The following is a 68,920-nucleotide window of genomic DNA, read 5'->3' on the forward strand; positions in this document are numbered from 1 at the left end:
TAAGGCATGTTTATTTCGCTATTTTAAAATATAAACATTGATATTTTTTGATCCCATAACTCTTTGGTTAGCTGTTTTGCAAAATATAAACAGATAGTTCTATATAATAACATATACTTTTTGAATTTATGTTTTAAGTTACTGCAAATGTAACATCCATAACGCTGGAATTGCTCACATACAGCTAAACCAGTTTAAACCAAATCAGAGCTTCCGTTTACAATAATAAACATCTAAATGATAATTATATATTCCAATTATATTATATTCCACTAACAAATGGCCCTTGAGTGCTACAATCATCACCTCCTGTCCTGCCCCTCCTCCGCATATATTTAAAACCTAACGCCCCTCTTCCGATGAAGCTGATTGGACTGAAACCTCGACACCCGACCCCCAACTGGACCCAGTCCACCATTTTCTGCAGGAATATTTAAACCTGTCCGACACACTCATGCGCGTCGTTTTAGTCCTGCTGTCATAACAACATACAAAACGCTTTTTGTGTTTCGTAAGACCGAGACAATAGGAAGCGTCTAGATCTTTTGGTGGGTGTTGTTAACCAGCCCTTTTTTTTGTATTCATCCACCAATCAGCAGGACCGAGAGCAGGTTGAGTTGTTGTTGGTACAAGTTCTGCACGAGGGCGCACGCTAAAAGGACTTTTTTTTCTTCATGGCAAGGCGTAACCGATACCATTAATCAAGCTTTATATGGTTTAATACTAGACTTGAGGTGGTTATTTGTTGATTTAAGTAAACTGAACACATCATGGTCACCCTGACAGCCATCGTAGCGCCTCTCGGACGTCAAATCCACAGGCATCTGGTCAAACATGTTAGAAGCCAGCGCTGGATTCCTGCTCGGGCGTGTAACTTGACTGCATGTTCGAGCAAACTATCAATCCTCAGTCAAGGTTGGTGCATTTTTCTTTCTTGTATCCTTTTTTTTGCGTCAAGGTAAACAAACACCACATTGTTTGAGTTGGTGACGTCAATTTGATAGGCTATCGTTGGACAAATTTCGCCACTACGGTTTTATTACTTATGTTGTGTCATTTATGGCAGGGGTGTTAATCATGCTCTCACAATATGTGTGTGTTTACTTTAAATTATCTGTATAAACGACTTCTTGAACGACTTCCGGGTTTTGAATGGCGTGGAATGTTTACATGAAACACACATGTGATTATAATTTAATGTATTATGTTAGAGCTATTGCAGTTATGAGTTATGTAATTACATAAATTTCATTGGATGTATGTGATAATACCATCCGTTAAATTCGTGTTTGACAAGCGTCGACTGTTTTTTTTTTCACAAAGCCCCGCCCATGAGGGGTATATATGGGTCATGTTTATGGTGTCAGCTGAACATTCATTCACTGAAAACCCCTCTGAAGATACAATAAACGTCACATGGGACTGGCTATTTGAACCTTGAACGACCATAAACTTTTTAATGAACAAAACGTTTTTTACATAGTTGAATGAGTTAATAACAATATAATAATTTTTTATAATAATAACAACAATATTTTTTATTTTTTATAGCAAAATAATCTTTCTGAAACTATATTTTTAAAAGTGTGTCCTAGTAAACATAAAACGTTCTTATATGATTTCCATTTGGTTCCTATTTATTTATTTATTTATGTAGGTTTTTTTGGAAATCTATGGGTACTTTTTTGTGGGGGGTGGGCAAAACCTAACCTTCGCAGAACAATGCAAAGAAGTTTTGTTTGTATCATTTTAAAGAGAATGGGAATATTTTGTTTACGTAAATGAAAATTTTTTTATTTAAACAACAGAAAACGTCCTCAGAACAAAACCTTAGTTAGGATGGTCGTCTAGTTTAGGGGTGCCCAAACGTTTTCGAATAAAGGGCCAAAATATCATTAAGAGCTGTGTGCCAAAGGTAAATATACCAAGGTAAATATACTAAAATTTCCTAATTTATTTCATAAGAAGTGAAAAGTAGTCACTTTTAGTAGTGAAGTGAAGTTTAAAAGTAAATAGAAAACGTTACTTTAAATCATATGAACTAACCCAGAATAACTTTTTAAATGATAACTTATTGAAATAATAACATAAACATTCACATTTCTAACAGTGGATTTCAATGATGAATACACTAGTCAAGCAGAATCTGCCTTTGCCTTCATTCGTTCTCTATTTGTCAGGTGACAGAATTGTAAATGAAGGGAGAATGATTGACAGGTGCAGCGACAGGAAACGCTGAATTGAACATGAATTTAACCACTTGAATATTCATCTGTCCTTCACATTAAACTATAGAATGGCTTCAGAACATTTGGGATATAGTAGACCTACATGACAACTTTCTAGTGCCTTATAATAGGCTACTTTCGTGGCTTTTTGTTGGCTTATAAATTACACAATATAATGCACGTGTAAGATCGGATTTGGATAGGTATGAGCTGGCTGATACCCGATCCAGCGAAAATATGCTGTATCGAACTGATATCTGACACGAGTATCGGGATCGGTGCATTCCTAGTTACATTAGATTTTAAATGACAACCTCTAAACCATGTCATTCTTCTTCTCAGATGGGATTTGGCCCTAGTTTGGGCATCCCTGGTCTAGTTTAAGTTGTTTTTGGTAATAATTGATTACTAAAGCAAATATAGAACTTCACTGTGAGTTCAAAATGGGTTTTTTTTGGGAAGAAAAATAAGTGGTTTCATTAAAAAACAACAACAAAAAAAAAAAAAAACGTCTATATATCTTACATTTGAATATTTTTTAAATTATACTGCATGTAGTTTGCTTGCAAAATTACACCATAGAGCATTACATGATATACCTATTATTATTATTATTATCATTTTTAAATAGTAGTAGTACAACTGCATGTTTGTATTCATATCTTTACTACACAATTAGCAACTTATCTTATCTAAACCACATTAGTTTATCACCATAAAGGCAGTCTTTTCCGATTTTAATTATTCAATGCTCACATTGAAGCCACATGAAAGCAAAATCAGTAAAATAAACAGGATTTGCGCAACCCTTATTAAAATTAGGCATGCTTTTATTATAGTAAAAATGTAGTAACCAAGATTTTGGTGCATTTATTTCTATTTGTAAAACGGTTTTATTACAGTGGTTAAGGTTGTTTGATTTCCAACTTACTGTTTTATTTTGGGTTTTAGTTGTAGTAAAACCATAGTTAATTTTCACCAGGGAGCAATGTTTTTTTTCTGTATATGTTCTACATGGTTTCAGTAAAGTAAATAACAGAGTAAACAAACCACGTTTATTACAAAAGTCCATTTTAATCTACATTTAATCAAAGACTAAGCTCAAATGAGTATGTATTTTGATATTTTATAATTTAAGTAAAGATAGAACTGGCGTTTGCTCCCCACAAAATGGGTCAGCACAGTTGTAATCACCTTTCACCAGACCACTTAAATGGCTGACAGGAATTATAGTAAAGGCCCTTTTAATCTCATGAAAGGCCACATTCTCTGGCAGCTTTAATTCCTTTTGTAGAAGCTAGAGCATGTGACCACAATCTGGGCAGCAATTGTGTAAGAAGAGCTCTGATGGCAAAGCTTCTTCCTGTATAAAAGAGCTCATATGTGTTTGCTCAAGGATCGCCTGTAACCTCCTGAGGGAATCTCTTTTCATGAATGTGGCATTAAACTCTGCTGACTGTCTTCCTGTTAAGTCAGTTTTTCCCCTCTCACATTCCAGAAGTCCTTTTTCCCTTCTTTTTCTTTGAATCATCGAGTCACGGGAGGAAGCATATTTTCTTTTCTACTTTTACTTCTGTAACGCATTCCAGACGGACAGCTCGTCGACTGTTTGTGCCGCTTTGGGTTGGATTTTTTTGCCGCCTTTTTCCTGTCAGGATTGAACACATTTGATTTTAGCACAAATGTGTAACGCAACGCACAAGGCTTCACTCTGTGGTGTAAAATGTAGGTTTATTATCTATCTATCTATCTATCTATCTATCTATCTATCTATCTATCTATCTATCTATCTATCTATCTATCTATCTATCTATCTATCTATCTGTCTATCTGTCTGTCTGTCTGTCTGTCTGTCTGTCTGTCTGTCTGTCTGTCTGTCTATGCAATGCAGCTTGTTCTTTGTGTTATTTGTTGTAAAACCTACAAGCATTGTCTGAAATATCTTTTGCTAATGTTAGAATTGCTATACAACATGCTGTGCTGCCTTCTTAGACAGCATTTTGGGTAATTTCTTAGGAAAATTAACCATGGTCCTTCTATAAATTAAGTACTTATAAGTAAATAAACATGTTAATCACAAATCAGCTCTGGTTTTGCTAAGTCCTATAGCTTAACCATAGTATTTGTAGTACAACTGTAGCAATGCAATGCACCAAAACTGTAACTACTACACTTTTACTACATTAAAACCACAGTACAAATAGATTTTTATGTCATTCTCTTTACAGTGCATCCAATGTGGCAGGAGCCACTTGCCATCCCTGGTGGAGATCGACAGTCACCTATTGACATTGAAGTGCGTAAAAGCATCTTTAATCCGCAGCTCAGACCTCTGAAGGTGCAATATGACCCAAGGACCTGCCAACAAATCTGGAACAACGGTTACTCGTTTCTGGTGGAGTACGACGACACTACTGACAAATCTAGTAAGTCATTTTAATTATCTCAATCAGTTTGTTTTGATGACTATAGTTTCTGATTTAAAAACTATACTCCTACAATAGAACCTTGACTTGGTGTTAGTAACTACTCTAATTAGCAAAATTAAAGTATGGTTTTAAAGCAGTAGCTTTGGTGGTAATTTCCTTTTCTTCAACAAGAGATTTTCTTGTGTTACTGAATGAAGGGAAAAAGTTTTAATTGTATAACTGAACGTTAAGCTGTAGTTAAAATGAACAATTTGGCTGTTCTGTGGTTTGAGAGAAATGTAACATCAAACTGAATCTCTTTTAGCTGTGAAGGGAGGACCACTGGAGGATCAGTACAGACTCTGCCAGTTTCATTTCCACTGGGGAGAAAACAACAACTGGGGATCTGAGCACTCTATAGACCGCCGGCTTTACGCTGCTGAGGTAACCCTTATGTTTTATATTAATGTACACTGGAGAATACAAAATGGCTCTAGTCTAGCCATCTGGGTGTCATTTATTACTATGATACAGTACTTCTCTCTTGCAACATGTGTATTTCTCTGAAAAAGAGGGTGGGGTCTTTAAAGTTAGGAACAACCCACTTTTGTATCTCTATTGTAAAGTCACTTCAGTGAAAATGTGGCGCTAACTCAGGACAAACTGTACTACTTTAACCGGTTACATAAGAAGCCATGTGCGAGTGACTTTACAGTGTCAGAAAGCTAAGTTTGGCTTTGTTAGCGCTGGTGAGAATGTGACTGGGTTATGGCTCTCAACGCTCTTTGAGCTCCACTGATTTGTGTGTGTGTTATACGAGGCTCAGGTTTCAGCCTTGTGTAAACGTATCCTCTATTGCGTAAGGTGCTTTTATTCCCCCCTCCTTGGTTGAATACCAGAATGAATTAAATTCTGTCCTTTTGTACAGTTTGTGCAGCGAGATAGAAGACTGTAGTAACATGAACTAAAGGAAAGTGCGTGGGGGTTATGGGAAATGTGCATATTTTCATAATTGGTGTGTATTGGTATAATAGGTGTGTCTTGTATTTTCACAGCTCCATATTGTTCACTGGAACTCCAACAAGTATAGTTTGTTTGAGGAGGCTGTCATGGAGGAAAACGGACTGGCTGTTATTGGAGTATTTTTAAAGGTACAGATCTGTAGTTATTGAGCATTTTCCTTTCTTTTTCCAGGGTGTCCGCGGGGTCTTAAAGTCTTAAATCTCAAAAACAGACTTTTAGGCCTTAAATAGTCTTAAATTTACTGAAATATTGTGTTGTAGGTCTTAAATCCTTTTAAACAGGTCTTAATTTTCCTTTGTTCATGTATAGCTACCCAATCTGGCCATTAACATCCATACAATCATTAACAGTCCATCTCAAAAAACTTTTAACTTTTTGTACCAACTTTTTTTTAACCATAATTTTTAAAACAATTTTCCTCATAATAATATTTGTCAATTTTTTTTATTTATTTATTTATTTTTTTATAAAGTTTGATGGAAAAAAGTGTATGACAACTACAGTATTACACTATTAACAACAACTACACTATTTGACACAATATTTAAAATATTTTGCTAAGTAATATTTCAAATATTTGAATTTGTTACCATTAAATTATTATTCTATTATTAAATTTATTAAATTATAATAATGTTTTTGATGGGCAAATCTAAATATTTTCCATCTGGGCCATTTGAAAAACTTCTCAGCGTTTAGCCCTGTATGAGTCTACAATTTGATTCATAATGGTCTTAAAAATGTCTTAAAGTCTTAAATTTAACTTTGTGAAACCTGCAGAAACCCTTTTTTTATTAAACTGGAATGATCTAGAACAGGGTTTCTCAGCCACGTTCCTGGAGGACCACCAGCACTGCATTTTTCCATTTCCTCTGTCGGTCACACCCATAACAGGTCTTTCAGTTTGCTAATGAGCTGATGATCTGAATCAGGTGTGTTTGGTTAAAGAGACATGGCAAATGTGTAGAGCTGGTGGTCCTCCAGGAACGTGGTTGAGAAACGCTTATCTAGAACACATGTATAATTTACATTCAACTGAATCCACTGTTCATGTGAAATAATGTCAAATGCTCAAATGTGTTAATAATTGGTGTAAAACATGTTAAAACTTTTAAAACAAAACAGTTGGCATAACAGAGTTGACATTTCCCACAACTTTGTTCTTAAGCTAACTTTAAATTAGATACCACATGGCATGTCTAAAATGAAATTATTCGTATTTTTGTCTTGTCTTGTTTTATTTTATTATTATTATTATTATTATTATTATTATTATTATTATTATTATTATATTTTGTACATACTGTTGTTTTTAAAAAGTGAATGACAAATTGACTGAAATATCACCATATGAAGAGTTCAGATGCAAAACCCTCTAAATCCATCAGACCTCTTTTCTTGTAAATGAGCATTTTCTATCAGGCTCCTCTGATTAGGTTCAGATGTTTCATTTTATAGATAATGAAAAGGTTATTATCTAGTAAATGAAATAACTTTTTTTTTTAAAATGTCACTTTAGACAATTCCTTGGTTTTTAACAAGGTCAGTTTTTCTTTTGCGTCAAAACCAGCTAAATCCACTTGTGCTTTTTTTTGCAATAAACTCTAAATCCAGCTACTGAAACAAGACAGTGTAATTATTTGAAAATCACTAAAGATGTGATTACAGATTATTTAACCAAACATAAAACACATTACACAAACCACCTACAATTTAAAAAAAGATGAATCTGTCAAGTAAGTGGCGGTTCATTCCGCTGTGGTAACCCCTGATAAACCCAGGAAATTGTAGAAGGAAAGTGAATGAAATCTGTCAAGTACAGTAAATGCATTAATCAACATTAATTAAATCTTAACAATCTGTTGTCATTTCTGATATTTGAGATTTAGATTTAATGGAAGTAGAGCAATGTAAACATTGTAAACTAAGCTTGGTAGATTCAAATAATGTAGTGTAAAACATTATGAAACATCAATATCTCTGCACTGTCCATTAATATAACAAGCTTATCAGATGTATAGGTATTGTGAAGTAATATAAGTAATGTATAGTTTTATACATTTATATTTATCTTTTAAAAATAGCTTAAATTAGCAAATAAAACACAAGGTAGGCCTACTAGGCAAAAAGGGATGCCTCTCAGACAATTTTAGAAGCTGTCATTCATTCATTCTCACCAAACTCAAGGTCTTTGTCTCTTTTTCGTCTCTTATTTATCCTCATAGCATCCATGTGGGATAAAAGATTGAGATCTTTACTCAGAGTTTCAGTTTATTGTATAGTAAATTGGACTAATTCAAAGTAGCGTCGCTACGCAAAAACTTTATGAATGCATATTACACTTCTGACTGTACAGTGTGTTTTCTTTATTGTATAATGAACAGAGTTTTGAGGTAAGGGACATTTGCCATTCACTGACAGTCGGACAGGCTCATGCAGTTCATCAAACTCCGTCTTTTAAAATCGTAAATGGAATAAAGCGTTCTCAGGTGTATCAGCACACTGTTACATTGAAAAAATATGATTCAATTTGTGCCTTCTGATTGGTTCTCGGGACATAGCAGCTTCTGCTGTCAAGGGCAAGTGGCGTTTAGCAACTTTTGCTAACAAACTGTTATTTCTGAATGTGCTGACGCTGCAATTTAGATTTGTTGAGGATGTACTACGTGCCTTAAGCATTCACTCAATGTCATTAGCTCATTTTTGGCGGAAGGGAGCACGGTATTACTGTCCTGAGGCTCTATCCTGACAGCAATCAAATAGTTCGATAACTCCACTTAGGGAAAGTCAATGAGTGAACCACAGGCGAAAAGAGTGATGCACGGATGACCGTGATCTGCTCACCTCTTTCACCCTCCTTTCTTTTATAAAGCAAAACGTTCTTCATAAATGCTCTCGTAGCCTATCATCCCTAATTCTTAATGACGTTATAGGGAATTCCCCAATACAAAATGTCACTCATTACAGGTAAACAGGGAACACTGTACTTAAAGGCAGAATATTGTGTTTTAAAACAACACCGTTAAATTTCCTTTTATTTTATACTATGTGTTTTATAAACACTCGCTATATATGTGGCAGTGTTACAATACACATACCAAAACATTTTTTGAGATTCTTTGATATAATTTGTTATTATTCCAACCGGTTTCATTAAAGTATTTGAGAAATACTTTGAATAGTTATCTAGGACAGTGTTTCCCAACCTTGTTCCTGAAAGCACACCGGCAGTTATTTTATTATTATTTTTTTTTTGTTTCGTTTTCTTTAACCTCTCCCTAATCAAACACACTTGAATCAACTCATCAGAACATTAGAAGAGACCCCAAAACCTGAAGTGAATGGGTCAGATAAGGCAGACATCCAAAATATGTTCTCTTGGTGTGCTTTTAGGATCAGGGTCGGAAACACTGATCTAGGAGATGCAAATTGTACCCGCAGTTCTAGAATCACCCAAATCAGATATTAAAGCTTACCAATCAGTTATAATGTCTAAAAGTACTTTTGTTTTGTTTTTTTGACAGGTTGGAAAGAGACATGAGGGTTTGCAGAAACTAGTGGACGCCTTGCCTGCAGTCAGACACAAGGTACTACATAGCAAACATTGTTTTGTACACATTGCGCTTGGCTTTGCTGTGAGGATCAAATGAGATTAAGTGCCTCAGGAAATGATGTTTTGGAAACAGAGGGAGAATCTGATATTTATTAATGTTCTCATCTCTTTCCAGGATAGTGTGGTGGAGTTCAACAAGTTTGACCCATCGTGCCTCCTCCCGGAGAACATCAATGACTATTGGACATACCCTGGTTCTCTAACCACGCCTCCTCTTACTGAGGCTGTGACATGGATTGTGATGAAGCAGCACATTGAAGTCAGTCATGATCAGGTAGGAGGCTGATTTTTCTAACTTTTGCAGAATGAAAAACACCCACAATTATTTTAAGCTTCACAAAAACAAAGTAAGTATTGATGGAGCAGCAAGTCCTATAATTAATGACTATTATGGACCTAATTGGATTTTAAAATATATTTTTCGTTTGTGTCTTTAAGAAACACCCTCTTTAAAAGTATAATTATCTTTATGTCAGTGTGTTTCCAGTTTCTGCTGAGATTTCAGCTTTGGTTTAGCTTTTGTACCTGTTCTTTTGTGTTTAATTGCCTCATAGTTCAATAACATCCTTACTTAAACAGCACCACTTACAAAAAAAAAAAGATTTATGGTCTGATTGAAATTACCAAGGATATTAACCACTAATTCTTATCAGTGGTATTCTTTCCCTGTACACAAGCTTTGGAGCTCTTTCCTTGCTGAACCACCAGGGGGCCTCCTTGCTCCTGAAGATAATTTAAATCGTAGGTGTCAAACTCAATTCCTGGAGGGCCGCAGCTCTGCAGTTTTGCTTCAACCCCAATCAAACACAGCTGATGCAACTAATGAAGGTGTTCAGATTCTTTTGAACATCCTAATTATTTGAATCAGCTGTGTTCGATTAGGATTGGAGCAAAACCATGCAGAGCTGCGGCCCTCCAGGAATTGAGTTTGACACCTACGATTTAAAGGGGTAGTTCACCTAAATTGAAAATTCTGTCACTCTCCCTTCATTTGTCACAAACATGTTTGAGTTCTTTTTTTCTGCTAAAAACAAAAGAAGTTATTTTCAACAATGTTATAAACCAGTAAACATTGACTTCCACTGTATTTTTTTTTTCCTATTATGGAAGTCAACGGTTACATTATCTAAAATATCTTCTTTTGATACTCTTAAACGTTTGGAACCACTTAAGAGTGAAAAAACGGAGTGAACGTTCAGTTTTTTTGTGAACTATCAATTTAATAGAGCTGTGCAATTGATTTCAATTAGGTTGTAATTTTGTCTTGCAATGATTGACATCACAATAGTTCCTCCTAATCATGAAGTGCTATACTAAAAAAAGACGTTTTTGTGATATGCGATGGAACAGATTGATATGTTCCCATTTAAAATCAGTTAGTTATGTCTTAAATTAACATAAACCATTACAAATGTAATCAAATGCAAAACAGAAAATAATCCAGTCACTTTCACTGAATAATTATATTTATTTCATTCTGTGAGGACTATGCAGAACTTTTGACTTCAGGTTTCTGTATAGTAGGCTTTTTTTCTGTAGGCTAAATGAATTTCATCAGTTTAATCAATTTAATCAGTTTTATTATTTTTATTGTATTAATGCCTGTTTCTTCTCACAGTTGTTTGTCAAAAGTAAAACTGCCCTGAAAAAACAAACAGATTATTGGGGTATTTTGGGGTATATAGTTATACACAACCAGGAACAGTGCAGGGTTTGATGAGCATTTGCATTTTTACTAACATCAGAACTTTTTAGTTTAAATTGTAAGAGAATGCTTATTAAGAGAATGCTTATTAAGAGAATGCCTAATAAATTTGAGATCCGAAACTCTTGTCAAACACGAGACTCTTTATGATATAAAACAGCCATAAATTTAGGCTTACACAAGCTGCTTTGACTCTGCTGGGAGTCTGTTTGTTATTCCGACTTCATGTTCCACCGCTCCATGGTAACCTGGGCGATGGAACGGAAAAGCTCATCTGGCAGACTGCAGACATCTGTTTTGTATGGAGCCAAATCAGTCTCAAAAATAATACATTCACAAAATATAATTCATAGATCCACAACACAGTTCAAATTTACAAAATCCAATTCACAAATTCAAAATGCGATTCATAAATACATAAATCCCATTTGTAAATTCAAATCATGATTTAAAAATGCACTAATCCAATTTGTAAATTAAAAACGTGATTCAAAAATACACAAACTTAATTCGTAAATTCAAATTGTGATTTCATAAATACACAAATTCAGATTGGGATTTCATAAATACACAAATTCAGATTGGGATTTCATAAATACACAAATCCAATTTGTAAATTCAAAGCGTGATTTCATAAATACACAAATCCATTTCATTTAGCAAAAATATTCATGATTTGTACTTTTGAATTCACAAATTGTGTTGAATTTATGAATTTGTGTTTTGAATTTACAGATTGGATTTTGTAAATGTGAATTGTGCTGTGCATGTGTGAATTTTGTTTTGTAAATGTTATATTTTTGAGACTGATCTGGCACCATAGTTTTTCTGTTTTCTGTTACATATAATTTTCCTAATTTCTAACATTATTCAAATATGTTCCTGGTGTATGGGTGTTTCCCAGTGATGCGTTGCAGCTGGAAGGGGATCCGCTGCGTAAAACATATACTGGATAAGTTGGCGGTTCATTCCACTGTGGCAACCCCTGATTAATAAAGGGACTAAGCCGAAAATAAAATGAATAAATGAATAAATATGTTCCTCATTTAACATTTTGGTCTTATTTTCAGTTGGCTGTGTTTCGGAGTTTGCTGTTCACATCGGCAGAGGAGCAAGTGCAGAGAAGTATGGTCAACAACTTCCGCGTTCAGCAAGACTTAAAGGGACGGGCTGTCCAATCTTCTTTTTCACCTTTTCTCAAAGAAACCCCCTCTAAGGAGTAACCGCAAATCTCAGTGACCTCCAAACAAAACACAGACTAATCAGTCACTATTAACTACAGGATGCGTATCCACAAGGTGAAGGTCTTAACTGGATTTTTAAACCATTTCCAACCAGGTATTTGGGCGTAAATTGGAGATATTCTGTTGAAAGGGATATAGTTCAACTATTGTTTGTTCCTCTTTGTCAAAAGGTTTATGCAGTCATCATTTCACTGTATTATTACAACTCTCGAAAATATAATAATACTAGAATTTAAGATATTCTAATTTTAGAAATGCGCATGTCCTCAATATTGTAGCAGGACAGATGGCGCCCTCTTGTGGATCACTGACAGAATACACATCATTATGCCTCATGTTGGAGCCTTTCAAAGTTTTTATTGTGTGTATTCTGTCCTTTTTTTTGTTTGTATTCTGTGGTACATCTGCCTTGTTTGTTTCGAGGGCGTTTCTTTTATGCACAAAGCTGCACAATGCCTTTAACTTTGGATGATTTCTTTTTAGATTTTCAATAAACCTAACGCACACATCAAGAAAAAAAATCAGAAATATTTTAAGGCTACATTTGAATATCGCAGTATAATATAGTTTTTATGAAAAGTGCACTAGACATGTAGTGATGTTAAAAGAAGAGAAGATTAATGCGCACAGTTGTTTAGTGAAGAGTGATATTTTTATGTACTTCATCCATGTACATACATTAATGTATTATCATCCATAGTGCCTTTTGCATTAGATATGACTGATTATTAGTCAGTAATCTGATCAACTGCATCAACAATATGGTCGGACATATTTGCCTATTCTGCAAAACGTGTGCCTCCATTACAAATCACTTATTGTATTTGCTGTTCTCATGTAACCATTTGTTTTTCATGTCAGCAGTCGTATTTGTTAATCTGTGGATCTTTAAAGTGTATTTGTGGTTTGATAGTAGTCGCTAGAATGTTGTTAAAAAAAAAAAAAAAAAAAAAAAAAATATATATATATATATATATATATATATATATATATATATATATATATATATATATATATATAGGAGAACTTGTTTCATGAAAAAAAGCTTTCTGAAACGGGACCTTCATTTTCAATTGTGTTCAATTTCTCCACTAGAGGCGCATGTGAGACCATGCAGACACCTTTTTGAAACGGGATCTACAGTAAGACCAATTGATTGTTGTATTTTTACTGCATTCCATTATGCATACATGATGCAGACGTCTGTGAGAATGAACCCATCAATATGACCAGTACTAATCAATCCAGTACAGTAAGTTGATAGTATTATTTATGCTCAAATGAACTATACATGCCGGCTTCACAGTGGGTAGCACGATCGCCTCACAGCAAGAAGGTCGCTGGTTCAAGCCCAGGTTGGGTCAGTTGGCATTTCTGTGTGGAGTTTGCATGTTCTCCCCGTGTTTAACTTGGGTTTGCACCGGTTTCCCCCACAGTCCAAAGACATGCGGTATAGTTGAACTGAATAAGATAAATTGGCCGTAGTGAACGTGAGAGTGTTTCCCAGTGTTGGGTTGCAGCTGGAAGGGCATCCACTGCGTAAAACGTGCTGGATAAGTTGGCAGTTCATTCCGCTGTGGCGACCCCTGATTAATAAAGGTACTAAGCTGAAAAGAAAATGAGTGTACTGTACATTTAGATTATTGAGAGCTAAAGGTTATTAGATTGACGATGATAAATTTGTTGAAGATGGCTGAAAAGTACTGTCAATATTGAGTTTTTCAGTAAGATGCCGAAGCCATAGTTTAACATACAGCTTTGTAATTTCCAAGAGACGGTGGTTTCTTTGTGATGGCTGAATAACAATGTTCTTGTATAAACTCTCCCCACAGTGGCCTCTCATCTGAATGGGCCACCTGGTTTTCTTCCTATTGTGGGTCCATGGTTGAAATTCAGGGTGATACTAACTAGAGTGGAAAACTGGATTTGTACTGTATAAGCGCTAGGTTTCCTCCACCTGATCGAGTCTTGGGCTACTCTGAGAGTAGTGAACATTCTTTCACATCAGGAGGCCCTGGAACAATATTTTCCCACTGAAGCAGTGTTGAATGGTGTGTAGACACCTTTTGTTGGTTAGATTTGAATTATGCATTGAGTGGATTATGGATTGAGAACATTCTGGCATTTTTTTTTTGCTGTTATGGGTTGGCATGATGTGTTTTTTTGGGGGTTTTTTTCACACTCTTTGGTCTTTCTTTTAAAGAAGCAAGGCCTTTTTAAGGGAAATATTCATCTCTGTTTTACACTAAAACTACTTGGTTTATAGACGGTCCCTTCACTGAAGTCATAACTGTCACTTTTGCTGCCTGTTATAAATTGTATAAATCATATAAATGCAATCGATTGTAAATGTATGATTTCATTATTGTTTGCAAATGCTGTATTTTATTCATTATTAGTTTAGTGAGATTTTTATTTTATTTTTTTTTAAGAAAGTGAGAAGTGGGGCCATTTTTGGTGGATATTAATTTTGTTTTACTTCTGGGCGAATGCAAGCAAATGCCCTGGGGATCCGAGCAGGAAAAGGGTGGTGCCGGAGGTTTATGGAGGCCCCATCCCAGCAAGTGCTGTTGCACCAGGTGCTGGTGAGGTCCGGATCAGCTGCGCTAAAAAACTGCATGTTTAGCAAAGGGGGTGCCTACAGACCCAAAAGTGAACATCAACACTTGCACAAAGAAACCTCTCATTCATGCTGTCGAAATGTTGTGTATTAACATTTTATGTGTAACCTAAACCCCAATCCTAAAGAAATAAAACAATCTTAAACCAAGTCTTCTTGAGTGGGCTCTGTGTTAATAACGAAAATAATAACTTTCTAATTACTATAAACTATCTTTCAAAATGCATTCGGTACTCCATTTCCTGAAATTGGCCAGCTACTATACACTTAGCTAGTAGTCAGATTTGGATCCACTTTGACCTTCAGAACCACCTTCGTTATTTGTACCACAGATTCAAGAAGGGGGAAAACACTCCTCAAAGTATTTCTTCCATCTTGGCATGATGGCATCAAATATTTTTTGCAAATTTTTCAGCTGGACATCCATGATATCTCCCCTTCCACCACATCCAAAGGTGCTCTACTGGACTGAGATCTGGTAACTTGGCTGCATTTTAGTAGTATACCTACTCTCACGAAACCAGGTTAAAAATGATTTAAGCTTTGTAAAATGGTCCGTCACAATGCTTGGAAGTAGCATCAGAAGTTGGTTCACTGTGGCCATAAATGGATAGACAGAAACACATAGGCAGGCTGTAGTGTTTAAATGTGGCTCAATGGGAATAGAGGTCCAACATTGATCAAGAAATGCCATTACACAATCACAGCTGACCTAAACCATTGATACAAGGCAGACTGGATCCATGTTTTCATTTCTGTACACCAGGGGTGTCCAATCCTGCTCCTGGAAAGCCTCTGTTCAGCATATTTCAGATCCTACCCTAATAAAACATACCTGAACAAATCAAGGTCTTACTAGGCATACTAGAAAGTTTCAGACAGGTGTGTTAAGAGTTGGAGCTTAAATTTGCAGTAGGTTTTTATAAATTTCCAATTATACCATCTGTTTTGCCCCGCGGATCTAACGCATAATGTATCGCCATAGACTCGAACTCTAAATGAGTCTGTCCCTGACTCCAATGTCTGGTCCAATGCAGCCCTCTTCCAAAATGCCAACCATATGATTTTTAAAGGGTCCAAAGAAATCAACAGCAGGTGTTTCCCAAAGCAATTAGGTTTGAGGATGGAGTCAACTCACTATCTTGACCAGAGGAACCCCACTTTCTCATAGGACGTCACACCATCCAAATAATGCAGAGGAAATTGAGACTCATCAGGTAAGGACACTTTTTTTCCCCCATTTATTTGTTGTTTAATTTTGGTGAGTCCATGCAAATGAGTCTGTTCACTGTTCTTGGCTGGCAGGAGTGGCACCAGTGTGCTTTTCTGATGCTAAACGTTACTTTCTTCAAGGTGTGATGTGTTGTGCATTCAGAAATGCTCTGGATACTTTGATTATAAGAAGTGGTTAGGAGTTTTTGTTAAGTTCATCGTCTCCTGCTTATCCGGGGCCTGGTCGTGGAGGCAGCAGTCTCAGGAGACGAGCCCCAGACTTTCCTCTCTCCAGACACTTCCTCCGGCTCCTCTGGGGGGATTCTAAGGCAAGCCAAGAGACATAGTTCCTCCAGTGTGCCCTGGGTCTTCCCTTGGGCCTCCTTCCAGTGGGACAAGCCCAGAACATCTCCCTAGGTAGGCTTCCAGGAGGCAACAGATGCCCGAGCCACCTCATCTGGCTTCTCTAGATGTGGAGCAGGAGCAGCTCTACTACAAGTTCAACAAGCATGCCATAATTCAAATTCAGTTAAATTACTTTTGCTCCAACTTTATAAGCTGTATCCAAAGTCGCCCTCTAAACTCTTAAATAGTACACGATTTGAGGGAGTAACCATTTGTAGTAGCATCCAAAACCGTAGTGGGTTTTCTAAGGTGCACTTAATCAATCCCACAATGCACCACAATAACGAGTGTACAATTGTTGTACACTCGATTACCAGAGAATACTCATAATGCACTGAGACATTGAGTTTCCACTGGCATGTTGCAAGAGCAGCGGAATGAGTGTTTTCAATTCATACATACAGAAGATAGAGCCTTTCCACATTTCTGGGTTTCACAGCGCAGTGAATGGTGGAGTTCAAGAATTTTTTGTTTTTTTTGCAATCCTATTTGCACAAATGATAAAAAAAACAACGATGTTGTTATCAAGACTTTCAGAAAAAGGAAAAAAAATAGTGTGAGACTGACAATGGCAGCCAGAAGAGATAACAAAGTAAAATTTACTGTCCTGCCCCATAGACAATGCATTAGTAACACCTTTCAAAATAAATGTACATGTTTAAAAAAAAAAAAAAGAAATATTAAAAACTTTCAAGAACTTAAGATGTGATGACCGCTAAACATGTCATCACCATTTAGTAAAAAGGGTCTATAAGTGTGAAAGTTGACGCAGTGCATTATGCTCAGCTCCCATATGAATTAACTGAAAACACTCGTACTGCTGCACACATAACCTGCCAGTAGAAATGCACTGTTGTGCAGTTTGTGCTCCACAATGAATTCCTGCATCCGACCACAAGAGGGCACCCATGGCAGAATCCTATTGATTCATTCATTCATTTTCCTTCGGCTTAGTCCCTTCATTCATCAGGGGTCACCACAGCGAAATGAGCCGCCAACTTATCCAGCATATGTTTTAACATCCATACAGACTCGTTCAAATACACATACACTACGGCCAATTTAGTTTATTCAATTCACCTATAGCTCATGTCTTTGGACTGTGGGGGAAATCCACACAAACACGGGGAGAACATGCAAACTCTACACAGAATTGCCAACTGACCCAGCCGAGACTTGAACCAGCGACCTTCTTACTGTGAGTGCTAACCACTGAGCCACTGTGTTGCACGGATCTTTTCAAAACACTATATTTCATTACTAACAGCCAGCTTGCTAAGTATTAAATAGCTATCACAGAGTCTGCCAAATAATTTTTTAATCTAAACCATCAGAGATTTATTAACCAGCAAACACAATCAAAATGGCCTCCCCTCCAGTGCTCGATTTCATTCACTCCTTTAAGTGCACTATATTAGTGAACTAATGTAGGCAACAGTGAATTCAGGAATTGGGTAGTTTTGGACACAGCAAATGCCTAAACGCACTGTGTTGTGTCATGTGACGACCCCCCCCCCCCCAGACTTCCATTCATACTCATAAGAATGCAGCAAACTGGAAACGCAAGTTTTGCAAGTTGCTGCATTCCAAAGTTCAAGTTGGTGAACTCTGACATCCGGAATTGCATAACTTGAATCCGTGAAACTACTAGAAGATCAAAACTCTGTACAAAAATGTAAAATACTGAGAAAAATCATTCACTTTATTGATATCTAATCATCTTGTGTGTCAAAGCAGCTTAAAGTAGAAGTTCTAGTAAATTGAAACTGTGCCAGTCCAATGTTCTATGTTAAAGTTCAATTTAGTTCAGTTCAGTGTGGTTTAATGTTCACTGCTGAAAGTCCCAACACTAAAGAGCAAATCCATTGATGCGCAGCTCCACAAGTCCCAAACCAAGTAAGCCAATGGCGACAGCGGCGAGGAACAAACTTCACCAATTGATGAAGGCGAAGATAAAAAACCTCGAGAGAAACCAGGCTCAGTTGGGCATGACCATTTCTCCTGTGGCCAAACGTCTTGTGCAGAGCTGCAGTCTAGGCACCGGAGGCTGAAGAACCCTGGATCTCCAATAGGGAGAAGCTGCAGGTGTGAGAAGGTCACTGGCTGGTGTACAGGCTGATCAACGGGATCAGTGTGGAGACTCTTCTGTGACTGGGCTCTTTCTCATGTGCTCCACTCCTTCATAACCACCACAGCATCTGCTCAGGATGCGACCTGGTCTAGGATTATTAGTTTTATCATGCCCCTTGTCGCATCATCGTACGACAGAAATTCCCATACTTAAACTCAATTTACTACATTTACATTATCAGACAGCTTTATCCAAAGTGACTTGCACCCATGAACACTCAGCTGGGGGGCAGTTGGGAGTTTGGTGGCTTGTTCAAAGGCATAGGTCTCAAACTGAATTCCTGGATTGCCGCAGCTCTGCAGTTTTACTCAAACCCTGATTAAACACATCTGATCCAACAATTGAAGGTGTTCATGACTTTTTTGAACACCTCAATTACTTGGTTTGATCAGGGTTGGAGAAAAAAACTGTGCAGAGTTGCAGCTCTCCAGGAATTGAGTTTGAGACCTATGCTCAAAGGAATCACCTATTCCAACCAACAATCCTTGCTGATACCGGGACTCGAAACTGCAACCTTTGGATCACTAGTCAACATCTCTAACCATTAACACTGCAGCATTGCTAGATTAATAAACCAAAAGTTTTCATAAATTTGGGGTTAGACAGCATCTAAAAAAAATCAGACAGAGTTATCTGGCCAGGGTGTGGGTGTTTGCAGAGGCTGAGGAACCTGGATTGAGTTTTGTCTCAAACTTTGTTCAAAAAGATTCCGTTCCGTGTTTGTTGTTCTTGGCCACATGAGTTATAAAAATGGGACGATACACTGAGTTTTTGCGTATCCCAAACACACCATGGTTTCCTATCATTGTGTGGGAGAACTTGGGAAAATGCTCTTTGAGCTCAACAGGAAAAACAAACTATGGAGGTGACCTGATTGAAGAGCAGCAGATCAAGATGACTCCTTTGGAAAACTCTGCAGATGGTCACAGTTGTGATGAGGGAAGAAGTTTGGCAACTGACAATGGTGGATGCTGAGGTCTTTTTGAGGTTCGCTAACTAAATAGAAGTCACAGATAAAAGTTCCTAATACGAGGCTCCTTCCTCTTACGCTGGTTTTGTTCTTCAGTGTTGTTTCAAGTTATTTTTAGACAATAAGTAAACTCCATTCACTCCTATTTGCCTTTTATAAACAGGAATCTATGGCTTGAAGACATTTCTTAGAACTCCAAATCCATCTGTTTTCCTCTTTAGATCAAACAGAGGTCCTGAAAGTTCATCGGCTAACTGGTTCAATTGACGATTTAATCCATGTTCGAACGCTTAAACCACTCAAGTTCATACCTTCTACAAATTTAACACACAAGTTTGGACAACCCGACCCTCTTAAGTTTCACTAGCTGATTGTTTTCCAATTTTAATGATAACCAGCCCTTGTGATGCCAGGGAACTGAAACACCCGCGCCCCTCTCTCCAGTTGAGAAAGAAAACTGAACTTTGAAATATCAGGGCACGACACAGCAGCAACCACATAACTTGTACTACGGAAAAGAAATCACCTGCTGGCTCATTTATCTTTAAGCTGAAAAAACATAGACCATAAATACAATTCAATTCTCGTGATAAGAGCACACGTGCATAGAGGATGCAGGTGGTAAATAACCATGATGAATAACCTTTAAATTAAGGTCATGAAGTTCGTGAGTATTACTACGACACACTTGCCCCCTGCAGATAATACTCCCCAGGTCTTCTCAGACGGATACCTTGTGACATGCAAGTATTTGTCTTTGAAACGCAAAAGCTTGTGGATGAAATTTAAGATGTTGTTATGTTTAATTTGAGAACCAATATCTTTGAAGGCCAAAGGGAATGTCACATGATTTTTTTTCAAGGGTCTACTTGAAAACAGGAAATTATCAGGGACAACTCTTGTTATTTTTTCATAAGTTTCTTCAGACATTATGATCAAAGAATTTTCAAGATGTGAACCAGAAATGGCAGTTAATAGTAATTCACGTCTAGCCAGGGATTCTGAATACTTAAAACTGAAAATAAGTATATTTAAAAAAGGGTAGTCTAATCATTAGGAAAAACTTATCATCCAGCAGAATTTCCCAACCAATTGTTCAAGTTCAAGGGGAATTGCATTGAGTTTGCATTGAGATTGTGATAGTAATGCCAAATTAAAAGTGTGTGAAACTTAAAAAATCCATCAAAATATTCCACTTGACTATAATATGAGGGAGGAAATCATTATATATTAATTTTAAGAAGTTTATTCTGTTTTTTTATTATTGTTGTTATTATTAATATTATTATTATTAGTAGTAGTAATAATAGTCTATGTTTGTATTTCGCTTTAATGTTGTGAAAAAACAACATGTATGGCTCAGTTCTGGTCTGCTCTCCAGATTTAATAAAAGATATATCCCATGAATTTTACACTAAAGCTGCTAAGATAATTTAATTTGTCTACCCGGTCTATTTACAAGTTTTTCCCTCCTAATGGGTGCTTTAAATAACTGTTTAATTCTTTTTTTGTTTACTTGATTGAATGTTTCTAAACCAGCAGTCAACTATGGAGCCAGATCAGTCTCAATAATGTAACATTTACAAAATAAAATTCATACATGAACAGCACAATTCACATTTACAAAATGTAATTTGTAAACTCAAAACACAATTCATGAATTCAACACACAATTTCTGAATTCAAAAGTAAAAATCATGAATTTTTGTCAAATGAATACACAAATGGATTTGTGTATTTACGAATCACGTTTTGAATTTACAAATTGGATTTGTGTATTTTAAAATCATGTTTTAAATTTACGAATTGGATTTGTGTATTTATAAATCTTGTTTTGAATTTGTGAATTAAGTTTGTGTATTTTTGAATTGCGTTTGGATTTTACGAATTGGATTTGTGTATCTTAAAATCATGTTTTGAATTTACTAATTGGATTTGTATATTTATGAATCGCTTTTTGAATTTACGAATTAAGTTTGTTTTTTTATTCGCGTTTTGAATTTATGATTTGGAATTGTGTATTTTAAAATTATGTTTTGAATTTATGAAATGGATTTGTGTATTTATGAATCGCGTTTTGAATTTAAGATTTAAGTTTGTGTATTTTTGAATCATGTTTTGACTTTACAAATTGGATTCGTGTATTTTAAAATCATGTTTTGAATTTATTAATTGAATTTGTGTATTTATGAATCGCTTTTTAAATTGACGAATTGGAATTGTGTATTTATGAATCGCTTTTTAAATTGACGAATTGGATTTGTGTATTTTAAAATTACGTTTTATATTTACGAATTGGATTTGTGTATTTATGAATCGTGTTTTAAATTTGCGAATTGGATTTGTGTATTTTAAAATCATGTTTTGAATTTACTAGTTGGATTTGTATATTTATGAATCGCGTTTTGAATTTACGAATTAAGTTTGTTTTTTTATTCGCGTTTTGAATTTCTGAATTGGATTTGTGTATTTTAAAATTATGTTTTGTATTTACGAATTGGATTTATGAATCGGGCTTCGAATTTTCGAAATAAGTTTGTGTATTTTTTAATCGTGCTCTGAATTTACAAATTGAATTTGTGTATTTATTATACACAAATGCTTAATGCATTTGTAAAACGAACCTTTTTTGTATTGTTTACATTTTGACAAAAGTTAGATGCATAATTTTGGCAGATCGTCATGGGGTGTTGGAAAAAGTGCAACTTTATCATGTTATTAAAAATGTCAAGAGAACGTATCAAATATATATATATATATATATATATATATATATATATATATATATATATATATATATATATATATACTGGTTATCATATAGCTCTAATAAGTACATTATTTTATTATGTATTTTTTATATATATTATGACTTGGCATCTCAAATGGGATCTGAAAAATAACCAAGAACTCTAATCCAACCTGCTGGATCTCTTAGAACAAGGATTTTCCTCATAAAATGGATGTAGACACTAGAGGGCGACGAGCACACCACAAACAGATCTATTGGATTCAGTGACGCGCTTTAGTAGGAGGAAAGAGGCAGGCCGAATCAGGGGATGCTTTTGTCTGCCTCTACAACGTTGACACACTTCAGAAACCACGTTTCTCTGAGTCAGAGCAGACTCCAAGGTACCAGCGTGAATCAGCCGAGCCCATTCTGAAGAAGCTGAACGGGTCGTTTTACCACGTAATACCCACATACAAAGCGCGTTGCTTTGTTTGACAAGAGGACGCGATGTCCGGGCTGAAGAAACGGAGTTCAAATGCATCCACGGAACGGGATGAAGACGACAAGCAGGTGACGGAGAAGATGCTCACGGGCAGGGGTGGGAACGGCAACACAAGCCCATCAGGAGACATCACGCCTGGAAGCCCGAGCACAGATATCAGCCCTGCGGATGGAGAAGAGACAGTCGTACTGAAAAGAACTATAACTCTGGTTAACGGCGTGGCCATTATTGTGGGCACTATCATTGGCTCTGGCATCTTCGTGACTCCAACCGGAGTGGTGAAAGAAGCCGGTTCGGTCGGGCTATCGCTGGTTGTCTGGTCGGTGTGCGGCGTCTTCTCCACTATAGGAGCGCTGTGCTACGCCGAACTGGGGACCACCATCACCAAATCAGGGGGTGACTACGCTTACATCCTTGAAGTTTACGGCTCCCTGCCTGCATTTCTGAAACTGTGGATCGAGCTGCTCATCATCAGGCCGTCTTCGCAGTATATTGTTGCCTATGTTTTCGCTACATACATCCTGAAGCCTATCTTTCCCGTCTGTCCAGTCCCTGAAACAGGGGCTAAGCTGGTGGCTTGTCTGTGTATACGTAAGTAACCTGTTACCTACATTGTTAAGCTTTAAACTATTTATTTAATTTATAAATTAAATCACCAAAATCACACTTTTCACAGTGAATCTTCTCAGTTGACCGTTTGTGACGTTGGACTTTAACTTACCTCAGCTGTCATTCGCGCGCTTCTTCGCTTCTATCATCTATCATAGCAATTATATAGAAATAAATTATTTAAACTACACGTGTGATAGTAAATGTGTAATTATAGACGAAGACGCCACGTTTTGAAACTGAAAAGGCGTGTCTCGCCTATAGGAGGAAGTGAGGATGCTGAAAAAGTGCAGACAAATTTCATCATCTCTCGCGGTCGATGCAACTGGAGGAAGTGGCACGTGCAGCTACATCACCTTGGCGGGCTTTATGCAAATACATTCTATTGATTGTATTGATAGGAATTTAGCTGTATACAGTTTATACAATACTATAAATAGTATAAATATTGATAATTTGTGAAAAATATTATGTAAAAACATATTTTTTTGTTATGTTTTATTTGGTGTTAACATAGCATAATATCTAAATTTGTTTTTTCAAGTAACATTTGAATTTGCACGCTAATTTATATGCCTGATATGTAAAAAAAATTATTGTACACTGACGGTTATTTCTATCTTAAATATTTTGCTACAGTACTTTCAACTTCTTTGCGAGTTAAAATAGATTTAAAATTTATCCCTTTCTTATGAACAATAAGCTTCTATATACCCACCTTTAATCCACCAAAAAGCATTTTTAAAACTTAAAAAATTTGTTAGGCAATCACAGCCATTTTGACACTGAGCTTATTTGCCATTCTAACAACAATCAGAGCGCTATTCAAATATTCCCTTTTATAGTTTGCGGTACATTTCAAGCTGTGAGAGTAAATCCCAGAAAGAGTTAATGAATGTTGCCCTGCAGCACTACAATCACAAATCTTTGACATGCATGCTCATGGCAATAAGTTAAGGGTGTGATTTACCATGGCAGCCATGCGAGCAATGCAGCCCTCCCGCAGGTTTAAACCAGCCAGGATTAGCAGAATTAGCTCAAGCCCTAATTACCAATTGGCCAACAAAATAAAACTCATATTTCTCCCTTTCTGTCCCTGTCCCTGTCTTTTTCTTTGTCACCCACTGCTTCTCTCCACCTCCTTTTTCATTTAGGCCAGATGAATGCTTGATTGGGGTACAGGAATTTGTATTCTTTGTGATTGTGAGGGAATGAATGAACACAGCACTTACTATCCGCTGTAAGCTTGTCCTGCTAGTGACTTGTCTAATCCGACCATAAGAAGCCACATGACGAGACAGAAAGGGAGGTAAAGACGACTACGTCCATAGGCTTAAGCTGAGCAACGGCAAGTTATGGGATTTACACATCTGATGCAAACACTGAGAGTTCAGTCCAAGATTTATAGCCAGGCTCCTCATGGATTCAAGGTCTGTTAGCATAGCAGCCGACCACTCTTTCGCTGACCTGTTTTATCATGTGTTTTGAAGTTATGATTGCCTTCTGGATTGGTTCATTGCTTTGTATCCATGGGAGAGGCCCCCAGAGTGGGACCATGTTCATGCCATTAGGGAGTCTAGGGATGATCTGTCTCATGATCCTTCGTTTATTAAGAATGAGAACAGCAATGCCCAACAGTGTAATACAACAGTGTGTGCATGTGTTCTTTGGTGAGGCGACGCGAGCCCTACTGTCCTACCCGATACAGACCCCCTTTTGTACTTTAAGGGTGCACAAAGGCTGTCAGGCTTCGCCTCTCTGTTTGGTGCCCAGACCGATTTACAGCTAATGCTGCTTTGAAGTATTCGTTAGTTAATCACATTTAATAGGGAACTTGGAGGCAGGGACCAGAGGCTGAAGCAGCTCATGGTTTTTATTATTCCCTGAAAATCTGTTTACCAGTAATTGGTCAATGAACAATTGTGTTTCATGCAGAACGTTAGACCTATGGCTGCTAATTTTAGGTTCACACATCAACTGATTTTCCAAAACAATTATCCTGCATATAGCCTATCCCAACGGCTTAGGACATAGGTAGGGAAACATCGTACCTTTAGATAATTTGTAATTTATAGTTTGTGTATGCTCATAAAAAGAACATGCAAACCTCACATAGAAAAGCTCCTTAGCTAAAACTTAATTAGTGTGGTCCCCATTAAGTCACTGTGCCCAGTTAAATGATTGAGTACACACAAAGTATTCATAAAAGTTTTATCATTTATGTAATATCATCATGTATAGGAAAAAAAATAAACATGACGAAAGGAAGAACCATAATGAGGACTTAAAAACATGACTAAATGAGGAACCAAACAAGACACAGGTGAACATAGTCAATTATCCCATGAATAACTACTCGCTTCTTAAGTCGAGACGAATGGACTACTGTTACCGGGTCCAAGACACTACTCATTTGAATAGAGAAAATATTCGTTTAAGACCACTTTTTTGTCATATCACACATTAAGGTCAATTTTATATAAAATCATGGCGTACACAACAATCTCTGGACTTGCTGCATCACAGACATTAATATTTTAATAATTTATAAAAAATGTATCAATTTCTGGCCATTGGATATTAGGCATAGATATATATATTGCGATCGGGATTTTTAAAAATATTACATCGCTTTATTTCGAAATTTCGGAAAACATCATGATTTTCAAAGTATTACATTGATAAATGTTTATTATTATAATTTGTTGAGCCTCTCCTTACAGTTTGATAAAATGATTGGACCCGGAAGCCACTTCGCGTGACATCACACCTAACAAGCGAATTGAAACTAACAGGAACAAGGGGAATTTTTAAACATTACATTTTACAATTTGATTAAATTTTTATAAATTAATTTAATTAAAAAAAATTATAATAATTGTAAAATTATTTTTAGGTTAAATCATGCGTCTTACAGCTAACAGCAAAACTCTGTATTATTATTTTTAATTAAATGTAGTCACAGTTTTTATCAAAAATAAAAATGCAATTTGATTTGTTTTCCCAAAATCATTGCCCACAAGACTCTCTGCCACGACAAGTCCAATCAAACTTATCCAGGGCTGTGCGACATCAATAGGCTTTCTTTTAATCGCATTGAAACAGAATTAAACAAACCAAAATTGCAAAGTAAGTGGATGGAATAAGTAGGGCGAGACATTTGAGTATGATTCAGGTAATCACCTGCAGATCCACCCTGCATTACAATCAAAACCCATTAGCCAGATTAAAGCTTGCTCTTGTATATAGTACTTACAGTCATTTGAACCTACATGTGGACCCAACCTTTTTCGAGACCAGGCAGATTTTTTAGTTTACCATGCATCTTCTCATTTAACAAGTACAAATTTGGCGGTACAAATTTTAGCAAGACACTAAAGCATGCTGCCACGTGTATATCTGAAAAGGCAACAACTCTTTGCTGACGACACCTCTCAAGTTAAAGCGTGGCTGACAAATTGTACACTAATTAGTTTACTAAGTATTTAGGTTAACTTCCTCTGAGCCTCTGTTGTGAAAGACTAAAAATAAGTGTTCTGTTCTTCCCATCTCTCCCAATAGTGTTGTTGACCGCTGTCAACTGCTACAGCGTGAAGGCCGCCACAAGGGTTCAAGATGCCTTTGCCGCTGCTAAGCTACTCGCTTTGGGCCTCATCATCATTATTGGGTTTGTGGAGATCGGCAAAGGTGAGTAGCACACAAACCCACTCACCGAATGAACACCAGCAGTCAGTCGGGTCACTAAAGGCAAATAATCATTCCCTATTATGTGTCACATAGATTTGCATGCTGTTAGGTAGGCCCTGGCGTCAGTGTTTGTTTGTTTTTGCTATGGATACCATGTACTGTTCCAACTATTTTCATTACAGTGTCTCACACTGCTATTTAGCCAGGTGGAAAGTGTCTGCAAGCTACATATATTTTGAAGCCAAATTCAACACTGCACTTATCTACAAAAGACGTTTTCCAGGAATTAGTGTTTTTTGAGGGATTTTATGTGAAGATATTGACTATTTGCTAAAATTGAGCAATATCATGTAGTGTAAAACTGACTGATTCTGGACTTATGTAGAATCTGGATAAGTATCTACTTTATCTATCTACTCCATCTGTCTGTCTGTCTACTCAAATAGAAGTTAATTAGAACTATATCGACAATTACCAACAGTGTTGGGGAAAGTTACTTTTGAAAGTTATGCGTTACAATATTGAGTTACTCCCCAAAAAGTAACAAGTTGCGTTACTTTTTATGGTAAGTAATGCGTTACTTTACTTTTGAGTTACTTTCCTGTTACTTTTATTACTTTTTTATGAGGCTTGATCTATTTCAGAACTTTTTCTTTCTTTTTTAAATAGAGGAGCTCTGCAATGAACAACACACTGTATAACCAGCCTGATCTCATTTTGATCTCTTTTTTCAGTTTAGTGGCTAATTCGTACAAATTCGAAAAGCACACGTGGCACCCAACTCTGCCCTTAAGTCCTACCGTCGTTGGGGATTAGCAAATCGAACTAAATTGTACGAATACAATGTTACGAATTAGCCACTAAATCAAAAAGTTACGAATTGATGTGAGATTGTGTTAGTATGACCTACACCTACATTTACCTTTAAAAAACATTAAAAAAAATTTTTTTTAGGAAAATGTTATCTGAGAACTTCCTGACCCCAGAGCTACATATGCCGTACATACAGATTAGGGTTGGGCGATGTCAACTAATTCGGTATCGTACAATGTCTAATGTGAAACATTGCGATGGACGATGGCATCGTCGTCGTAGGCGGCGGTGAATTAATAATTTATGAATTTATTTTATTTATTCATTTTCTTTTCGGCTTAATCCCTTTATTAATTCGGGGTCGCCACAGCGGAATGAACCACCAACTTATCCAGCACATGTTGTGCCCTTCCAGCCGCAACCCATCTCTGGGAAACATCCATAAACACTCACTCACACTCACACACTACAGACAATTTAGCCTCCCAATTCACCTGATACTCCTAAAATCATTCTGCATAAATCCGCAGATTTTAAACAAAATTTTTTGGAAAAGTAGAATTATTACGCAACTCGTGTTCCATGAAATAACTACCCCCAACATTGATTACCAAAAAACTAATAAAAATGACCAAACACAGATCTAAAAATAAAATCAAATTAAACTATAAATGCTATAAACTTTGCATACAAACCTTATATTTCTATTTTATTTTTTAATTAAATATTTAATATTCTATTACAGATTTTTTATAGACCATTGAGGGATGTAAACAAAAACAACGGTCCCAACATATTTCTTGTTTTACATTTTTAATTTCTATAGCTTCAGAGAATCCAAAAAGAGCCACATATTGATAAATAATGGTATGACAGCTGTTTTAACATGAAGTTATGATTGAATTGCCTCTTGTTACAGTTATATAAAATAGTTTGATAACAAGCGGGAAATGTTTATGGGCCAATGACATGACCACATTAAAATGGTCTATAGAGAAAATAACATAAATATAGTTTACTTGCCAACTTGATTTAGCCGTCTTATTCCTGAAACGCTAATATATGTTGGTACTTCATCTTTTTTAGGGCTTTCTATTGCTGAATGTGCCGCCACTGAGACACTAAAACACTGACGGCAGTAGTCTGGAGAACGAATGGAAAAAAAAGCAGTCAAAGATTTGTAGGAGTAGCTGACAAAACCTTACTTGACATGACCTGCAGTAGTTTCTGTTTAAACAGTCAAAACCAGCATATTTACAGTTTCTAAGAGGAATAACATGCACATTTCTGCCTTTTTATGTCCACTGTTTCTGGAATAACTTCTTTTTTTGGTTTGCTGATTTCATTAAGGGAAAAAGAGGATTTCGCAGTCTGAGATGTAGATTAACAAAGGTCCATTCATTTCGTCATGCACAAACAAAAGCCTGGAGCTGGTATCACTGACTCAGTTGTGAGTCAGCTCGAAAGGACAGGTTAATTTGAAAAGATTATTAGCTTTTCTTTTCATCCTTTATCTCCCCTGCATCCACTCTTACTGCCCACAGCAGCAGACCTGTCTTGACAGATAGCAAGATTATTATTAAAAGAAAGAAAAATGGGAATGCTGATTGTTGATTATTGAAGCCAGAACTGTAGGGCACGACTCTTTTAATTGGTCTTACTCACCCAAATTTGGCGAGTTTTTGGACTTGCCTTTGGGTGTGGGTTTTTTGTGTGGTTAAATGGTTAGTTCACACAAACATGGAAAATGTTCACCCAAAGTGAAAATGGAATAGTTACAAGAATACTTTTGTGCACACATAAACAAAAATAATGATTTTGTTGAAAAGTTTTATCTTCTCAGTGTCAGTATAGGGCGCGCATTTACACAATCTCTGAGCTCTTTATACGTATTGTTCTCGGTCGTGCTGGAATACACCTCGTACATTTCTGTGCATTGTGTCAAACAGAGGAAATCATGTCAGGACATCTAGGAAATATATCAGGGGTTTGATTATGGTTCATTTTTCTTTATAAAGTTGGGTGGATTTTAAAAGAGAGGACTTAATGAAAGTAACAAAACACAAAGCTCAGTATCTGACAGCACAGTCATTATATACACCAATATTATATAAGTCATTCATTCATTCGTTAATTTTCTTTCGGCTTACTCCCTTATTTATCAGGGGTTGCCACAGCGGAATGAACCGCCAACTATTCCAGCATATGTTTTACGCAGTGGATGCCCTTCCGGCCGCAACCTAGTACTGGGAAACACCCATACACACTTATTGACACATGCACTCTTACACTACGGCCAATCTAGTTTATCCAATTTACCTACAGCACGTCTTTGGATTGTGGGGAAAAGCAGCTAACCACTGAACCACCGTGCCGCCCATTATGTACAATCAGATTTTTAAAAACTACTTTTCCAAATGCCTCTACACTTTATGTTGTAGTGTAATGTACGATGCACATTGCAGAACAGTGGCTTTTTATGGATCTTCTCTAAAGTTGGGTGGAAGTTTTTGTTTTTGTTGGTTTTTGATAGGATGAAATCGATCAAATTATACTTTATTGTTGGTAAAAGCTTGGTAAAGTTAGTTTTAGGTTTATTATTTGCTAGAATATTCACTTACAGTATGTTACTTTAGTAATCATTCATTCATTAGTTTTCCTTCAGCTTAATCCCTTTATTCATCAGGGGTCGCCACTGCGGAATAAACCGCCAACTTATGCAGCATATGTTTTACATGGATGCCCTGCAACCCAGTACTGGAAAACATCCATACACACTCATTCACACACATACACTACGACTAATTTAGTTTAGTAATTTCACCTATACCACATGTTTTTGGACTGTGGGGGAAACCCACGTGAACATGGGGAGAACATGCAAACTCCACACTGAAACGCCAACAGGCCCAGGTGGGACTCGAACCAGCGACCTTCTTGCGGTGAGACGACAGTAGTAACCACTGAGCCACCATGCTGCCCTGCTTTAGTTACCATCAGCCATTTAAATCCACAATATAAACCAAAAAAATAATAATAATAAATGTATTTTTTTGTAAATTAGCAAGAGGGACATTTTCTACAAAAATAAAATTAAAATAGCAAAAATGCTAAGTGGTGAATAAAAAAACGTACATTTGGAAATATGCTGTGTATTAAATCATTATTTCATATTATACGGTGCAGTTCATACAGCTGAAGTTAAAATTATTAGCCCTCCTGTGAATTTTTTTCTTTTTCAAATATTTCCTAAACGATGATTAACAGAGCAAGGCGTTTTTTTACAGTATTTCCTATAATATTTTTTCTTCTGAAGAAAGTCTCATTTGTTTCATTTTGGCTAGAATAAGTTTTTAATTTTTTAAAAACTATTTAAAGGTCAATATTATTAGCCCCCTTAAGCAATTTTTTTTCGATTGTCTTAAGAACAAACCATCATTATACAATGACTTGCCTAATTACCCTATCCTGCCTAATTAACCTAATTAACCTAGTTATGCCTTTTTAAATGTCACTTTAAGCTGTATAGAAGTGTCTTGAAAAATATCTAGTCAAATATTATTTACTGTCATCATGGCAAGGATAAAATAAATCAGTTATTAGAAATGAGTTATTAAAACTATTATGTTTAGAAATGTGTCAAAACAAACTTCTCTCTTTTAAACAGAAATTGGGGAAAAATATACAGGAGGGTTAATAATTTTGACTTCAACTATATATCGAAATCTTATACAGATTCAATTTACTATGATCTTTCATGTAAAGCTGCTTTGACACAATCTACATTGTAAAAGCGCTATACAAATAAAGGTGAATTCAATTATTTTGGAAATCATTGATCTCAACAAAGTTAATATCGATACAGATGCAGCATCTCTTATGTAACAAATAAGTTCTCTGACAACTCAAGGCTTAAAGGGTTTTTCACTCGTAATTATGAAACTGTGGTTGCCTTTGTGTACGTTCATCTCATGAATACGATCTTTCAGACATGAATTAAACACACAGAAACTATTTGAATCAGATTATGAGGTTGATGCCTATATAGAATGCTTCACGTCAGTCATTCAGGACTTTCACTTTTAGTAAGTCTGCATTTAACGGCCTACTTTGACTGAAGACAGCAGGGCAGCTGGGCGTATTTGTGTGCGACTTAGATAAGCAAATGCAAAGCAATCATGCAAACAGCATGGCCTGTGAATCAAGACCACAGATATACACACCCTCGCTGTCTTTAGAGAGAGAAACATCTTATACGATATGCTGGGGAAGATGTGTGGTTGACTGAATTGACAACCAACACATGCGGGATTACCGATGAAAGAGTTGTTTATTCACAGCGTGACATTTCTCTGTGCACAATGTGGCTTCTGTTTGACTGCTTAATAGACTTATCTCCTTTAAAAGTTCAGAAAAGGTCTCAGCGTGTCTCTTAGTGCTGGTGTTTGTTTTGAGAAAGGCACTCGTTCTTAATTCTGTGACGTTATCACAAAAACCTGCCGAGTCATTGCTAAAAAGTAGCTTGCAACAAGACACCTCATGGTTACTCAAGCATCTCGAACTCCACTGGGACGTCAGCTCCGCCCACATTGAGACCATGGGAATCCACACTGCATCTAAGACTCTGCCCACTTGTTCGCGTAAACTTTGCGGGTGGGAAGTTTAAGGGTATGTTTGCACCATTGAAAGATGCTAAAAACAGAAGCTATGTGATTTAAGTATTGGCAATTAGGCCCATATACTGACAAGTAGGAAAAAAGAAGGAACAAACAGGAAATGATGCTCACACAAAGCAGGCACATGTGTTGTTTTGGAGAGTAAATATTTGATTCTAATAAGTCATAATAGGAAAAATAGTATGAAAACAATGTGACTGTATTGTTGTTTTAATGTTGTTTTATGGGAATTGAATGATCAACCCACTTCATTTTGAAATAAGGGTGATGGATGTTAAATAAATGATTTAATTTTGGGGTTATTAATTAAGATTTTAATGGGCCATGAAACCCCCTGTCTCATCTGGGTGTTTTCACAACTCTAGTTTGAAAAAAGTCAGGAAAGTGACTCCAGCTCTGTTTAGGTGGGAGTGTCGAGTGCAAAAGAGGGAAGGGTTCGCATGAAAAGAAGAGTTTCGTTATGTGCACAACAGCAGATTTTTATACCGGCAACACAAAGTGTTGCATGCAAAACTGTTGCAAACAATTTATTTGTGTTGAATTTAAACAAACAAATTAAATTTAACAATGTTCAACTTAATTTGTTTGTTTAAATTCAACCCAAATAAATTGTTTACAACCACTTAACCTAAAAAATTGAGTAAATCCAAGGAATCATCTTTGAACAATTTTTTTACACTAATATGTTTTTATTTTAAAACGCATACGTTTTGCTACGGTTGCGCCTTTTGTCCACAATACCCCGGAGTTTTCGAGCGCCAAAAAATGATTTTCAGTCTATAATATTGTAGTGATATTACTGTAAACTTAGTAACTAAATCATTTTGACTAAGATATGTCTTTAAAAACTGAAAGAGTACTGCTGATGATACTAACTATCTTTGCCATCTCAATAAACATAACCAAAAAATATTGATTACACAATTACCAAATTCGAAGAGACAGGACAATCAACAAGAACTGGAACTACGTCTTTTTTAAAAAAGAGACGAGTAGCAAATCCAGATTTCACCATTTCCAGATGCGAAAAGCTCTCGGGTAAAAAATGTTCCTTACAAACATATTTTTGTTGCATGTTAGCAGACCACTGTAATCCACACATGAGGGTGCTAACGCGAGCTATGCTCTTATCGTGTGGAAATTTAAACAAAACCTTTGTTGCGGCACATTTATAAACGCAACACTGACGACCAATGTCTCCGAACAATTCTTCTACTGCTTGTTTGAATTACGGTTATAACACAATGTGGCGTCTCTCTGAACACTGTGACAGGTAAAAGAGTCTTCGAAGCTATCTTGCATATTAACAAAGTTGCATCTCCTTCACAATAGAGCGTGCTGATTGGTTCAAACCAAGTCTTTCTCACGAATGAATGAACAGATGTGCTGAAAACTCAATGATGTTATTTTGTATCAGCCGGTACAGACATCTCCATGCTGGAATTTTAACAGTGATCTTATCGCCGTGATGTAGTTTCAAAATTTCTTTATTCTTTAATTTTTTTAATGTATGTGTCCTAATAGTGTTTTTAGCAATGTTGGACATATTTATGACTGTCAGCATCTCAAAAAAACGTTACCCTTGAACAATTATTTAATACATAAATTAGCAGTTCATTTCCCTGTGGCGGCCTCTGATAAATCAGAGACTAAACCAAAGGAAAATTAATGAATACATAAAGTTTTTAATAATTTTTTTATATCAGTTATTTTTAATATTTAGTTTAATAAAATGAAATAAAAACAGTATATGAAATGTTATAACAATAGCTGTTTTCTATTTTAATATTTTAATAATAGTATAATAAAAATAATAATAATAATAATAATATTATAATGACATGCAAATCTTATATTTCAGCAACCACTATTAATTTTTTTATTGTCCCATAACGCTTCAGAAATTGTTCAAATTTTTTGTTCAAATATTATTTATTACTATCCTGTTGAAAGCCATACAATGGTTTTTAAAAGAATAGTAATAAATAATATTTGCTCAAATAATTTTTTTTTCGCTGAATATTTTAAGAATAATACAATTTTAAGATTAAGATTTTTTGTACTTACACCTATGGCTGGGTGATACAACAAAAATATAATTCGATATTGATAATCATTGAATTTTTTTACAATACATTTAGGAAAATTAGTTTTTTTTTTGTTTAATCACTTCTAATTTTAATTTACCAACATTACTAAGGCAAATAGTTTTAATAGTCAAAATCAAATTGAGTGGTAAAAAATACATAAAAACAAAATTTTTAAGCAAAATATCTGATCTCTTTATAATGAACATAAGTGTTAAAGAGACTTTTAAACTTGATAAATAAAATGTTACAAAGTGTGTGCAATGGTAAAGCGTAAACGCTGAGCAAACTTTAAGGTGTGAATAATAATGATACAGTAAACCTCAAACTCTGTCAAAAAAGGACAAAGGAACATAGGAACTAACCATCATTATTCAAATACATATTGCAACGTTACAAATTGTGAAGTTGGATAACTACATTACCCCTTTGCTAAAAACTCTTTCAGATGGGGAGCTAGTGGCTGGGATGCACAAGAAAAGAAACCAAAAAGCCACTCTGGCTACATCCTTTTTTATTTACAATCTCCTTACTGCTGCTATACGGCACTCATTTTCGCGTGTGTTGTTATTCTGACTCGAAGTGGGGATGACACAACCCAAAACTTGCATGTAAAAACCGCGAGCATGTGGCTTGCTTCACCATTTTCAATGGGCTTTGTGCTCACGCTCCCCTACCGTCTTTCTGTAACTAGGCGACCATCAGCCATTTTGTCAGAGGATGACAAACGGACAAACCATTGCTGCAGCTCTGATACAAGTTTATGGAGAAAATAAAAAGCACGGCAGTGTTTGAGTGTGCTGTGTTTGTCTGAGGTAATTAGTCTACTGTTATTACTGAAATGTGTATATTCCATACAAAGTGGGAAACAGATTGGTTAGTTCTACTTACATGAATTGCAGTGCTCTCGTGGCATTCTTAATAGTTCAGATGTTTTTCAACTAGATGCGTCTGGAAAATGCGTGTGCGTCACGTTTGTGTGCGTCGCTCCCTGCAAGTCATGTGTCTCCGCTGGAAATGACAAACTTACATCCTAAGCTTATTGGCATTTCTTCCAAGGCTCAGCAGACAAATTGTAATAAAACTTTAGCGCTTCAAACCAAACCTTTTTTAATTGTTACTGACAATGGTGTTCGGTCAATAAATACTGATACCGTTGTTATCGCCCACACCAAACTTCTGAAGAGCATTTATTTGAAACAGATATCTTATGAGCTTACGTTATACATTATATAATATAACATATAATATAATATAATATAACATTACATATTAATTAAAATTGTACATTAATAGAATTTTTTTTTTGCCTTTCAAATGCAAACTATCATTCACTGTTACTTTTGATGAATAGATAACAAATAAATTATATATATATATATATATATATATATATATATTTTTTTTTTTTTTTTTTTTTTTTTTTTTTCATATTTTACAGCAAAATGTTGTGATTTCATCTTTCTGAAATCTTTCTTTCATCATTCTAAAATTATTGTGCTTAATACTAAAAAAGAATTTCTAGTATGTCAATGCAAATGTCCAATTGACCGGATGCCCTACTTTTCCTCGCCATCTCTCAAACAACTCTCAGTGTCTGTTAAACTGTCCAAACAGATGCGACAGTGGTTGCACAACAGATGCTGACATTGTTCACTTTCACACAGCGAAATGAAAAGTGTGTGTTTGAGATTGCCTGTTGTGTTTAGGAACTCTTCAGTCTAATGTAAGCTGAGATCTGCTGTTGAAGCATTTCTCTCAGACAGAGATTGGGGTCTTCTGGTCTGATGCGGTTCTCTGAAGCTCCGGTCTGAGCCTGTAATACTCAAGTTTATACAAAGAGTTTATACAGGCTTTACGTCTCGTTCTGCGCCTGACTGCTTCAGGCCTACAGTCACACACACACACACATACACACACTTATCGCCTGCCATGTCATGTGACCACGCAGCATTGGCCTCCATTGATCACACTGATTCACATGAGCTCGCCTTGGGCTGCAATCACTCTCGCAAGGGGAACATGTTCATAAGTTTAGTAGGTAGTGTTCCAAACCAAGTCAAGTCTAAATTAGTTGACTCAGGACAAGTAATTTAATGACTCAACTACCAATTAATTGGATACACCTTGCTAGGATTGGATTAGACCCCATTTTGCATTCAGAATTGTTTAATTCTTGATGGCATAGATTCAACAAAATGCTGGAAACACTCCTGAGAGATTTCGGTCTATATTGTCAGGACTCAGACGAGAGATGTGCTAGCTGCATATCCCTAATGCAAATCTCCCGTTCCACCACAAATCAAGGGTGCTCAATTGGATTGAGATCTGGTGACTGGAGGTGATTGGATTTTAGAGAACTCACTGTAATGATCAAGAAACCAGTTTGTGATGTAGCTTTGTGAAACAATGGTCATATCCTTGAACGTATTCTGCTGGAAGTAGTCCTCATAAAGGCTGATTTATGCTTTATCATAAAGGCTCATTTTAAATATAAATATGCATATAATAAATACTACTAATAATAATTATAAAATTATACAAATGCACATGAATAAACTGACTACAACAGAGCTTGATTCCAAAGCCCCCCGAGGTGAAGAAGGCATGGAGGTAGTTGTTTTTATATTTATGGAGAAAATATAAATTTTATTAAACATTTTAATCAGTTATTAATTTTCGTATGCAAAGATATTGCGTACATCCTGTGTATATTAAGCAATTCATCTTTTAAATTCTTCTTTATTTCTATAGCGCTTTTACAATGTAGATTGTGTCAAAGCAGTTTAACATAGAAGTTCTAGTAAATTGAAAGTCTTTTAAGTTCAGTTCAGTTCAGTGTGGTTTAAATTTGACTGCTGAAAGTCCAGACACTAAAGAGCAAATCCATCGATGCGCAGCTCCACATGTCCCAAACCAAGCAAGCCAGTGTCGAGGAACAAACTATACCACTTGACAAAAGTGAAGGGAAAAAAAACCTTGAGAGAAACCAGGGTCAGTTGGGCACGACCATTTCTCCCCTGGCCAAAACAAAAACCCTGCATCATTGAATTTAGAACAGCTTTTAGTTGGCCAATGCCGCGGTCTATTTCAGTTGCATCAAAATAGCAACATGCCAAAAATGCGCCTTAACACACCTCCTTTTCAGACCAGCACGGCCATGAGTCCACAAAGTGGTGCAAATGGATTTGCTATTTAAACAACGTGGGGCAAAACGTGAAAATGACACTTGCACTGGTCTGAAAATAGCGACAAATCTTGACTTACGTGCTTAGTGGTATATTGCGCCAGTTGTTTGATAGGGCCCTAAGTATGTGAATTTTCAGACATTTACAAAAAGATGACATTTTCAAAAACACCCACTATGAAACCATGTGAAATCAATTTTTCAGGTTTATCCATTTTCAGTCACAAAAACACTGTTGTCATATAAAAAAACAGACAAAACTCATAACATTATTATAATTTTTTTGGGCTGCAAACATCATGTAAATGGCCCCTTTGGTTGATCTTCAACACACCATCTTGACGATATCTACATGCCTTAATACTTTGAGTTGCTGCAGTGTTGAACAATAGTTGTTTAACGGACCACAAATCTCGCGGTTCGGATCATATACTCATTTTTTAGTCTCAGTTCAGTCCATTTCCAGATCTGCCAAAAAGGGAGTAGGCAAATATCATTTGCTTTTCATTTATTACAAAAACAGTACTGCTTTTGGTTTTAACAAACAGAACTGAGAATCTGTAATTTATTAAATATAAAATGAAGAAAGAACCAGCTGAATAAAATTGAATGGTAAAATATTTAGTACTGTGAAAAATTCACTGTTACTACCACTGTTGCTGATAACGCTAAATGTATAAGTCTAAAAGTCTAACAGTATAATTTGTACAACCCATATTTACTCACTCTTAAAACTTCATGTTTTATTACTAGATGTCATTTTGAAGAATTTTTGTGCATTTTTGATGGCTGGTTGGCCACCTATTGGTTAAATAATGTAATTGCTGTATACAACTTTCATTTTTGAGCATCAGGTTAAGTGAATGTCTGTGATTTTAATCTATACCATGAACATCAGGGGTTTTATCTAAACTATAAACTGTTATCCCAGTACTGCTGTGTTATCTGACTGTTGTTATCTGACTAAAGGCTGAACCTCTTTCTTGATTCCTTTGCATTTTTAGATTTGAATGCAGCAAAACTAAGGATTAATAAACATATGCAAATCACCATCATTTATAATTTATGTTGCGTGGGTGTTGAGATCCTGATCTTTTAATGATTAATCATGCAGCTTACACTGAATGCATTAATGCAGGCTAAACAAGTAGTGACCTTTAATGAAACCCACCACATCCCACGAACTGAAGAGGGATAAATGCTGTCATACATGTGATTTGAATGACACGAGAGGCGATCTCTCTGTGATAGTTACAAATTTAGGATTAATCTACCAGTAAAAAAATGTATTAATCCACAGGCACGTGTGTTCCGAACCGTGGGCTGTGATCCTTATGAATCACCCATCAACTGTTATCTGTTACACCCCTATTGAACAAGTATACCAATATAGTGACTGTTGAGTACTTAATTACCAATGAATGAATTCTGTAATTAGTAGTAAGACTTTTTTGTCATTTAATCTCAGATTCTACTGTACTTCACATACTTTTCCTCAAACCTGCTCAACTAGTTTTTTTCTGACCTACTCTACACACCTGTCCATGCTTGTTTGCTGAACTACAGTACTTGCTGTACTTACAGTACCATTAAAGTAGAAGACGTAAATCTTTTAGGGAAGCCCTTATCAGACGGATATACACAGAGGCTCGATCTCCCCCAGTTTTCTCACGGCAGAGATAGAAAGCAGGGCCTCAGCCTGAAACAACACTATGTTCATCTGTTGATCCAGTGGGAAATGCACTGGCTTTTGGGTGTTCAAGAATGTGCAAACCCTTCGTTTTCTCTACGGTTTTTCTCTGTGACCTTGCGCGCCGACCTACTGCCCACAACTTGCCTTGAGAACGTCAGCGTGATCGGCTCATTGTGTTTGATAGCGCCAAGCAGTCTTCCACCTTGAACCCTTCCATACAAGCTTGTTGTTCCTCTCATGGGAGAATATTGTGGGAATATCTGAGCCCTCCCTGGTTATTATGACTTTGTGGGATGTTTGTGTTACGTAATGTCCCTGATATAGTTTACAACAGCATTGTGATCTCATGTTTCACGCTGTTTTGTTTTGTTGTGTTGTAGGTGATACCGTTGAGCTTCTCCCTGAAAATTCGTTCAAAGGAAGCAACACAGATTTTGGCAACATCGGATTGGCTCTTTACAGTGGGCTGTTTGCTTACGGAGGATGGTGAGTTCGCAGATCTACTCTAGAGTTGAGCAAGAATGTGAAGAACTAGACTTTTATTAGTAATGTAATGCGATGTAAGTCTCATTTTTGTGTGTGACAGTGTTAGATATTTTTGTTTTATACGTCTTTAATTGGTCATGCTGTGTAGCCCCGCCCACCATGACATTTAATTGGTCCGGATTTGCATTCTACATAGCAAATATTAGGCTTTAATGGTATTGTAATGCGATATAAGTCTCATTTTTGTGTGTGACCGTGTTAGATGCTTTTGTTTTATACGTCTTTAATTGGTCATGCTGAGTAGCCCCGCCCACCATGAAATTTCATTGGTCCAGATTTGCGTTCTACATAACAAATATTAGGCTTTAATGGTATTGTAATGCGATATAAGTCTCACTTTTGTGTGTGACCGTGTTAGATGCTTTTGTTTTATACATCTTTAATTGGTCATGCTGAGTAGCCCCGCCCACCATGAAATCTCATTGGTCCAGATTTGCGTATTACATGACAAATATTAGACTTTATTGGTAATGTAATGCGATGTAAGTCTCATTTTTGTGTGTGACAGTGTTAGATGTTTTTGTTTTATACGTCTTTAATTGGTCATGCTGTGTAGCCCCGCCCACCATGACATTTAATTGGTCCGGATTTGCATTCTACATAGCAAATATTAGGCTTTAATGGTATTGTAATGCGATATAAGTCTCATTTTTGTGTGTGACCGTGTTAGATGCTTTTGTTTTATACGTCTTTAATTGGTCATGCTGAGTAGCCCCGCCCACCATGAAATTTCATTGGTCCAGATTTGCGTTCTACATAACAAATATTAGGCTTTAATGGTATTGTAATGCGATATAAGTCTCATTTTTGTGTGTGACCGTGTTAGATGCTTTTGTTTTATACATCTTTAATTGGTCATGCTGAGTAGCCCCGCCCACCATGAAATCTCATTGGTCCAGATTTGCGTATTACATGACAAATATTAGACTTTATTGGTAATGTAATGCGATGTAAGTCTCATTTTTGTGTGTGACAGTGTTAGATGTTTTTGTTTTATATGTCTTTAATTGGTCATGCTGTGTAGCCCCGCCCACCATGACATTTAATTGGTCCGGATTTGCATTCTACATAGCAAATATTAGGTTTTAATGGTATTGTAATGCGATATAAGTCTCATTTTTGTGTGTGACCGTGTTAGATGCTTTTGTTTTATACATCTTTAATTGGTCATGCTGAGTAGCCCCGCCCACCATGAAATCTCATTGGTCCAGATTTGCGTTCTACATGACAAATATTAGACTTTATTGGTAATGTAATGCGATGTAAGTCTCATTTTTGTGTGTGACAGTGTTAGATGCTTTTGTTTTATATGTCTTTAATTGGTCATTCTAAGTAGCCCCGCCCACCATGAAATCTCATTGGTCCAGATTTCCATTCTACATAGCAAATAATGGTTTTGACAATGCCACAGTGTTTGTTTTTTTAATGTAAATAAGCTGAGTGACTCGTACTTTGGATATTTGGTTGATGCTGGAGGACGTAGTATGAACACAATATTTCATACATCCACTTTAATAGAATTCAAAATAATTTCTTGTCACTCTAAATTACTACTTAAATATTTCAGAATTTTCTTTCAACATAATTATAATTACTATTATGGTTGTTACGTAGTGGAAGCACTGCGCTACACACATAAAATAAGAATGACTCTCTATTAAAGAGGTCACGCAGCCTTTCCTGCTCGCCAATCACACACACAGGCCAAGTTATCAAAAGATAAAACAAATTTATATGAGCAATGTCACACTATTAGCAGTGCGAGGTGGCTAGGAGTGTGATATTGCATTCATACAACAGTTTGACGGCATAACCGTGTGTATAAAAAAGAAAATCGAACACAGAGAGTCTCAAAACCCTTTTGTAAAAGGAACTACTTTCTTCCCCCTTTCATTTACATCTGCAGCTGATGTCAGAACAGCAAAAACCATTGCTCATTCACCGTCACTTTAGAGCTAGTGTTTGAATGATTCTCTAGCGTAATGTCTAAAGTGATGACAAAACAGATGATTTTACTCATATTTTAACATTATAAGGCTTAACGGCATGAAATAAATGCTATCTCAGTCTAGAGATTTCCCAGTATTTCTCTGTTGCAATCGGGAGATCACAATATTACTATGGTAAACAGTACTACAGCATATAAAAGAGAGAGATCGACTTAGTAAGTATTTTACCTGTTTAATAATGATTTGATCATCTGTAGTTTGAAATTACGCTCGTTTTCCTTTAGGGCTTATTATGTTGTCTCTGTCGCCATCTTGTGGATGAACATCGTCAACTGTCTTTGCTCAAAGACAGGCTAATGACCGCCGATGCGCTGTCTCTCAGAAATTATAAATATTAAAAATAGGCATTATCCTTATAAATAAACTGCATAGTTGCAATCTAAGCAACTACATTTTTGACTAAAAAAGCCTCTAAAGTACATTATGTCATCCAACAGCTGCAATATTTGTCAAACTGTAGAGTGTCCGGAGTAGCGGAGTAGCTAATACACAAGGGTATATATATATATAGCTTTAAAGGGGATAATAATATTGACCTTAAAATGGCTTTTAAAAAATTAAAAACTGCTTTTATTCTAGCCGAAATAAAACAAATAAGACTTTCTCCAGAAGAAAAAATATTATCAGACATTCTGTGAAAATTTCCTTCCTCTGTTATATATAGATCAGTCCTAAACCAAGGTTGTAAGGAAAATAAAGGCCAAAACAACAAACAAAACATACAGTACGCCAACTAATTTTAAGCATCTCTTACCTGAAACAAAAGTAATGATTTAAACAAAACAACAATTCTAATTTCCTTAGCTACCCAATAAATGAGAAAACTGACAAAAAGAAAAGGGCCTTCTCTTGTATCGTTATGAAATATTCTATTAACGTTTTATCAGGGTGTCTCTCCAGATGACTTTGAAAAGGTTTTAAGGCGTAATGAGTTCACTGCCACACAGAGAACTTAGAGTGATCTGCTCACACACACACCACTACAGCATGGGGAAACAGGAGAGAGTTGTTGTTATTGTTATAATTTGCTTTCACTTTAACACCTTGATTTTTTTATTTTTTAGTTGTTGAATTTGTTGAATATGCTTTTATTTTATAATTTGCTATTTTCTCTCTTTTTTTTTATTAAGGAATTATCTGAATTTTGTCACAGAGGAGATGATTGAGCCATACAAGTAAGTCAAACTATTTTTTCCCTGATTAAAAAATAAAAAATATATATGTTTTCCTCATTTCAATGTTTTTTTTCCCTTAAAGAAGGAATATAACATCCGAACAAAGAAAATAAATATGCACAATAAAGTTATTCAGTTATTATTTATGAGTCTTGTCAGATTATTTTACATGTAATATTTTGAACAAGAGTCATTATATTTCTTATTAAAGACTTTTTTTGTTGTTCCTATTTATTAAAAACTGTTTTTTAGTCATTTTAAAATATAATAGTTTAGTTTTCTCATTTACTATTATAGAAATTTTTAATAAAGTAAATAAATTTTCATTTTTGTACTTTAAATGTTACACTGAACTAACACTTAAACTAAAATTAAATTGTTAAAAGACAAAATAATAATAAAAAAACCTATTAATAAAATCTAAAATGTCAATAATACCAAAATAACACTGTTATACAAATGTATACAAAAATAGATGCACAACAAAGCCGAGCACACCAAAATTGTATAATAAATAATATAACACAGTGAAATTTTTGCAAAAGCTGGATTATATAATGGAGTGTGTGCCAATATTTTACAGAAATCTGCCTCGGGCCATCATCATTTCGCTCCCCATCGTCACCGTTGTCTATGTGCTGACCAACCTGGCCTACTTCACCACACTCAGTCCAGAGAAAATGCTCTCATCTGAGGCCGTTGCTGTGGTGAGTGTCGCCTTATAGATATATTATATTCCATATTTAACTATGTTTAAGACACTGCAGGTAAATGTAGGGTAAAACAAATAATTAATAGCAATCACCATACTGATAAACGTGATTGATTGCATCAAGAATTGGAAAAAAACAATGTTGTATTGCAATGTTATGTTTAAATATGCAAATGATGCATAATATCATTGTAATGTGCCAATTTGCATACATTTCTGCACAAACGGTTGAACATTTTTTATTACTTTTTATTACTATTATGATTTTTTTTTCATTCATTATTAATTTTTTTTTTATTATTACAGAAGGGTTTGGGGAAATTATTTTTAACACTGTGTAAATTAAAAAATAGCAAATATAGCATAAAATTATGTGTAAATTCAGCCAAATTATTAGTTTAATCAGACAAATCACTCTGTAAAAAGCGAAATCTGATTGTAGATATGAAAAAAAAATGGTAAATTATGTGTATGTTCTGGTAATTTTTTTGTATAATCAGACAAATAATTTTGTAAAAGCAAAAATCTGATTGTAGATATGAATAAAATCATGAATTATCCGTATATTCAGGTAATTATTTGTATAATAAAAGAAAAAAAACTGATTGTAGAAATGAATAAACCCATAAATTATGTGTATATTCAGGCAAATTATTTATAGTATCAGACAAATTCCTCTGTAAAAAGAAAAATCAGATGGTAGATATTAATAAACCCGTAAATTATGTGTATATTCAGGCAAATTATTTGTATAATAAGATAAATCCCTCTAAAAAACAAAAATCAGATTGTAGATTTGAATAAATTCATAAATTATCTGTATATTCAGGCAAATTATTTGTAAAATAAATGAAAAAAAAACAGATTGTAGATATGAATAAACCCGTAAATTATGTGTATATTCAGGCAAATTATTTATATCATCAGGCAAATCCCTCTGTAAAAAGAAAAATCAGATTGTAGATATTAATAAAACTGTAAATTATTTATATTATCAGACAAATCCCTCTCTAAAAAGAAAAATCAGATTGTAGATATTAATAAACCCGTGAATTTTGTGTATATTCAGGCAAATTATTTATATTATCAGACAAATCCCTCTGTAAAAAGAAAAATCAGATTGTAGATATTATTAAAACTGTAAATTATTTGTGTAATCAGACAAATCCCTCTGTAAAAAGAAAAATCTGATTGTAGATCTGAATAAATCTGTAAAGTTTGTTGTAAGTGGTACTAAAGTGGAAATTTAAAGCTCAATGCAGGAGAACAAAAGCAAATGTGGAGTAAACAGCCTTTAAAAATATTTATTGTACGGTAATTGTAATCTACAGACACAAATTGTGATACACTGTGACAAAAGAAGCACTTATTTGGGTGCTTCAGGAAGATAGAATGATAAACCTGTTGTTTTTTCTAATGCTAAATAATGATAAGAAAGTGCTGACACATCATATAGCTGACAGAGCCTGGGTGTGTCATCTTCAGATTCTATCTCTCTATGTATATATAGATCCATTTTTCGTCAATAGATATAACGTTTCCATTTAAGTCGGTATTTACTTCATCGGACCAAATCTGACCGGGCCTGCTAGCGATTACTTTAAAGTCCTCCATGACTTTGATATAACAACATAAGCAGGGCTTAAACCGGAAGTCCCGCCTTAAAGGGGCGTGGCGTTCATCAATCAAATTTGACACATGCACCCGCATATTCCTCTCTTATAATTAATAAATGCAGCTCAAGTATTGTTCATTATTGGTTCGTGTTAGTAAATGCATTCACTAATGAATCCTTATTGTAAAGTGTGACCAATTCATTAACCTACTTACTAGCTGCCCTTTAATTAATAGTTATTAAAGTACCATAATAATTAAGCTGTTTTTGGCTTATTTCAGGACTTTGGAAACTACCACTTGGGTCCAATGGCTTGGATAATCCCTGTGTTTGTTGGCCTGTCCTGCTTTGGCTCTGTGAACGGCTCTCTGTTTACTTCATCTAGGTAATGTGCACACACACACACAGTCTTGTTATAAATATCCAGTGTTGGGAGAGGTTGCGTTAATCAGATCACTTTACTTTAAGTTGTTTATTTGATTAATCTGTCTGGTTAGTGTTGTTGTTGTTAAGTCAGCCTGCAGGCTTTTCCACTGCACATATTGTTTATAATGGTGGTTAGTGTTGGATTTAATGGACAAAACTGGATCTGTGTGTCTTCAGGCTGTTCTTCGTGGGCTCCAGAGAAGGTCATCTTCCCAGTTTGTTGTCCATGATCCACCCTGACCTGCTGACTCCTCTGCCTTCACTCATATTTACTGTAGGTGTCCCAAAAACCAAGCCACAACTCTTAATATCATGTCCAGTTTATGAGTGAATCATTTTTTAATTATTTTTGTTTTAGTGAATCAGTTTAAACAGTTCTTATTTTGGAGTGAATCGTTCTTTTGAGTCTTTTTAAGTGAATCGTTTAATCGGCTCTGTTTGGTGCTCAAATCATTTCTTTCGGTTAGTTTTTTTCATTGTATTTAAGAAAATTGGATGTTTTTGATGAATTGGTTCTGTTTTGTTATGTTCTTGTTTTAGTGAATCACTTTAAACAGTTCTTATTTTGGAGTGAGTTATTCTTTTGAGTCGTTAATTTAAGTGAATCATTTAATCAGTTCTGTTTGTTGCTAAAATCAATCCTTTTGATTAGATTTTTTAAATAGTATTTAAGCAACTTTGATGTTTTTAATGAATTGGTTCTGTTTTTTATGTTCTTGATTTAGTGAATCAGTTTAAACAGTTCTTATTTTGGAGTGAATCATTCTTTTAAGTCTTTTTTAGTGAATCAGTTTAAACAGTTCTTATTTTGGAGTGATTCATTTTTTTGAGTCTTTTTTTAGTGAATCAGTTTAAACAGTTCTTATTTTGGAGTGAATCATTCTTTTAAGTCTTTTTTAGTGAATCAGTTTAAACAGTTCTTATTTTGGAGTGAATCATTCCTTTGAGTCTTTTTTAGTGAATCAGTTTAAACAGTTCTTATTTTGGAGTGAATCATTTGTTTGAGTCTTTTTTTAGTGAATCAGTTTAAACAGTTCTTATTTTGGAGTGAATCATTATTTTAAGTCTTTTTAAGTAAATTGTTTAATCTGTTCTGTTTGTTGCTCTAATCATTCTTTGAGATTAGATTTTTTTTGTAATATTTGAGCAAATTTGATCTTAATGAGTCGGTTGTGTTTTTTTTTTTATGTTCTTGTTTCAGTGAATCACTTAACCTAGTTCTACCTTTTGAATGAACTCTTAAGTCAATTAGTTTAATAGGTTTTTTTATAATTTTTTTTCTGTAAATCAATTTTATTCAATTATAATTGAGTGATTTTATTTATTTATTTTTTCAAAAATGTAAATCATATACTTATCTCATATACTTATACTATAAAAATGGTCCAGGTACGTAAACCTTTTGGAAATGGGTCAAAAATAACAATGAGTGAGAAATATTATGACAGTAAAGTTGATGGGTTAATAACAGCTGATTTTATTTATTCACTTGATTTATTTTTGTAGTTTTTTTCTCCTCTCACTTTCTGACTTTTGTATATTGAAGGTTTTTAACCATATTAAATTATAACCAAGTTGTGACCTCAATGTCCTAATTTAGGACTAGTTTGTTTGGGTTTAATTGGGTAAAAATTAGATTCTGTACAGAAATACTGTGTTCTATTCTGAATTTTTGCTTAAGAATCAAACAAACTGTTATTCACTAAAAATATAAATCATTCTTTTTGATTAAATAAAAAAACCCCAACAATAATCAGTTTAACCATTTCAGTTTTTGACCAAATCAATCTTTTTAGTCAACTTTATTTCTATGAATGTAGTGGTTCACAAATCTAACTTTTTGAAAAGAATTCAATGATCATCGATGACTCGTAAAAAGCATCTGTCAAGTCAAAAATATTATCAATTCATAATAGTGTCCAATTTTTGCGAGAATCGCTTTTCAGTTGATTCACATATCTCAATGATTCAATGTGACTTTTCAAATTGAAGTTGACACGAAGGATTTGAAACATGTCATGGAGTAAACTTAAGGTGTTAGCTGGATTCTCAATAATTTGCCAGTTAGAAAAATGAATCCACCCCCCCCCCCCCCCCCCTTTTTTTTAGCAAACCACTGAACTGATTCCCAAAACTTAAAGATTGAATCATATTTTCAAATATTCACAAGACGTTTTTACAAACATTTGTGAATGTTATAGACTTTAAACTTTAAAATTAAATGCAGATATTTGCAGGATTTAGAATAAATATTGTATTATTACAAGAAATATATTATTTCCCCTTCAGTTCACCTTTTCTGTCCTTTTGTTTTTTAGTAAATCACAGAACTGATTCCCAAAACTGAAGACTGAATCATATTTTTAAGTATTCAGAAGAAGTTTTCACTAACGTTTATAAATTTCATGAACTTTAAACTATAAATTTAATGCAGACACTTGAACAATTTGCAGGATTTAGAATAATTAGCATATTATTACAATAATTAAATAAGCATTTCTTTTCTTTTTTCACCTTCAGAGCACCTTTTCTGTCCTTTTGTTTAAGGAAATCACTGATTGTATTCACAAAATTGAAAGACTGACTCATATTTTAAAATATTGACAAGACATTTTCACAAACATTTAAAAATGTCATGGACTTTAATCCCTAAAATAAAATGCATATATTTAAATAATTTGCAGGATTCAGAATAATTAGCATATTATTACAGGAAATAAACCGTTATTCCTTTTCTTTTTTCCCCCCTTTCAGTGCATCATGACTCTCCTGTACGCGTTCTCCAACGATATTTTCTCCGTCATCAACTTCTTCAGCTTCTTCAACTGGCTCTGCATTGCGATGGCCATCGTTGGAATGATGTGGCTGCGCTACAAGAAACCCGAGCTGGAACGACCAATTAAGGTAAACCAGTGGGCGGAGTCAGTAATCAAAAACAGCTTCTGATTGGCTAAACATCTGCAAGTGAAAACAAAAAGACTTCCACAGGGTGAACCAGGTCATTCTTTTAAACGTTTGGGAAGTGACCTGCTTTTTTTTGTTCCTGACTGAAACCGGACATATCCGGCAACGGCACGGTAACACACAGGCTCTTTTGTAAGTCTCATCTCTGCACTCAGTGGCCTGCGTTCATCTGTCGGACACACAGAGGGAGATCTTCATCAGAGGTTTGGAGGCGCTGGAGTGAAAGAGGCCATTCGCTTATTGCTCATAATCTTTTGCTCATTAGGGACAGCGCATTGTCTGTCGGTACTCAGCACTTAGATGTTTTACTGATGGTTTTAACTGTTGGAGGGATGGCTGGAGTAGCTGTAATGCAGTAGGATGAAAGAGGATTATGTTGAGAGAAAAATATTGTATTTTTAGATCCTATACACAATTGGCAATATATAGAATTTACAAAAAATTTATTGTTTGCTGGTGTTCAAAATTTGTTTGGGGTGGGTGAGATATGTTTAAATGTTTTCAAACTTATTCAACTAGGATGCATTAAATTGACCAAAAATTATAATGTTATAAAATATTCAACTTAATGCTTTAAAAATAATAATATTATATTACATTATATTATATTATATTATATTATATTGTTTAAAAATTATATTATACTATATTATTATTATTTTAAATTTATTTTATTATATTATATTATGATTTTTTTATGTATTATATTATATTATATAATTTTTTTATTTATTATATTATATATATTTTTTTCATTTATTATATTATTATTTTCAATTATATTTTATTATTATTATTTTTAATTTATTGTATTATTTCATATTATTATTATTCAATTAATATATTATATTTTATCATTTTTCATTCATTATATTATATTATATTATTATTTTTGCATTTTTTATATTTTTATTATTTTGTATTTATTGTATTATGTTATTATTTTAAATTTACTATAATATATAATTTATATATATATATTTATATTTATTATATTGTATTTTTTTATTATATTATTTTATATTATATTATATTACATTATTTTTCATTTATTATATTATATTATTTTATATAATATTGTTATTTTTATTATATTAAATAATTTTATATTATTTTTTTTCATTTATTATATTATATTATTATTTTGTATTTATTGTATTATGTTATTATTTTTTATTATATTATATTATATTATATTATATTATATTATATTATATTATATTATATTATATTATATTACATTATATTATATTATTATTTTTTCATGTATTGTATTATTATTATTTTGTATTTATTGTATTATGTTTTTATTTTTTTATTTTATATTATATTATATTATATTATATTATATTATATTATATTATATTATATTATATTATATTATATTATATTATATTATATTATATTAATCAGAATTTCTAGAAAAAAATATTAAGGCTGATGATTCAGTTTTGCCATCACAGAATAAAAAAATGTAATTAAATACAGTATTTATTTGATAAATATGTATTATATGTATTTTTACAATGTATTACATTTTATCCTAAATGTACTATGCATTGACACAAAAGTGTCAAATTCGTAATGTTTATAAATTATAGATGTACCAAATTTATGATTAATTTAAACTAAATATTTTTTCTTAAATATAATATAATATATTTATTTATTCTTAAATATAAATTATAAGTTTTTAATATAATATAATATAATATAATATAATATAATATAATATAATATAATATAATATAATATAATATAATATAATATAACACATTGCAGAAAAAAAAACAAGGTTGATGATTCAGTTTTGCCATTACAAGAAAAATATATAATATATTACTATAGTTATTTTACATTCATTGCAAAACATGTTAAAATTTATATCTTAAATCTGTATGATGTATTTAAAATATTCAGTGCAACACTTTTGAGTACATTTAGCACATTTTCATGTAAATACATTAGATTTAACTCTGACAGTACATTTAAATGCGTATATGCATATATGGTTTACATACGTTTATAAGACTTTATATTTATTTTTTTACTTATATTAAGTTCTAAGTAATTGAAATATCTTAACTTTAAAGAGCAGATGTAAAGAATAAATTATAAATATGTTATACTTATATTTACCTAATTTTTATATGTACCTAAGTCTCATATATGTTTATTTTGTATATGTATATCAAGACCGGTTACTCACTGAAGCTAAGCAGGGCTGAGCTTGATCAGTGACTGGATGGGAGACCAGCAGGGGGAGCGGTCTGTGTGAGTCCTAATGCCCCAGTATAGTGAAGGGGACATTATACTGTCAGTGAGCGCCGTCTTTCGGATGAAAGTGGTCTTGGCTCTCTGTGGTCATTAAAAATCCCATGGCACTTCTTGTAAAAGAGTAGGGGTGTAACCCCGGTGTCCTGGCTAAATTCCCATCGTACCATCATGGCCTCCCAATCATACCCATCCAACGAATTGGCTCAATCACTGTCTCTCCACTCCTATAGTTGGTGTGTGGTGAGTGCACTGGCGCCTTTGTCCTGTGGCTGTTGTCTCATCATCCAAGTGGATGCTGCGCACTGGTGATGGTGTGGAGAGACCCCCCACCTCATGATTGTGAAATGCTTTGGGTGTATGGCCATACACAATAAATGCGCTATATAAATACACTACATTGCATCACATAACATTACCTAATGTCTTAATGTGAATGCATGTGAGCATTTAATAAAAAGCTAAACCCATATTATAATTATTAGTAGTAGTAATAATAATAATAATAATATTAATAATAATAATAATAACAAAAATAATAATAATAATAACAAAAATAATAATAAAAATCGTCTGTCAATGAATCATTCTATAAAACCAGATCAGTCCGGGTTTTGGATAACAAAAACAATGATCTACTCCTTCGTGATGGAGTAGTAGCAAGAAAAACTCCAGGAGAAAGTTATAATAAGACTAGCTTTGAACCATTCCTGGAGCTCCATTCTTGCAGCCTATTGTATAGAGATGCAGAAAACACAACACAAGGCAAACATCAAAGATCAGGATGTCCTACCAGAAAAAAAACCCAGCAGCCAGAGACGAAGAATAGTGATTGTCAGAGAAGCAAGCAACACTGAGCGGAAACATTTACAGTATGTCTTTCACGTGTAAAATAAACTTTTGATCGTATTTTTCAAAGCCTTCTGTCTGTCCACCAGGTCAATATTCTGCTGCCCATTGTGTTCGTGCTGGCGTGTCTGTTCCTCATCGTGGTGTCCTTCTGGAAGACCCCTGTGGAGTGTGCTATAGGGTTCGGGATCATCGCTACAGGAGTTCCTGTCTATTTTTTCGGCGTTTGGTGGCAGACGAAGCCGAAATGGCTCCTGCAGATCATCTGTGAGTATTTTTAGTCTCATTTTCAATAAATGATTCAGTTATTCGCTTATAAAACTTCATGTTTCATTGCCAAATGGATCATTTTTGAAGAATTATTCAGTGGCATATTTGATGTCTGATTGTCACCACCTAGTGGTTAAATGATGTAAATGTCCTTTTTTAGAACCGTGATGTGTTGTGATGTGTTGTGATCCGTGCAAATAACGAATCAACCGTGATCCGTTACACCCCTAGTTGTCTCCATATTTTGATAGACTTATAAGAAAGAAATGCAGGATAGGGCTTGTTTTATCGAAATAAGATTTGACGGTTTTGAAAATTTTAACTGATATTTATAACCGATAACTCTTTATAATTGGCCAATAGCCGATATATTAACCGATAAATATGAATTTTCAAATTTTTCTACATGATTGCAGAAATAAAAGGAAAACACAAACAGTAAATAATTGATTTAATTTTATTTACTTAAATACTTTATTAATCAGCTATGCCTTTTTTATTGCCCTAATATTGTTATTGGACCGATAACAACAAAAATACAATTTGTTGGCTCATATCAATATGGACACATCTATCTATCTATCTATCTATCTATCTATCTATCTATCTATCTATCTATCTATCTATCTATCTATCTATCTATCTATCTATCTATCTATCTATCTATCTATCTATCTATCTATCTATCTATCTATCTATCTATCTATCTATCTCTCTGTCAGTCTGTCTGTCTGTCTGTCTGTCTGTCTGTTTATCTATCTATCTATAAAAGAAAATCAAGCTGTAGAATGGCCCAGCCAATCACCTGATCTGAATCCAATAGAGAATACAAAATAAAGATCAGATTTGACAGATGAGACCCACAAAACCATCAAGATTTTTACACTCTGTTGAAGTCTGTGAAAAACTCACACCCGAGCAATGCAAGTGACATCAGTCTCCATACGAGAGTAGTCTTTAAGCTGCCATCATGAAAAAGCCTTTCATATAAAGTATTAAATACGTTTCAGTAGTTCAGTACTTTCTCCTTGTGTATTACACATACTAATTATTCTGATTTCTTTGTTTTGTTTTATTTTTTAGCTAGGATTTTGTTTGGGTTTTTACCAAAATCTGGTTCAATTCCATGTCAACAGGTATTATTATTAATATAGATAATAGATTAATAATATAGTTAATATATATAATTAGATATTAGATATCTAATAATATAATAAATATAATTAGATATTATTCCCTGGAAAAATCATGACATGTTCAATAGTTATTTTCCCTGCTGTATCTATCTATATTTATACAAATATATATAATAACCCCTAAAATTGATATTATAAAATATTATTTAAATAAAAAAAATGACTTTTGAAAAATTATTTTTAAAATGTAATTTATTTTAGACATTTGATCGCAAAGCTGAATTTTCAATTTAATTTGATGATTTACTCCTCAAGAAACACTTCACAATCTTTAAAGCCTTGAAATATGTATTTTTATAAACCACAAAGCATCTTTTCTAGATTCTTTGATTAATAAAAAACAGCACGATCTTTATATTATTAAATAAATCTTAACAATTTAATGTATGTATATTAACGAACAAATAAAATTACACAGTAACATAATATTATTACTTTTTTCCCTGTGCAGTCTCATCCACAGTGATGTGCCAGAAGATGATGGAGGTGGTACCCCAGGAGTCCTGAAGCGGCTGTTCTCCTCATCTCCACCTCAGACTACAATTTACTGTATCCATCTCTCCTCGCGTGAGCCAGAAAAACAGTCTTATCCTGCTGACACAGACAAAAAAAATCTATATTCATCACCACATTCGAAAACACAAAAACATCAGTGGTCACATGAGCAGTTCAGTCGAGATATAGATTTTGTCGGTCCTTCCTGTATTATACTGTATACATTCAGTTCTCCAGTTGCAAGTTTTCAGTCAGGATTTTTGGTTCGTTTTATATGTATTTTTGTAAACCATTGGAGAAGCGTGTCATTTGAATCTCCGTGTGGACATAATTTCATTTAGGGCCTCTGATTTTTACCTTTCTGTTTCATGCCTTTGGCTTTTGTTTTGTAAGTGAGTGGCTCATGCAGATACGCTAATGTCTATTGAGGCGAAATTTATGATTCTCATCTAGGGGTGTGCGATATTTATCTTTAATGATAGTATGGTTTTTGTTTTAATATAACGTAAGCTGACATTACGCCAAAAAAACAAACAAAAACATTAATTGTGTAGGGGAAAAAGCATATTTGAATGAAGTTATTAATAAGACATTAATATGGAGTGAGTTATATTTTAGACGTTAAAAGCTAGAAAAGAAAATTTAGTGCAACACTTTTGCGTGGTTTGATCTGAATGAATCTGTTTTTGAACGAATCATTTGAGTCGATTCAATAATCCATTCAAATACACTGAAAATTGCTGGCTTCCACACATATCTTTCATGTTGTCACAACTATTAAGTAGATTGAGCAAAAAACAATTAAGTTGTCTCCAAAAAATCTAAAGAGTTGTGTTGTTTCAGCTGATTTTAATTAAGTAGTTTGACAAAAAAAGCAACAAAAATATTTTTTGAGTGTAGTCGCTTGCTTTATTTCTAAATGAGTCAGCCTTTTTGAACGATTCATTGAGTCACTCTTTAAGACAGGGACTTGTCATAGTCTAAAAGCATATTTCTTTTATTTATTTGTCCATGACAGTCCTAAACCAGCACAAAAACACACAAATGCTAAATATATGTACATTTTCTTTATAAAATAAAATTTAGCGCTACACTTGTGTGATTTGTTCCAGAATAAATCTGTTTTTGAACGAATCACTTCAGTCGATTCAGTAATTCATTCAATTATACACTGTGAAAAATGCTGGCTTCCACACAATTCCTTTATGTTGTCCCAACTTTTTATAAAACTATAAGTGGATTGAACATAAACCAATTAAGTTCCCTTTAAAAAGATCTAAAGAATTGTGTTGTTTCAGCTGATTTTAATTAAGTAGTTTGACAAAAAAAGCAGCAAAAATATTTTTGTAGTCACTTGCTTTATTTCTAAATGACTCAGTGTTTTTGAATGATTCATTGAATCGCTCTTTAAGACAGGCACTTGTGGCAGCCTACTGCCATTTTTTATTTATTTATTTATGACAGTCCTAAACCAGAACAAAAAACAGCATTTCTTAACGATTTATTGAATCGCTCATTAAGACAGGGACTTGTCGCATCCTATTGGTATTTTTTATGCTTATTTATCCATGACAGTCCTAAACCAGCACAAAAACACACAAATGCTAAATATTTGAATTTCCTTATCAAATAAAATTTGATGCCATACTTGTGTGATTTGTTCCCAAATGAATCTGTTTTTGAACAAATCACTTGAGTCGATTCAATAATCCATTCAAACACACTGTATAAAAGGCTGGCTTCCACACAAGTCCTACATGTTGTCGGATCTTAATTGTTTTTACAACCAATAAGTGGGTTGAACATAAAACAATTACAGTTGAAATCAGAATTATTAAATGCCCTTTGATTTTTTTTTCTTTTTTATATATTTCCCAAATGATGTTTAACAGAGCAAGGAAATTTTTAACAGTATTACCTATAATACTTTTTCTTCTGGAGAAAGTCTTATTTGTTTAATTTCAGCTAGAATACATTTTTTTAAAAACCATTTAAGGTCAAAATTATTAGACCCTTTAAGCAATTTTTTTTCAATAGTCTACTGAACAAACCATCATTATACAATAACTTGCCTAATTACCCCAACCTGCCTAATTAACCTAGTTAAGCCTTTAAATGTCACTTTAAGCTGTATAGAAGTGTCTTAATAATATCTAGTCAAATATTATTTACTGTCATCATGGCAAAGATAAAATAAATCAGTTATTAGACATGAGTTATTAAAACTATTATGTTTACAAATGTGTTGATAAAAATCTTCTCTCTGTTAAACAAATTTGGGGAAAAAAATAAACTGAGGGGAGGGGGGTAATAATTCAGGGGGTTTAATAATTCTGACTAATTAATAATGAAAAATTGAATGAATTGTATTGTTTGAGCTGATTTTAGCTGAAGTAGTTTAACAAAAAAAGCAGCAAAAATATTTTTAGAGTGTAGTCGCTTGCTTTATTTCTAAATGACTCAGCGTTTTTTGAACAATTCATTGAATCGCTTTTTAATACAGGCACTTGTGGCAGCCTACTGGCATTTTTTTTTATTTATTTATCCATGACATTCCTAAACCAGCATGAAAACACACAACTGCTAAATATTTGTACAATTTATTCATTAAAAAAATCCCTAAATATATCGCACACCCCCATTCAAGACCCTGACAGGCAAATTGTCAGATATTTAGATTGCAGCATGTCATATTATATCTTCTCACACGTTCTTTTCAACAGCAGATTTGCTGTGCCTTGCGAGCCTCTGTAGAAATGTATTATTTTTTGAGATCAAGTTGGTATGACTTTATACAAATTTATTTTTTTATAGCTTAACACCGTTTTTTTAAGAGAATTTCAAAGGAATCTCCTTTTTTGGGCTACAGTCCTTTAATCATGTATTAAATTGTTTTTATTATTATTGATATTACAGAAGGCGTAGACTTACAGTATTCAATATTTCATCCGAATACATAGCCTTGCTGCTTACCTCAGTAAATCTACAGTACTTTACATTCTGGCTGTATTTTTTCATGCCTAATTATGATTTCATAAAGCACAAAATATATGAGGTGATAATATTCCCTCAGAGACAATTGTTTTAAACTATTTAGCTTTTTTTTCTCGCATATATATGTGAAGTGCGTAACACTGGACCACATATTTCATTTCTTTTCCCTTGTAGGATATTGCTTGCTGCAGTTACAGAAGCTTTTTAAAGAAACATGGTCATTGTTTAAAATAGTTTGTAGCTTTTGTATGATCTGCATCTTTTTATTATGCCATCAAGGTATCTTTTTACAAAAAATCCCATTATGAAGAGGGTTTAGTGCCTCGTCAGTTTGCAAACTGAACAAATCTGAATGATTCTGCTGTTAAATACTATATGCATCATTATATTTCATGGCAGTGTTTTTGTTGGGGTTATGCTAGTTTGGTTTAATGGTTATTTGTTCCTATACTGGACCAAAATCGTCAGTATGTGTGTGAAAATGCACAGAGAGAAACACTAGGGGTGATTTGGGTCATGGACGAGATGTTATTTTTGGACAAAATAGATTTTCTTGAGGACTACAGAAGCAGTACCAGGACTTCTGGATAGAAGGACTATTAAAATCTGCTTTTTTTTAATGATATGTGTTTTAGCGAGTGTCTAGATAATGAAGCTTTGTATCATTTAGAGAACTACAGCAGTTTGACTAACACTCCAGCCAACAAGAGCATCTTATCTAATTTAATTAGTTATGTAGAAATTTAAGATACAGTATGTATTTATTTATTATTTGTAGAGTCATTCAGTTAGTGCTCTAATCATTTTTCAGGGCATTTTTTTCTATAAAAAAAGAGAAATGCTAAAAATGAATTGTTACTGATATTTCTTTCTCTTTGTTTTTATATTTGTGTTTTTATTAGATTTTTTGTTGTCGTTGGTGATTTTTAAATGTGTTTTTAACTGATGGCTTGGCTTCGTTTCCATTGTTGGCCATTAATATAAAAATAACTGCAGATAACCTGAGTTTGCCCTTAACATGATGTTTCATTAAAAGTGTAAAATTATATATACAGCAATGGAAATAATTAAGAGACCACTCGAAAATTCCCTGAATTTATGATAGATAGTTGCTTCTTTAATTAAAAAAAGTTTTCTGTTTAAACTGTAAACTGCTTACAACATTCCTTTCTAATTTAAAATAAAAATGTATTAAATTAGAGCATTTTTATGTATTAAATAAATATAATTTAAAATAATTAATTTTTAGACTTCAGTTGAGGTGAGAACATCAATATTTGATTGAATAACCTTGATTTTAAATCACAATAAATGATATAGTTGTCATTTTTTTGTTTGCGGATTCTAAAAATGTAACGTCCATACACGTATATATCACTTGGAAACTGTAATGAGTCTGGAAACAACAGAGTTGAGGATCCAAATGCAGTTTATTAAGAATCGTCAAGCAGGCAAAGGTTATAACAGGGACAGATGGGAGCATGCAGATAATCCAAAACGGTATCAGAAAAGCAGGCGAATAGTCAGGACAGGCGGCAAAAAAACGTAAACCATAAAACAAAGCAAAGGACAAAAAGGAAACGCTTCATAATGCTCAATTACAGTTTACAAGACTCAGCCATGATGTGTGTGTGTCTGCTGTTTTTATGGTTCATCTGATTAGTCCATCATGAGCTTCCAGCTGTGTGTGTAATCGGGGAATCAGGAACTGGTGTGTGTAAGGTGCATGATGGGAGGTGTAGTTCATTAAATTGGCAGATGTGTAGTTCTCCAGCGATCTGCACAGGCTAGATCATTGGTAATCTTGACAGAAACAGGTGAAATTGTTAAAACGGTGTTCTACATATGCCAGACCTATATGTGGCGTTGTAAGCTAACACACTTTTTCTTAAGAGACAGACATAAACACAAGAAGATGATGACAAACACACATTCATTAATTCATTTTGATTAATTCATTTTCGTTTACTTTTCGGCGAAGTCCCTTTATTAATCTGGGGTCGCCACAGCTGAATGAACCGCCAACTTATTCAGCGTATGTTTTGCCCTTCCAGTTGCAACCCATCACTGGGAAACACCCATACACTCATTTACACACACACTATGGCCAATTTAGCTTACCCAATTCACCTATAGTGCATGTCTTTGGACTTGTGGGGGAAACTGGAGAAATGCCAACTGACCCAGCTGAGGCTCGAACCAGCGACCTTCTTGCTGTGAAGCGTTCATGCTACCCGCTGCGCCACCGTGACGCCCACGAACGCACATTTATCTAATAATATTTGATGTGTGTAATGCGTCTCTGCTAGTCGTTTTTTGATACAGCATTGCTAAGTTTTGTTGTAATAGTGTTATAAACTTAGCAGCGCTAGTGTCAGTCTGTAGTTTGCATTGTTGTTGTTGCCCATTGTCATCCTTCTGGTTGCGTGCTACGGTGACGTCATCATTTCTTAAAAATAGTGGTTTACATATCTATAAGGCCTTATTCACACTACGAGCGTCTCACAGCGGCAAATCGACAAGCGACTGTTTATTTCAATGGTTAGTGAGCGACAGCGTCCATTAGTGACCAGGTGGGCATGTCGAGCGATGTGACAAAGTTGAGATTATTCGACTTTATACAAATGAAGAGCGAATATATTGAGTGACAGCCAATAGGAGCACCAGTAGAGCTCACATGATCTTCTCTCAGCTCGCTCAGAGGTCGGTTGTATTCTCTGTGCTGTATATACCTTAGGTCTTTTAGAGATTTTGATCACTGTAATCCATTATACAAACAAGCTAGTTTGAGGGCAATGACAACAATGGTATTGCGCGGACGAACGGCTGAAATGGTATTACATTTTTGCAGATTGACCTAAATTAGTTGCCAAAGTGAGTTTTAAATGTGTACTAAATTGTTTAGCCTAGTGGTTAGTGCGTCAACACATAGCACAGAGGTGCTCACGGCGACCCAAGTTTGATTCCCAGCTTGAGTTGTTTTGCCGACCCTTCCACTATCTCTGCTCCCCATACTTTCTTGTCTGTAAATCTCCACTGTCCCATCACAAAAAATGAAAAAAAATAATTATTAAAAAATATATATTGTATTAAATTTGTTTACATTTCATGCAATCTTCGTAGAATAAAATATGCGCAATACGCAAATCCATACCAAATAAATCCAGAGAATTTTCCAAAGATTTTGGTCTCTCTATTTTCCTCGTAAGCTTCTCTCATTTTTTATATATATGATTTACCTTTATGCCAGAAAATATGAACAACCATGACAGGCATGCAGATGCCTTTGCCTGAGGGCAGACTCGACCTTTCATCAGTTCATTTTGAAGTCTGTTTGAGAAACAACTGTGTTTCTGTGTGATCTGGACTCTGGTGTTCTGATGTTAAAAAATCTGTCCCGTCTTCTCCGTGATGTCCAGTGAAATTCTACTATGAAGAGATCCTGAACAGTTTGTAATATGTCTACTGTACAAAATGTTATTTGTTTTTTTTTAGAAATGAAACAAGTGATTTTTACTTTGCCGCTGGATATTTTGTTGAGTATTCGGAGAAATAAAACATGAATGCATTCACAACTTGAGTACAGTTCTTGTGTTTGGACAAATTAGCATACATTACTCATAGCAACATAAATATGAAGATACTTGCGTGATCGCAACGAGGAAAACATTTAAATACCACAGACATAGAATAATATCCTGCATTCCCTACTAAATGGGACAGGTTTTTAATCTAATAATGAATAATAAACCTTATTAACATTATTAAAAGTATGCTGAGTTACTGATATTTGTTGGTTTGCATTGAGTTCACAGTTGTAGCATTCATGTTTAACTCACTATGGCTATAAATGTCACTTTAAGAGTTCACACTTAGCTCACGATTTATACATAGCTTGTTTGGCGTGCTGTCCAGGGAGAGAGCCCTGACCTCAAGGAGTCCTCGAGCCCAGGGCTCCCTCCTTTCACAGGGTGAGGGGAGATTGAGCTCAGGTCGATCTGAAACTCCCCCGCTGCTGAGGCCAAGGTGATCTTCCTGAGAGTAAGACATTAGAAAAAAGATTTAGGCTTATTTTATCTATAATATAGAGCACATTTGGATGGTGGGAGGAAACCGGGGAACCCCGAGGAAACCCACGCGGACACAGGGAGAACATGCAAACTCCGCACAGAAACACCAGATGGCCCAGTGAAGACCCAACGCCATTGGTATTCTTGCTGTGAGGCAACAGTGTCACTGGGCCACCGTGCCGCCCATTCTGGATAAAGGTGGAAGAAGGGGAGGAGGAGGGTTTCTTCCAGACGAAGATAGCTGTAGAGAGGAAATGAGGATATATATAGTGACTTGGGATCCTTTGATTGGAGGATCATGATTAGCTAATGTGGACCAGCTGGGTCAATCATGAGCACATGCTCCTCTTGAAATTAGTTTAATATTAAACTTCACTTAAAATTATAATCAAACTCGCATTGATGACATTTAACACTGAATAAAGCACATAACCAGCACCTGAGGTAGGGATGGGCGATTTAGCCTAAAATCTAAATTTTGACTAATTAAACATTTTAACTCGATTACGATTAATGAACGATTATTTTATTTATTTATTTATTTATTTTTCCTCATAGTTCACTGACAGGTGTTGTACAGTAAACATGCTCACATATTACAAGTGAGAGACTTTTGAATGAAGGGTGCATTACTTGATTTTAAAATTATTGAAGGAAACACACTATCTACTATCTATGATTATTTATTGCACATCAGCGTTGAACAATTGAAATTAAAACACATTGCCTAAAACCAGCTGTCAGTTTTCTTATTAAAGAAAAGTATTCTTTCTTTTCTATTGAAGTATTCTTTATTTGTGTTCTGACCACATGTGCTTGGTTGTGTACTATATCAATAAAATGACTTTTAAAAACACTATTGTAACACATTGAGCCACTAAACATTGCTCTTATGACGTTTTCCTACAGGAGGAAACGCTAATTGCTTCCAAATTCTTCAAACATAGTCTGTGTTAGTAAATGCAAGACTATTGATGAACTCCAGCATAACACTGTATAACATCGCTTTAGATGACTGTTCTAGAGCCTACAGCTAATCAATCTGTCAGATTCTGGAGGGCATTACAGGTCTAAAGAAAAATATAAATGAAAAATGATCTTAAATATAACAAATACATTTATAAAGATGGTATATAAATATATAATTTTACTCACCTAGGAAATGGTGGCCACTTGAATCGTTTGTGAGCACAATTAAGTGCACACAGCATGTCATATTATCTGATAATTGTAAGAAATAATTCCAAAGAGCAATTGACTGTGCAAAGCCACAGTCAATTGACAAGACAAAAATACGATGTATATGCTGAGTTCAGCGGCTAATCAGCTGGAATCAGCTGAGGTGGCGTGACTGCGACCAGCAAGACCTAGCTCTCACTCTAGTGGCCCCTTAATTATGCAGACTTAATATAACTTAATATAAACTAAACGGATGAGTTAAAAAAAATTCACCCCCTCACAGTTGTTATGAAGGGTAATGTCAGCTATATGAACCAAAATCGTTCTTTGTATCAGGTTGTAAACACCTTTTTTCTGCTGTAAAGTTGGCCATGTTAACATTGGGCTCAATAGAAATCTGCTCTATTTTGGAGCCAGGACTAGCGGAATTTCGATGAATTGCAGTTTCAGTTACTTCCATAGTTGCTTCACGAGGGAGAGCGGGAGGTTGCCACTTGGTTAGGACACTATGTTACATGTCAATAATGCACTAAATAGAAAACAGAAAAGTATTTGCTATGTATTTTTACAAAGTTTTGACAATGTCAAAATAACAGATCCCCGAAAATGGCTAAAATGCTGTATTATGCATGCCAGGCCAGTAGATGGGGATGTAATTTTGTAAAGAAGTATTGTAAAACCCAAAAAGTTAGGGTAACTCAAACCATTTGAGGAAACTGATTGCAACAAACCATTTGAGTTCAAAAACTAATCCTAATGAGTACTGTGAACTTAATCCGATTGAGTGAACTAAGCAATTTGAGCACAATAAAACCTGATAAGTTAAGGCAACTCAAACTGTTTGAGGAAACCAATTGCAAACCATTTGAGTTAAAAAACTAATCTATATGAGTACTGTGAACTTTCTCTATTTAAGTAATGAGGTATTTAATTAACTCATTACCTTCAGCACTGAGTTCAAAACTCTTTTCAAATGAGTAGAATTAACTTTCAGTCAATTTTGAGTTTAATACACTCATTTCATTTGATGATGTTGACTGGGTTTTACTCTGTATATGCAAATTGAATTAAATCAATCAAAATGTCATTTTGTCAGGACAATTTATAAAAGTGCTGGACATGGAATATGCATGCATGGTGTCTCCTTTCTACATTCACTAATTCACTTTTTTATAGTTTATATGGAGACTATTACAGTACCCTGCCATTTTCAAAAACATACTTTGATAGATTTTATTTAAAGAATCTTATTAGTGTGTTCATGCCCCCAAACACAATTTATGTGTCAATGAATAGCCAATATGTATTAAAATCTGGAAGCTAAGCATATTCATAAAAAACTGTATTTTTAATTATAGGTATACTTCCACACTGTAAAAATATCCTGGTTGCCTTAAATTTTTAAGCTGAATCAATTTAACCTTATGAGTCCATCAAACTTATATTATGTTAAACTGACTTAAAACTACTTGTGCAAGTTAGAAAATCAAATTAGAACAAAATTAACTTAGTTTAATAAGTTAGAATGACCTAAAAAGCATATGCTGTCAGGACTAATTTATCATATCATTTTTTTTACAGTGCAGTTTTGGAACTTCCATACAAAGGAATCAACACAAATCATTTCAAACAATGAGACAAAATAAAAAACAAACAAACAAAACCGATTTTTGATTACACGTTTTCTTACATAACATTAAGTATTTATTTTAAGTGACATTAGCATCCCTTTAAATGGATTTAGTTCACCTTAATATGTATAAAAAATACTTAGCCTTCACTTGTTCCAAACCTCTATGAGTTTTTTCTCTTGTTGAACACGCAAAAACAGACAGTTTGAAGAATTTTGGAAACCTGTAGCATTTGACTTCCATAGTTTTTCCTCCAATATTGATGTCAGTGGCTATACTGTAAAAAATCCTGGTTGCCCTAAATTTTTAGGCTGAATCAAATGGGTTCATTGAACTTATATTATGTTAAACTGATTTTCATCAAAAAGGAAAACTCCACAGATATACTATTAAGTTCATTTGTTGCTGAATGCTAGAGTTTGGCGTTTCTAAATCAACTGGTGTCTGTCTGACCACAAGAATGAGTTCCCTTAAGCAAACTTTGCTCATCGGTTGTGCATTCATGTGGCTCGTGACTCTTTAAAGTAAATTCGTGCAAGTTACACTCCTAAAACTCTGTCCCAGAAGCCATTTTCCCCCTGAAGGTATACATGTAATCTCTGGTCTCACATCAGCTGCAGTGTCCTGAGGAAAGCTCTCGTGTCATGTGAGTGAAGGAAAAGATCAGCTAATGTCATTTGACTTCCTCTTTTATTAGTTGTTTTAGCCATGATTTAAAAACAGCTCCAGTAATGAAGCGTGAAGGACATTCATTCAGCCATTTAACGTAATTTCCACACCATTACCGGCACCAATTATAAAGAATATAGTGATAAACAATAAACAAATTCAAAGCACACTTATTTAGCATTTTTATATGTGTATAATTAGAGTTGAGCAACTTTACAAGATGAATCCCGAGTAGCAATAAACAAGCAAAACCTGAGGTAAGATTATAAGGGGCAAAAATACAGATATGTATATGCTACTTAGATAAAATCACATGTCGCGTTTATGAAATTTATGATCTGAATTGTACAAATATTAATAATTAGTTATAGAAGCCCTAATCAGAAAAAGTTGGGACAGTGTGAAAAATGCAAATAAAAATAAAGTAGTGATTTATGATTATGATTTATGATACTTTGACTTGTATTTCATTGCAGACAATATGAACACAAAATATTTCAGGTTTTCTCTGGTGAACTTCATTTCATTTGTAAATATACATCCCTTCCCTTCATTCAGACCTGCAACACATTCCAGAAACAGTTGTGATAGGAGCAGTGTAGGGCTAGTAATCAGGTAAATTGGTTAAATAATGATGTGATTTGAAACAGGTGCTGTCAACAGGTGATTGTAATTATGATTTGGTACAAAAGCAGCATCCAAGAAAGGTCTAGTCCTTTAGGAGAAAAGATGGGCAGAGAATCGCCAGTTTGCCAACAAATACGTGAGAAAACAATTGAAATGTTTAAAAACATTGTTCCTCAAAGAAAGATAGAAGACATTTGGATATTTCACCTTAAACAGGGCATAACATAATTAAAGATTCAAGGAATCTGGAGGAATTCTGTGTGTAAAGGACAAGGGAACAAGTGTAAGCTGAATGACTGTGATCTCTGATCCCTTAGATGGCACAGCATCAATAATTATCATTCATTTATAAGCAATATCACCACATAGGCTCAGGACTACTTTGACAAACCTTTGAAAAGTACCACAATATGTAGTTACATCCACAAATGTCAGTGAAAACTGCACTGTGCCAAAAGGAAGCCCTATATTAAAAGTTTCCAGAAGCACATTCAACTTCTCTGGGCTCAGAGGCATCTGGGATGGGCCATCACACCTGGAAACCAGCCTGATCTCACGAGAAAACGTAAGTATATTTATGTTTTGTCAGTTTAGTGGCTAATTCGTACAAATTCGTACGAGTTCAGTTGAATGAAATTGTACAATTTTAAAAAGAAGGCGTGGCACCTAACCCCACCCCTAAACCCAACCGTCATTGGGGGATGAGCAAATCATACTAAATTGTATGAATTAGATTCTACGAATTCATACGAAGTAGCCACTAAATCAAAAAGTTACGAATTGCTGTGTGATTGTGTTAATGGAAACATGTATCGTAGTCAGATGAATCAGTAGCTCAGGTAATTTTTGGGAAAAATAGATGCAGTGTGCTCCGGACTAAGGAAGAAAAGGATTATCCAAAAGCCAGGGTCTGTCATGATATGGGGTTGTGTCAGTGCCCTTGGCAAAGGTAACTTTCACTTCTGTGATGGCATCATTAATGCTAAAAAGTATATAGAGATTTTTTTAGCATAATATGCTGCCTTATTTTCCAGGGATGCCCAGCATATTTCAACAAGACAATGCAAAACCACATTCTGCACACATTACAAAGTCCTGGCTGCATAGGAAGAGGATACAGGTACTTGACTGGCCTGCCTGCTGTCCCGACCTGTCTCCAATAGAGAATGTGTGGCGCATTTTGAAACCCAAAATGCAACAACGAAGGCCCCGTACTGTTGCCCACCTTAAGACTTGTTTGCAGGAGGAATGAGACAAAATTAGACTTGAAACCCTTCATCACTTGGTGTCTTCAGTCCCTAATCATCTTATAAGTGTTGTGAAAAGGAATGGCAACATTACAAAGTAAGAAATGCTTTACTGTTCCTACTTTTTTTGAAATGTGATGCAATAAATGAAATTGGAATACGTGATTATTTTGAAAAACAACTATAAAAATCTTGAGGAACACATGAAATTGTGTTTGTTGTATGGTCTGCAATGAAATACAAGTCAAAATAAATTTAGAAATCACTACTTTATTTTTTATTTGCATTTTCCACTATCCCATCTTGTTCTGATTTGAGGTTGTAGTATGTAAACGAGAATCGAGAACTGTCTAAAACGAAAGTGGTGCAGAAAGCCTGTATTGTGCGTGTTATATACAAATAACTAGCCACACTCGCATGTAGACTCGTTTTGAATCATTTGTAAAATGAATCGTCAGCGTTAGAAAAAAACAAAGCAAATACAGACTTTTCAGTAAATCCTTTATTGTAACATAAAAAAATTGACAAATCAACAATGACAGGTTCGACCACAGGATCAATAAAAACTCAAAAATGTCATTAATTTTTTCATTCTCATTATTGAATCTTTTCATCACAAGAGAAAAGAACATAATCAAAAGATATAAGCTCATTATTATCATTATTAGAGCAAAATCAGATCTGCTCATGTAAACAAACAAGGTAAGCTACTTTCCATGCCATTCTGACTCCAAATCACAATAAAGATAGTACTAAATTAGATAAAAATCACAATTTCTCCCTTCCTCTGTTTCTCAAGAAATACTTCCATACATAAATTCAATAATTATACAAATATTAGTCAGTGTAATCTGTGTAAGCATGTATTTAAAAATAATATAAGTAAAATGTTTTTGTCAATCGCTGAAAACATCTCAGTTATGTCTTGACATTATTACAAACTTGATTGCGACTTGTTTTAGCGGACACCCTAAAAGTGCCAATGCTTATGAAGAGGTTTATTAAGTTTCGAGGCACAGGACACGTGTATAATCTAAAGTTGTTTACCATGTTTGAGCTCTTGGTGTAGCTGGCACACTAACCCAGTCTGCCAAGAATCTTCATATTTCACTGTTAAATGTAACATGTAGATACAACTGACCTCTTTCTGACTACAGGTTTCATGTGAAAGGACAGCGTGTCGTCTGTCAACAACAGCATAATCACCTGACCAGTGAGTTACATGATAGATGAGTCTGATCTACTGTAGGTCAGCATTTTTATGAAATGGAGAACTGATTAGTGAATCATTTTGATGTGAAAGAATCAAGATCAGTTTCAAGATTCAAATAGATTTTAGCCAAACAATTTGATGTAAAAAAATCAAGACCTTTAAGATTCAGTTTTTAGTGAGACATTTAATGTAAAAGAATCTAAATTTAAATTTCAAGAGTCAGGCTGTTTTACGCGGGACAGTGGGATGTAAACAAAAACAGTTTCTGTTGTAAGATCAGTGTTAGGAATTAAACAGTTGTACGGACCCTATAAAAACATTTTGTGGGTGTCGCAGACGAAAGTGAAGAGCTGGGAGGGGGGAGGTGGTGTTGGTGTCATGGATGAAAGTGGGGGAGTGGGGGTGGGGGATTGGAGGGGAAGGCATGTATCGCGGTTGGTTCTGGTGGGCCCCTAAATGTACTAATAGTACTGCTGGGGGCCACAAAACTGTGTGCAAAATTCATCCTAAATCTCCCCCCTAGCGGCGCCCTTTCAATCTGTTTTTACTGAAACATAGTGGTGCAACACCAAATCAGAAATAGAAAGTAGTGATTTCTAAACTTGTATTTCATTGCAGACAATACAACAAATATTATTTAATGTGTTCCTCATAATTCTTATTGTTTTTTTTTTTTGTTTGTTTGTTTTTCAAAATAAACTCGTATTCCAATTTTGGTTTTTGCAACTATATATAAAAAAGTTGGAACAGTGAAGCATTTACAACTTTGTAATGTTGCCATTCCTTTTCACAACACTTCAAAGACATGTAGGGACTGAAAACACCAAGTGATGAAGTGTTTCAGGTGTAATTTTGTCTCATTCTTCCTGCAAACAAGTCTTAAGGTGGGCAACAGTACTAGGACTTCGTTGTTGCATTTTGGACTTTAAAGTGGACCACGCATTCTCTATTGGAGACAGGTCGGGACTACAGGCAGGCCAGTAAAGTACCTGTATTCTCATCTTCCACAGCCAGAACTTTGTAATGTGTGCAGAATGTGGTTTTGCATTGTCTTGTTGAAGTATGTATGGGCGTCTCTGGAAAAGAAGGGAAAAACACAGAAATATAAACAGCAAAATCTGTATTTACTTAACACAAACACGATACATTAACGTTTATAAACAGGTATTTTACAGGTAATATTGAACCCTGGTGTATATGGAGCACCTTTAGGTT

At 34.6% G+C, this 68,920-nt stretch overlaps 2 protein-coding genes across 3 annotated transcripts; both read left to right on the forward strand.

Annotated features, from left to right (window-relative positions):
• Nucleotides 1-416: 416 nt before the first annotated feature.
• Nucleotides 417-13,177, forward strand: ca5a (carbonic anhydrase Va). Of its 2 annotated transcripts, none has more exons than XM_056451493.1 (7): nt 417-915; nt 4,457-4,654; nt 4,962-5,080; nt 5,692-5,787; nt 9,184-9,246; nt 9,388-9,546; nt 12,048-13,177. In XM_056451493.1, the coding sequence occupies exons 1-7, from the start codon at nt 771-773 to the stop codon at nt 12,198-12,200; spliced, it is 933 nt and encodes a 310-aa protein (XP_056307468.1). In that variant the 5' UTR covers nt 417-770; the 3' UTR covers nt 12,201-13,177. The 2 variants fall into 2 exon arrangements, with proteins under 2 accessions (XP_056307468.1, XP_056307469.1); XM_056451494.1 differs by lacking the exon at nt 417-915 and adding an exon at nt 3,459-3,953.
• A 9,475-nt stretch (nt 13,178-22,652) lies between these two features.
• On the forward strand, nt 22,653-60,644 carry slc7a5 (solute carrier family 7 member 5). Its single transcript, XM_056451565.1, has 10 exons — nt 22,653-23,383; nt 26,963-27,088; nt 39,925-40,030; nt 43,230-43,274; nt 43,858-43,981; nt 45,883-45,986; nt 46,205-46,301; nt 48,782-48,931; nt 52,204-52,381; nt 54,032-60,644. The coding sequence occupies exons 1-10, from the start codon at nt 22,798-22,800 to the stop codon at nt 54,085-54,087; spliced, it is 1,572 nt and encodes a 523-aa protein (XP_056307540.1). The 5' UTR covers nt 22,653-22,797; the 3' UTR covers nt 54,088-60,644.
• Nucleotides 60,645-68,920: the final 8,276 nt, after the last annotated feature.

Source organism: Danio aesculapii, chromosome 25, assembly GCF_903798145.1.
Source record: "Danio aesculapii chromosome 25, fDanAes4.1, whole genome shotgun sequence".
In the NCBI taxonomy this organism is placed as follows: Eukaryota; Metazoa; Chordata; class Actinopteri; order Cypriniformes; family Danionidae; genus Danio; species Danio aesculapii.

What these genes read in the sequence shown, in the direction of transcription:
- ca5a (XM_056451493.1), top strand. Translation starts at nt 771, where the DNA reads ATGGTCACCCTGACAGCCATCGTAGCGCCTCTCGGACGTCAAATCCAC. An exon ending in ACTATCAATCCTCAGTCAAG is followed by an intron (nt 916 to 4,456) that starts GTTGGTGCATTT and finishes TTCTCTTTACAG; the next exon opens with TGCATCCAATGTGGCAGGAG. An exon ending in TTATTGGAGTATTTTTAAAG is followed by an intron (nt 5,788 to 9,183) that starts GTACAGATCTGT and finishes TTTTTTTGACAG; the next exon opens with GTTGGAAAGAGACATGAGGG.
- slc7a5 (XM_056451565.1), top strand. Translation starts at nt 22,798, where the DNA reads ATGTCCGGGCTGAAGAAACGGAGTTCAAATGCATCCACGGAACGGGAT. An exon ending in GTTTGTGGAGATCGGCAAAG is followed by an intron (nt 27,089 to 39,924) that starts GTGAGTAGCACA and finishes GTTGTGTTGTAG; the next exon opens with GTGATACCGTTGAGCTTCTC. An exon ending in GAGATGATTGAGCCATACAA is followed by an intron (nt 43,275 to 43,857) that starts GTAAGTCAAACT and finishes AATATTTTACAG; the next exon opens with AAATCTGCCTCGGGCCATCA.